Consider the following 60,744-nt stretch of genomic DNA (forward strand, 5'->3'; position numbering starts at 1 on the left):
TCGACACTCAGCCCTCCGACTAGGGGGCCTAGGGGAGGCTATCCTGACCCGACCCAGCCAAGGTCCTGGGGTCCCTGCCACTGTCCCACTCAGTCCCGGCCCTTACAAGGACGTTGGGTCTGGGGGTACCCAGGGTCCTACTCTAAGCCCGGTCTTCAGTCTTCGGCTTGAGGAACACTGCCGAACCCGGTCAGGGTTCCGGCTTTTATACACCTGCCAGGGTCTCCACGCCCTTGGCCACGCTCCTGGCCACACCTCCCTTCCAGAGAGTTCCAGAAGGACCTGGCATCTTCCCCCAGCCCCCCTCTTGGGGTCTGGGGAACCTTGGTGGCCCACACATCACACCCTGCTGGTGGGTGTCTGCTAGTGCAGGCAAGTACCCCGTTGATCGCGTTACACTCTCAATCAGGCACACGCATGACGAAAGAGATCTGTTATTTTATTAATTCAGCACGCATTACGTCAATAATGTACATTGCAATAAAAAAACACATCACAGATTGCATTGAAAGAAAGAACCACACGAGAATACTTAAACCGACGAAATAAATGTTCTATAACTGCTGTTATTACATCGCATATCCGACTCACTGTGGCTTTGTGAAAAAAAAGTTAAATTCGTGAAGGAGATAAGCTTTTGTACACACAATGGTTCACACCTTTGTGCGTTGTTAAACACGTGTTTCCAGCCTGCGTCCATGCTTCTGTTGTGATGGACTTTCCCCGTCATCTACACATGTGGGCAGGTGCTAATGGGGTCACAATCGTGAAAAGTTGATAGTCCTTTCCGTGTGTTGGCAACACACAGAGGCAAATGGTAGTGGTGGCCTATTGATGACTGTGTTGCACCGATGAGGCCTACACCGGTCGAGTCGATGGTCTAACGAGCAAAAAGGACACACAACATGCAGTCGGTTTGAGCTCGTGGTCTGGACCGCATACGTGAACATCGATAGGGAATGACTGCTTGCACACATACGTTGCCCGGCAGGAGAGACTTAACGACTGCTTGAAACGTCAGCAAAACAAACTCTGCCGCACTTGAGAAAGTGAATGCACGCGAGATTGCGAACGTGCGACAGGATTTCCCTTGCCCTACGCGGTCGATGCGTTCCAACATTAAACAAAAACCCAATTGGGGGCAGTTGACCTCAGCCCACAATGCACCGCACGAGGCGAGCGGCCAGCCCCGAACCCCGTTTAGCGCGCGCTGTTCACGCAATAGCCACCCGTATGGGTGACTTGAAGGGCATAGGGCTACATGTACAGGGAATCGCATGAAGTGAAAGAAAGCCTGTGAATTAAGAGTGACACGATCCACAGTGCGTCGCCGCACTGGATGTGGGTGGTCGGGGTGGATATATGACGGTTGGATATGCGACGTTGCACTGCAATTGTTTAATACTGCACAATCTAAACAAGCCACTATTCTAACACATTGACCACAGGTCAGCGAACGGTAATATCAGGTGTTAAAATGTTTTAGGCGTATACTAGTACAGTATAGCTTTGCATTTTACATGATCGGTATACAGTAAGTATAAACATATTGTGCACATTATGATTATTTGTCTAGAAAAAAGAAATAATAATTTCTTCATCTACTCCTGTGTGTTCAATCCAGCCCAAACTCCAACTCTTACAAGTCGGACACGCGTATAAAGGCGCAGCCCTGCAATTACTCGCTCGAGCCCATGCTGGCAGACGAGACTCCACGAGAGGGAGCTCTAAATCGAGAGAACCCTCCTATATCAAAGGTATCTTGGCTATCTTTTCCACGTGCGCACGGACATCTTGAAAATATTGGATTGCAGTTACCCACATTTTACCCCACTGGCTGTACCCATCTATAGTGCTTGGTGGACAGAGGAGGTGCGTGGGGAGGGGGGGATTTAAGAGACATTGCCTCGTTGTTTCAGTTGCCACGCTGGGAGATCGAACAAAACCGGCGATGTCTGGATTGCAAGCCCGGTGCGCTGACCGTTACACTACGACAGCATCGCGTAACCTCACCTATACGGCGGTGCAATTATAGTTTGGTTTATATTGATGCTGTAAACATATATACACACACAAGTACAGTCCTAACATATTAAAGTGCTCTTTGAAATTATACCTCGTAAAAAAAAAGGGTTGTGTGCCCACAACAAAAATCTTCAAAAGTAACAGCATAGCGCGACATATGTGACGAAAGCTCACGAAAGTCAGTCATCATCCATGTGTTTGGCAGCATATTGTTGTAGTCTTAGATTTGAAGCTTTCGTGACTGCAAGGAATCATCTTCTTAGGTTTTTTCGGTAAAGTCACGTAGAAAGTAAAATAAAATAAAAACAAAAATCACGACGTTTCGGAGGCAACACAAGTCTCCGTCATCAGGTGGGACCGTCACAGCCAGATTAGCTGTATCAAGGGTACAGCTAATAGCTAATAGCTAAAAATCTTGATACAGCTAATCTGGCTGTGACGGTCCCACCTGATGACGGAGACTTGTGTTGCCTCCGAAACGTCGTGATTTTTGTTTTTATTTTATTTTACTTTCTACGTGACTTTACCGGAAAAAACCTAAGAAGATGTTGTAGTCTTCTCATTGTGACAGCCAGCTAAGATTAACAGCATTCCTACAGGAAAAGATAGACAAACAAAAAATACCAGTGTAAAAATCATTATCATCCTCAGTTATATTTCCGAATTTCAGCACCGTCGTTGTAATCATGGTCGTCTGCTACTTCGTTTAAAAAAAAATGTGACAAGCGTGAGATGAAAACGTTCATGAAATAATCACCCGTAGCCTGCCCAATCTCATGAGACATCAGAAGCCGAGCAGGTCTGAGCCTGGATAATGTTTGGATGGGCGACCGTGACGCATAATAAAATGTTGTCATTGGGGTTGCGTTCGGTATATAGTTGCAGGCAGAGAAAGACAGTGCATCAAGATCCTTTGCTGGACTGCACTTCTATGCTTCCACATGTACACTTTCACATTCTTCAAATATAAAAGCAGGGAAAACACAACCCTGCGAGTCGGATGCAATGACAGCCGCACTTACCAAGCCTTTGTGAAGTGGATTTAGTGATTTATCCGCTTCTCCAGGTTTCTCCTTATTTCTGTTTGAAAAAACCAGCGGACAGTGCAGTGATTAGGCATGGCATTGCTTTGATTGCGCACACCTGCAGTGTACTGCATTCATCATGAGCCATGCTCAATTCACTGCTGGATGAAGGCCTCGCTAAGCTGCCACCACCACCACCTCTCACGCACCTCCGATGACCACGGTTGGCTACGAAATAAGTTCAACATACAGACGTGCAACATACATACGGTGCAATATAATCCAGCTAGCGCCTGTACACAGTCTGATTAAATCGCTCCATCTCCTCGGTGTGTGGAACTCTTGCACAAGTGCCATTTGTCAGCTATAATAGTGTATGCAATGTTGAAAAACATCACGTTGAATCTTGACTTAAAGCTTTCGTGACTGCAGGAATTCATCATGCGATCGTAACGTCGTGATTGCTATTTTTTTATTTATTATTTTTATATCTCCGTTACTTTACTGAAAGACCCAAAAAGTGTAACGTTGAATTTTTACAGTTCTCATCCAGCATATGAAGAAAATACTTTACAAATTGTCGGTTAATAGCAGGCAATGCTTGTGGTTAGTGGCTCACACAGAGCCTTAAACCCCGGTGGGCCCTGAGTTTGATTCCTTGCCATGGCCAATCATTGCTGGCAAGTGAAAGCTGGACCGCACCTACCACCACCCGCGCCACCTTCACCAACCCCCACTGACCAGCATGGTGAAGTATGGTCAAACAATGACCGTGAGCGACCGACAACAGTGCGAGAGGAAATAAAACTGGGGAGATGGAGCCATGAAATTGGTTCGTGTGCAGGTGATTGGTGGATTGATAGCGCTACGCTGCGCTATGAACCCAGCGACCAGAGTTCGATTCCTACCCACGGCCAACACCAGTGACGATTATCTGAACCAGTCCTGGGCCTCCCCTAGCTCGACTCAGCCTCAAATCAGTTCCTGATGGGATGTGTAAACATCGCCGCTGGGGAGACAAAGGCGGACGGGCGTGTGCTGGTCACACCACCCCCTCGTGTACCGTTCCGGCCTTCATAGGTGCTCGCTAACAGCACTTTCCCCAACAGCCTGTGAAGGCTATAGGGGGGATCTTTGTATTTGTATTACATCGCAGGATCGTGAGAGGTGGCGACAATTTGGGGGTGAGTTCTTCGTTCAGCAGTGGATTGATAAAGGGACTTAACATTTTTATCTCATGTATATAGAAAAAAACACCTAAATAATTTTAGAGATTCATAATAATGGTTTTTGGGTAAGATCACGAAAGTATAAATGTGTCACCTGAGGACGTCTGCTTGCGTTGTGGCAGAAACGTCGTGAGAATTTGTTTATATTGTTGAATTTTTATTATTTTATCATTCCCTTCTACGTGACTTTACCTAAAGAACCAAGAATATGTGTCGTAACCCTCCACCACCCGACACAGCCAATTAGTGAGGGATTTGTCACGTAAACAAAACGCCAATTAGTTACTACTTGAGCCCACCGGTGTGTTGGAGAGTAAATACACAACATTTACAATTTGAGCAGTACGACGTTTCGCTGGTAATCACATCTAGCATGATCGGGCGATTTGCCAGAATCGTGAAGCAATCCACGTGCTTCCAGGCCTTAAATAGAGCAGTACGACGTTTCGCTGGTAATCACATCTAGCATGATCGGGCGATTTGCCAGAATCGTGAAGCAATCCACGTGCTTCCGGCCTTAAATAGAGCAGTACGACGTTTCGCTGGTAATCACATCTAGCATGATCGGGCGATTTGCCAGAATCGCGAAGCAAGCCACGTGCTTCCGGCCTTAAATAGAGCAGTACGACGTTTCGCTGGTAATCACATCTAGCATGATCGGGCGATTTGCCAGAATCGTGAAGCAAGCCACGTGCTTCCGGCCTTAAATAGAGCAGTACGACGTTTCGCTGGTAATCACATCTAGCATGATCGGGCGATTTGCCAGAATCGTGAAGCAAGCCACGTGCTTCCGGCCTTAAATAGAGCAGTACGACGTTTCGCTGGTAATCACATCTAGCATGATCGGGCGATTTGCCAGAATCGTGAAGCAAGCCACGTGCTTCCGGCCTTAAATAGAGCAGTACGACGTTTCGCTGGTAATCACATCTAGCATGATCGGGCGATTTGCCAGAATCGTGAAGCAAGCCACGTGCTTTCGGCCTTAAATAGAGCAGTACGACGTTTCGCTGGTAATCACATCTAGCATGATCGGGCGATTTGCCAGAATCGTGAAGCAAGCCACGTGCTTCCGGCCTTAAATAGAGCAGTACGACGTTTCGCTGGTAATCACATCTAGCATGATCGGGCGATTTGCCAGAATCGTGAAGCAATCCACGTGCTTCCGGCCTTAAATAGAGCAGTACGACGTTTCGCTGGTAATCACATCTAGCATGATCGGGCGATTTGCCAGAATCGTGAAGCAATCCACGTGCTTCCGGCCTTAAATAGAGCAGTACGACGTTTCGCTGGTAATCACATCTAGCATGATCGGGCGATTTGCCAGAATCGTGAAGCAATCCACGTGCTTCCGGCCTTAAATAGAGCAGTACGATGTTTCGCTGGTAATCACATCTAGCATGATCGGGCGATTTGCCAGAATCGTGAAGCAATCCACGTGCTTCCGGCCTTAAATAGAGCAGTACGACGTTTCGCTGGTAATCACATCTAGCATGATCGGGCGATTTGCCAGAATCGTGAAGCAATCCACGTGCTTCCGGCCTTAAATAGAGCAGTACGACGTTTCGCTGGTAATCACATCTAGCATGATCGGGCGATTTGCCAGAATCGTGAAGCAATCCACGTGCTTCCGGCCTTAAATAGAGCAGTACGACGTTTCGCTGGTAATCACATCTAGCATAATCGGGCGATTTGCCAGAATCGTGAAGCAATCCACGTGCTTCCGGCCTTAAATAGAGCAGTACGACGTTTCGCTGGTAATCACATCTAGCATGATCGGGCGATTTGCCAGAATCGTGAAGCAATCCACGTGCTTCCGGCCTTAAATAGAGCAGTACGACGTTTCGCTGGTAATCACATCTAGCATGATCGGGCGATTTGCCAGAATCGTGAAGCAATCCACGTGCTTCCGGCTTTAAATAGAGCAGTACGACGTTTCGCTGGTAATCACATCTAGCATGATCGGGCGATTTGCCAGAATCGTGAAGCAAGCCACGTGCTTCCGGCCTTAAATAGAGCAGTACGACGTTTCGCTGGTAATCACATCTAGCATGATCGGGCGATTTGCCAGAATCGTGAAGCAAGCCACGTGCTTCCGGCCTTAAATAGAGCAGTACGACGTTTCGCTGGTAATCACATCTAGCATGATCGGGCGATTTGCCAGAATCGTGAAGCAATCCACGTGCTTCCGGCCTTAAATAGAGCAGTACGACGTTTCGCTGGTAATCACATCTAGCATGATCGGGCGATTTGCCAGAATCGTGAAGCAATCCACGTGCTTCCGGCCTTAAATAGAGCAGTACGACGTTTCGCTGGTAATCACATCTAGCATGATCGGGCGATTTGCCAGAATCGTGAAGCAATCCACGTGCTTCCGGCCTTAAATAGAGCAGTACGACGTTTCGCTGGTAATCACATCTAGCATGATCGGGCGATTTGCCAGAATCGTGAAGCAATCCACGTGCTTCCGGCCTTAAATAGAGCAGTACGACGTTTCGCTGGTAATCACATCTAGCATGATCGGGCGATTTGCCAGAATCGTGAAGCAATCCACGTGCTTCCGGCCTTAAATAGAGCAGTACGACGTTTCGCTGGTAATCACATCTAGCATGATCGGGCGATTTGCCAGAATCGTGAAGCAATCCACGTGCTTCCGGCCTTAAATAGAGCAGTACGACGTTTCGCTGGTAATCACATCTAGCATGATCGGGCGATTTGCCAGAATCGTGAAGCAATCCACGTGCTTCCGGCCTTAAATAGAGCAGTACGACGTTTCGCTGGTAATCACATCTAGCATGATCGGGCGATTTGCCAGAATCGTGAAGCAATCCACGTGCTTCCGGCCTTAAATAGAGCAGTACGACGTTTCGCTGGTAATCACATCTAGCATGATCGGGCGATTTGCCAGAATCGTGAAGCAATCCACGTGCTTCCGGCCTTAAATAGAGCAGTACGACGTTTCGCTGGTAATCACATCTAGCATAATCGGGCGATTTGCCAGAATCGTGAAGCAATCCACGTGCTTCCGGCCTTAAATAGAGCAGTACGACGTTTCGCTGGTAATCACATCTAGCATGATCGGGCGATTTGCCAGAATCGTGAAGCAATCCACGTGCTTCCGGCCTTAAATAGAGCAGTACGACGTTTCGCTGGTAATCACATCTAGCATGATCGGGCGATTTGCCAGAATCGTGAAGCAATCCACGTGCTTCCGGCCTTAAATAGAGCAGTACGACGTTTCGCTGGTAATCACATCTAGCATGATCGGGCGATTTGCCAGAATCGTGAAGCAAGCCACGTGCTTCCGGCCTTAAATAGAGCAGTACGACGTTTCGCTGGTAATCACATCTAGCATGATCGGGCGATTTGCCAGAATCGTGAAGCAAGCCACGTGCTTCCGGCCTTAAATAGAGCAGTACGACGTTTCGCTGGTAATCACATCTAGCATGATCGGGCGATTTGCCAGAATCGTGAAGCAAGCCACGTGCTTCCGGCCTTAAATAGAGCAGTACGACGTTTCGCTGGTAATCACATCTAGCATGATCGGGCGATTTGCCAGAATCGTGAAGCAAGCCACGTGCTTCCGGCCTTAAATAGAGCAGTACGACGTTTCGCTGGTAATCACATCTAGCATGATCGGGCGATTTGCCAGAATCGTGAAGCAAGCCACGTGCTTCCGGCCTTAAATAGAGCAGTACGACGTTTCGCTGGTAATCACATCTAGCATGATCGGGCGATTTGCCAGAATCGTGAAGCAAGCCACGTGCTTCTGGCCTTAAATAGAGCAGCAGCAGGACGACGTCATCAACGAACCCAATCAGGTGCAGAGATCAGAGGCGGAAGAGAGGGGGGTATTGTAATTATAAGATAGATTAGTAATCAGTTAATTCGTGTTTCCTCAATAAGGAATTGTAATTGTAAGATGTATTACTTAATAATACGCTTCCAGGCCGCGCTAATTTTAGAGATATCCGAACACATTTCAACGTTTACCTTCGACAGCGTTTGATGACCAAAATTGAAATGATGAGCAATGCAAGCATGGCGCCTACAACGCACACACCAACGACCACCTCGATCGTTCTTGGAAATGTATCTGTAAGAGGCAAAAAAAAAGACACAAACAAGAATTACGAGACGTCTCCCCCCCCCCAGCCCAAGTGTGAAGCTTAGCAGGACCCTCCTGGAAAGGCTCTCGAGACTCAGAGTGCGGTCCCGGGACCGCTGGTGAGCGGCCCGCGACGGCCCTCCGGGTGGTTCGCGTTGTCTGCGACGCACGTCGATCCGGGAATTATGACAATGTTAATTACACTTTTTGTTTGGGGTATTTTCTAAAAAAAATTTACTTACATGACAGTTAATAAAAAAAATGGTAAACTACCCCTGATTAAACTATCCTAACGCTAAGATCTAAAAAAACCCTCCCCCCTTTGAAAAAAGCCTTGTAGCTGCGTAACCATTTTTTTTAATGTTCCGGTAATGTGAATACATTTTTTACGAGTGGTATTTAGTGAGAGAAGTGAATGCGTTCTGTCACCGAGGATGGGGGGAGTCCACGGAAATGTTTGCATCGGCCGAGTGTTCTGCAGGCCACATAAGTGTGAGAAACAACTGCTCTAGAGCGAAGCTTTCCTGGCTTATTGAGATCGGCTATAGAGTCCTGCAAAGGGAAGTAGGGACTGGCATACAATTACGTGGCTGAATAGGATATCTTAATAGTCCTATCTAGGAGAATCGCACACACTCTGCAGGCTCCTCTTTGTAGGAGAGTCCGACAGACAGTTTCCTCGTCCATTCCTCGTTGAATAATTTTGAATTGAGAGATGAAAGTGCGGGTGTTTGGAGATAGATCTGGCACACGAGTGAATAACTTCTGAGAAAATCCAAACAGATAGGTCAGCAACTCAACCCTGACCACCTCGAAGCCCTGCAGGTTAGGAGTTTCACACACGTGATCTATGTGTGATCCATCAACCCCACACGCAAGGCAGTGGGTGACAGGCGTACACCACCACACTCGGCCAGCTCACGAACTTCGGCTTGTAAATAGCTGGGTTAGTGAGCTACCTTCCATAGACTAGGTGCTCATCTCTAGATGCCCGATTAGCTGCTGATGAGACCCAGAAAGTCGAAGCCAGTCTCGAGTTTTCTTATACTGTTATGAATTTAGCTATGACGCTGCACAGTAGTGCACAATGAGTTTGTGCACTGTGTTCGTGTTTGCCTTGTAAAGGGTCAAAAAGTTAATATCGAGTGCCAATAACAAGCTTGACCTTTTTGCTTTATAATATTGGTATGGAAGGCCAATAGGCGGATGGGCATTTTTCTTTCTTTCGTACGGCTGACGTAGATGCAGAGCAACGAATACGATGTCACATTCACGTGGTTAAGCCAGATAGCCGCGTCAGGAGCAGCGGAGTGGTGCATCCTCGCTGCGACGTCTCCTTCGTGTTTGTGGATCGGGGCATTGCGTCATCACACGTTGTACGGTCTGCTCTGGATGACCACAGTCGCACAATGGAGACTTTTCATTTTTCCATTTGTGCATCAGTTATCCGCATCTTGCCACGGTTTGTGCAGATGCGATTTAAAGCACATTTTTTTTATCGATGGACCAAAGCACATTTTAAATACATGCGTGGAGACAGAACGGAGTCATGCTTCGTTTGCACTCACCTTTGCGGTACTGTACGACGAACGTCATCTCTCCCCGCCCGTGTTTGTTCCACGCACTGCACGTGACAACTGTGACCCTCTCCAGATCGTTCACGTTCAGCTGCAGTTGACTACTCAGCACATTTCTCTCTCGGTTCCAGTGCTCCACCTGCAAGGAGTCCACAATCCGTCACCGAAACGTGCAAACAAGCACGCTCTGATAATATTGATTATTCATATTTGTTCATCATTTTGAGACTGACAAAAAATGTCCCAGAGACAAATGATGTCAGGGCTGCGCATTGACATAAAAATATTCCCCCTTCACCAGAGAAGCATCACAAGATATCGAGTTAAGAACACAGGACGTGGCCTTACGTGAACTGCATGCGTGGGCTGTATATGAGGGTTCTTTGAGTGAATTCTGTCAGTGATATCTCATGTCGTCATAACAATGTGGGTGGAAATAACGTGAGTATACCCCCCCCCAATGTGTCAGGACTATGGCGAGGAGGTGACCGGGGTGGCTCAGAGGTCAGAGCACTGAGCTGGCACCACCACTTAGTTCGAATCTAGGTAGCTGCCTGTGCTTAAACAAACAGCGCTGCACAAATCACTGCACAAACAGCCATCGCATTGACTTTTACTCGACACTTAAGCTGGCTAAATTTCAAACTTTAGAAAAAAATTGTTGACCGGAAAGCGATGAACATTACCCTCAGTGGCAAAGCAAGCTGGGAAAATTCTGCCCCCTACTGTATGAACCAGAGTTCGCTTTAAGGCTAGTGACATCTGTAGATCTGTAAGATGTGTAAGATAACCACACATTTACCTGTAGATCTGTAAGCTCTGTAAGATCTACAAGGTAGATGTGTGGTACTGGTAGGAACCTCCTGGTTACACCAGCCCACAGGGGATTATTGTGTCCGTCCGTCGTTTATCCAAAAATGGGAGGGGTGGGGCTGGGTGGAGAGGGGAGGGTGGGGAGGGGCTGGGTGGGGAGGGTGGTGCTGGGTGGGGAGTGGGAGGGATGGGGCTGGGTGGGGAGGGGCTGGTCACCCCGTGGTGCCCTGATAAAACTCAACGTTTAACCTACTCACACCGGCTTGTGCCCGCCCTCACAGTCGGCCATATTTGCGGAATACACCACGCCGCCGTTGACCCTGGCCATTGACCGAGCAACCCAACGTTCCTACCAGCTCCTTCCGCAGGAATGTGTTTATTGCAGGTATATATCTCAGGTAGATCTGTAAGATGTAAGATAACCACACATTTACCTGTAGATCTGTAAGCTCTGTAAGACCTACAAGGTAGATGTGTGGTTATTGCAGGTATGTCTCTCAGGTAGATCTGTAAGATCCACTTGCACGGACCGTTCTCTGACCCAATGGAGGTTTGACGTGACACCGACAGGGCAATAGGGATAACATCGAGGTAAATATATATTTGAAATAAAATACTTTGACTCGTGTACTTACAGGAGTTCCCGTGATATTCCAACTTATAGTAGGCCTGGGGTTTGCTGTGGCCTCACACAGAAGACTATTGTCAGTTTTCACGTCTGGAATGGATATTTGAACGAGTGTCCTCTGAAACTGTGGTTTTGCTGCAAGAAAAAGGGGCACACATGTTAGGGGTATGATTTAATCCCCGGTATACTCAATGACAGCACGTGACAGCAAGCTTCAAAACAAATGATCACCTATATTATGAAAATATTTAATATGAAACGTACGCAGAGTGTGCGTGGAGTTCGTACGGCAATTACACATATTGTACATTTAAAGACCGGCCCCTGCCGACTTTTCAGATCACTGCCTTCTTATTTCGTATAGTCAACGTAGACGCAGCGCAACAACGAAGATGTCACATTCAAGTGGTCAAGCCAGACAGCCGCGTCAGGAGCAGCGGAGGAGTGTATCATCATCGCGTGCGATGTCTCCTTCGTATTTGTGGATCGGGGAATTGCGACGTTACACGTTGTACGGTCTGTTCTGGATGGCCGCAGTCGCACAACGGAGAGTTTTTAATTTTCCATTTGTGCATCAGGTATCCGCATCTGCCATGCTTTGTGCGGATGCGATTTAGGGTGGACCGTGAGCTTCGTGGAAGATCAAACGCAGGGATCCCGTAAGTTGGGTCTTTCACAATGCCAATGCTATACCACATATCGCAGACACTCCTCAGACTGTGATACATTAATCGTCCACAGTGGTGACTCATGCTGCAGGCCACAGTGTCGCTTCATGCTGCAGTGCTTATATCTTGCCATATACTGCCCCCTGGTGAATCCCGTGGCCCTAACACAAACAAAAGCTACACTCCGTTATCTAAAACCTTTAAGTGCTGTACTTGACTATCCAAAATGCATGCGAAGTCCGCAATCTGATCGGTGACATTTGACTCAAAGTGCCACGTGTTCAAACAGTCCTGTCCAAGCAAGTTTCAAAGGAGTGGTCAACATTCTTATGCCTGGTATACAGTAGAAAAACAACCTCTCTTGATTTCCCACCAAAGTGTTGCAGCCTCTGCATTTCATGTGGTACTCATTTTAGCAAACCCCCCCCCTACCACCCCCAAAACATTAATGGGTAATTCACAGACGCTTTGTCGAAGCGGAATAACATTTATGCACCCACTTAAGAAATATATATATACAGCAGATGGCTTGTGTGGGTGGGTAATTCAACCGACCCTGTGGTACTAAATAATACAAACTGGCCGATGGAATTAAACATTTTATGTCTGGGACAATATTTTTTTTCCAGAGGTACCAATCAATCCGAAATCAGTGCTACTCTACAATGTCGAAACGCCAAACATTGGCATAAAAAAAATCCATTATCGAAAAATTCAACTTTAAATAGTCCATCGTGTACAGCTCGTCGAGATGAAGTCGATTTGCCGCATCGCCGACCATCAACAGACTCAAAATGACTGCATCACGGACATTATGCGAGAGCCTGGGGCACTATGGTACTATGGATACCCCAGGGGGTACCGCCATAAGGTTCAATTGGCCAACCGTGGCCAGACGAAACCGGTGTGCTCACTGGCCCAGTGTCTCGTGCCACCCCCACCCCCGAGATTTTTGCTGGCGGCAAATTGAATATTCAAGCCGCATGCTGTGACGCAGCCGGCCCGCTGAGCTGCTTACTCACCCTCGTGCACTGCGGTTATTTTGCCCGAGGCGACGGTGCTCGGCCGAGCCGGCGAGCCGTGGTGAACCTGGCAGTGGAAGGTGGAGTTCGTGAAGGATCGCTGCCGGTACAACATCCTCGAGGTGACCGTGTACAGGTCGCCGGCGTACTCGGTGACCGTCTCCTGAACGATGAAGTCTGGAGGGGTAGAGGTGGAGGAGGTATGCTGAATTAAGTGAAAAGCGACGTTTGAATTGAACATGGTAATGGTGTTAGAATAATTATTTCTGTCTGGACCTCAGCGATATCGAATCTGTGCTGTGATAGGTTATGATGAGTAAATATACATAGTTATCACATTCTTTTTTTAGAACTGCTTTTTGTGTTTAGTTTTTGTCTTTCCGCCGCACCTCCGATTAGCACGGTTGGCTACGTACGGTGCCGAAGAAGTTCAACATACATATGGAAGTTTAGTAGTGTATCTCTTTAGACAAATATGAGCCACCTTTGATCACCGATTGGCATATTCAGCGATCAATAACCACTGGATCAGGCATTTCATTTTCGGAACATATCACTTCGCTTTGGGCACAAGAAGACAAACGCGCGCGTGGACGGAGTAACGTACCGGTTGAAGTGACCACAGACTCATTGCCTCTGTGCCACGTGATCTTGGGCTGTGGATATCCATTCCTCGCGATGCACACACCGACCTGCAAGAAGTGACGAGAGCGTTATGATGCGCGATGCAATGCGGAAAGATGCGCACTGGAAATAATATCCGCTAGCATTGGGTGCAATGAACTCCTAAGACCTCGGTTCAATTCCCAGCCACGGATAACATCAGTGGTGAGCATTAAGCCTTAGTTATTCACAATCAGGCGACAACTCATGAGACCAGGGTAGTCTTATTTGCCATATACAGTCTCTGAAATAGTCATGTCCTCCTCCACCCTGCCTCCATTCCCCAACCCATACTAACCGCTTTGGTGAAGTATGGTCAAAGAGTCCCCATGACTGACTCAGAATGGGCAGGCTTTTATTCAGTAGTGCATTGACTACTGGCTGTAATCTATTACGATTTAGATTTTAAGTTCATCGTTATAATTACAAGCCACTGTCTTGTCCACGCCTGCCCCTTGACCAATGCCCTGATGGATGAGGGCATTACCACACTTGTGGGTGGTGGGGTTATTCTACCACGCTGTATATCGTGCTTTACTGCACTGATAAGTGCGGGTTGTCGAAGAGCCACCAACTGACTTACCTCCGCATAAGTTTCTTGTGTTATAACGACAGACTTGTCGGGAAATTCAGTCTCTGGAGGGACCACGTCTAAAGCAGAAAGAAAAGCACTGTTATTATTGTCATCATCGTTTTACGAGTAATCTTATCGCGCGGCATCATTATATATGTTTTGTATCCACCCAGGTTATCTCAGCCGTAGAGTGTGGGCACGCAAATGGGAAGTTTTATTTTATTCAAATCCTGGTTGTAGGCGGACTCAGTCCACAATCGCTCTGCGGTTCGTGAGATGATGAACAATTAATGGGGGAATCATCAGTTGTTGGCCGACGAAGAGACTCAGCCACACCATAGCAATGTGGAATTTCCATCACTGGTGCCGGGATTTACACAGGAGATGAGCATTGCCTCAATGCTCGTTTGAGGAGGAAATCACTTTTTTTAAAATTACGTCTTTGGGACAAACTTGAATAAATAATCATGATCGAGTAAGTTGAGTAATGAAGCCCTGTAGACTGAATTTAGCAATGCCATACTGATGAAGAAGCAGTGGCATCTGTTAATATGAATTTGCACATGCTGCAATATACCCATTTGTTTTGAAGACGACACAATGAGTTTACAGTATGTTATTTTGCATATCAAAACAATGATGGAATATAAGCAAAACACAAACCATAAAAAATGCTTTTTTACAAAAATGTACTTTTTCATTTTCTTCCTTTCAAATATTGTTTCTGTCGCCGATGCGTTTTGTATGAGCTCAGGAAACTACCAATCTCATGACTCCCAGTTGTTAAAACGGTTCTGCTTTCATAACACACTTTCCCAATCCCTTCGTCGTTATTCTTGCATGTAGGGGAAATGCGGAAAACTGCAGTAATGTATTATTACGACTGCAGGTTTCAAGATTATGTATGTACGCTGAATTTATTTCGCACCGCACGTACCCAAGCGTGTTCATCGGAGATGTGGGAGAAGGACACCAAAGTATGCACAATTACAGCCACGCGCATGCTGCTTACAATTACTGCTGAACCACATGGCTTGCAAGGGAAAGAGGGCTGGTGTTTATTATGGACAGGGTTATGGCTACTGGTAGGGAGGGTGCAGCGCGATTTCTCACATCAGCAGGAGATTACACTAAACGTCAGTGCCAAGGCCTGCTAACTTCAACACACTCGGATGAATGCTTTTGATCGCTTGCTCTGACCCCAACAGCTTTGCAAACCTAACAACAATGGACCTCCTGACATCAGCTTTTACAATGTTAAGTGTCAATACAAAACCATGTGTACGTGTACATCATAGCGATATCGACTGCTTTGATGCGGGCAAATACGTTAAAAGGCGCCTTATTGACCTGGAAGCTGGACTGAACACGGGCACACGTGCTGAGCGTGATGCGAGACAAACCGTGTTCCCTTCCCCAACCTGCAATGACCAGCATGGTGAAGTATGGTCAAACACCACCCACCCCTCCCCACCCCCATGACTGATGTATCGAAACCAGGCCGCCCCCGTTCTCTGCAGCTCTGGATCCACCAGCCATTTATATTTGTGCAAGTCTATGGCCCTCTGCGTGAGTGTTACTGTTCTCTGTGTGAGTCTGTAGGTCTCTGTGTGAGTCTGTAGGTCTCTGTGTGAGTCTGTAAGTCTCTGTGAGTCTGTGGCTCTCTGCGTGAGTGTTACTGTTCTCTGTGTGAGTCTGTAGGTCTCTGTGTGAGTATGTAGGTCTCTGTGTGAGTCTGTAGGTCTCTGTGTGAGTCTGTAGGTCTCTGTGTGAGTATGTAGGTCTCTGTGTGAGTCTGTAGGTCTCTGTGAGTCTGTGGCACTCTGCGTGAGTGTTACTGTTCTCTGTGTGAGTCTGTAGGTCTCTGTGTGAGTATGTAGGTCTCTGTGTGAGTCTGTAGGTCTCTGTGTGAGTCTGTAGGTCTCTGTGTGAGTATGTAGGTCTCTGTGTGAGTCTGTAGGTCTCTGTGTGAGTCTGTAGGTCTCTGTGTGAGTATGTAGGTCTCTGTGTGAGTCTGTAGGTCTCTGTGTGAGTCTGTAGGTCTCTGTGTGAGTATGTAGGTCTCTGTGTGAGTCTGTAGGTCTCTGTGAGTCTGTGGCTCTCTGCGTGAGTGTTACTGCTCTCTCTGTGAGTCTGTAGGTCTCTGTGTGAGTCTGTAGGTCTCTGCGTGAGTCTGTAGGTCTCTGCGTGAGTCTGTAGGTCTCTGCGTGAGTCTGTAGGTCTCTGTGTGAGTCTGTAGGTCTCTGCGTGAGTCTGTAGGTCTCTGCGTGAGTCTGTAGGTCTCTGCGTGAGTCTGTAGGTCTCTGCGTGAGTATGTAGGTCTCTGTGCGAGTCTGCGGGTCTCTGTGAGTCTGTAGGTCTCTGTGCGAGTCTGTGGCTCTCTGCGTGAGTATGTAGGTCTCTGTGCGAGTCTGCGGGTCTCTGTGAGTATGTAGGTCTCTGTGTGAGTCTGTAGGTCTCTGTGTGAGTATGTAGGTCTCTGTGTGAGTATGTAGGTCTCTGCGTGAGTCTGTAGGTCTCTGTGAGTCTGTAGGTCTCTGTGTGAGTATGTAGGTCTCTGTGTGAGTATGCAGGTCTCTGCGTGAGTCTGTAGGTCTCTGTGTGAGACTGTAGGTCTCTGTGTGAGTCTGTAGGTCTCTGTGTGAGTCTGTAGGTCTCTGTGTGAGTCTGTAGGTCTCTGTGTGAGTCTGTGGGTCTCTGTGTGAGTCTGTGGGTCTCTGTGTGAGTCTGTAGGTCTTGGCGTGCGTCTGTAGGTCTCTGAGTGAGTGTTACTGCTCTCTGTGTGAGTCTGTAGGTCTCTGCGTGCGTCCGTGGGTCTCTATGTGGGTGGTTAGCCGGGTAGGTTCGGGAGCAGGGCGTGCTAGGAATCACTGGGTATGAACAGGACGCCTTCTGGGTGTGACCATCGTTATGTCGGGCAGACGCAAGAACCATATCTGGCGAATTAAAGTTTGTTGTACTTGCAGAACCACTGAAACAGGTAGCCATAAATATGCATGTAGAATATCCACGGGACCTTTTTTGCCAGTATCAAAATTATGAAAAATGTAAGATAAATAATTCGTCTTATATGTTTTTGAAAAATATAGGAATAGGCTTTTCTGGCAATAAAAGCCTTTCTGGAAATAAAACAGTTGTGTTTAGAGCTTCACACACCAAATAGCTACTAAATAGATATAACTGCTCAACCCGAGCTTGACATGTTTCTGATACTTGCAATTGTTTTTGCAAGGCTGTCTCTGGTGCAGGTCAATAGAGTTTCAAAGACAATACAAATATCATCGAAGCATGTTTGTTTGCATGTTTTGCAACAACGTACGTGTGTATAATAGGGTTTTGTTTTAGGTTAGATCGCGTAAATATATAAATGTGTATTTAAAACCCGCCATATGTATATATTTACGCGATCTAATCCCAAAAAACCTTTATTATAGATGATATTGGTCGCGAAAGCCTCCGTGTTAAAAAGTACTTGTGGTTAATGCAAACAAACTTAATGCCTTGCACAAGGAAGATATTTGGTGTTTGGACACCTCAACACAACTGTTTTATTGCCAGACAGGCTTTTATTGCCAGAAAAGCCTATTCCTATATGTTTCACTATACATATAAGAACACATTCCTGCGGAGGGAGCTGGTAGGAACGTTGGGTTGCTCGGTCAATGGCCAGGGTCAACGGCGGCGTGGTGTATTCCGCAAATATGCCCGACTGTGAGGGTGGGCACAAGCCGGCGTGAGTAGGTTAAACGTTGAGTTTTATAAGGGCACCAGCCCCTCCCCACCCAGCCCCTCCCCACCCAGCCCCTACCCACCCTCCCCACCCAGCCCCTCCCCACCCAGCCCCTCCCTGCACGACGGAAGGACACAACAATCCCCTGTGGATTGGTGTAACCAGAGGTTAGGGCTACAATTTGTTTTTGTTAAAGGCAGGATGCTAAAGAATGCACCTGCGCAGACAAAGAGCAGAGGCAAAGCGGTTTCGTGAGCCTCGACTTGGTGCAGGGGGCAAGGAGTCAGCCACGTGGATGGCCGGTGGGGGGGGGGGGAAATGGCCAGAGCCGCGAGAGGACAGGCAGCGGTCGAGGAGCGACCATCCCCCGGCGAGCGGAGGTCGACAGCGGAAGAGGAGGCGGAGATCCGAGGGCCCCTCGTTGCCGGCACATGTTTCTGGCGAATCACTCACCCCGCACCGTGACGCGCGCGGTGCTGTCCTCTGTGCCACCGGCTCCCGCCGTCACCTGGCAGATATAGCCCCTGCTGTCCTGCCGCGTGACGTTCTTCAGGAGCATCGTGAAGTCTTCCCCCACGAGCATCTCTCGCGCGTACCCCTCCGGCTTCTCTCGCACCTGCAGGCGGCCTTTCTTGTAGAACACCCGCCGCCTCTCGCCTTTGTCCGTTTCCTGGGGGGCCGTGCGGCAACGGGTGCGAGTTGCAGCGGTGAACATCGACATGCTTAGATGGGTTTTGTTAAAGTAGTTTTTAAAAAAAATGTGTGTTGGGATTACGCAGAGGGCAGCGATCGTAGCTCCCTACTGGCAGACGAATGCTCGCTTACAGGCGAGGGAGTGTGGGTGCCCTTTCAAATGTGTTGGGACGGGATGCCGCGTGAGTTGTTTGTCGCGAGTAAAGTCATGTCTGAGACATCCCGAGCAATTACGGGTACTATTATTGAAAACAAATCATTATCATTATTGTCATAATCATCATCACGGGCGGATCTGATAGCTCAGATAGATGAAGATACCAATGGATGGTAGATACACATTAAAGCAAATATATTGCATTGCGAATGTTATATCTGCGACATTTCATAAGACAGTGTATTCATGCTAAATGTTGGCTAAGCAGTGCACGGCATTGTCGAGAGAACGGTCTGTGGAAGGAGATCCCATAGCACTACTTCTGAGATCCAATCACTTGCCACTATCCACACTAGGTGACGCACCTTCTTACTTGCCCTGGTCTAAATGGTATGGTGATTAAACCCTAACTGTTGTCATACCCAGAGCTCAAAATATTTTGAATCAAAAACGTTGATTATGACTATTGAATCAAGTAAAAACAAATCTAATGTGTGCGTGTGTTTTTTTGTACGCAGCCATTAATGACGGGGCTGAGACAAATGACTTGCTACACTTGAGAACCTGGTTTAACCAGATTCAAACCCAGAATCAGATTATTAATTAAACTGGAGAAATACGATGAGCTATAAAGCTTCTTTTTTTACAGAGGTCCAAATACTTCAGTCGTTCTGGGTCAGCTTTTAGACCCTTGAGGCGCCCTCCCCACGCTAAATTAACCACGATAAGATGATTCATGCATTTTGTTCGAAAAGGAAAGTATGTATACTCGTAGAATTTATTTTAAACCGTACTTAGCCAACAAATGCTAATCGGAGGTGCGGGGGAAGGACAACAAACTAAACACAAACATCATTTCTAAATAAATGACATGATATGAAACAGACAGACAGACATGAAAAAAATTCCTACAAAGAGGCAGGTCACGTACAATGAACCACTGCAGAATGACGTCACTGTCACTTGACTTTCCGTCTCCTTGAGGGACATTCCACTGACACGGGATTTCCAAGTCACTGCCCGTGATGACGGTGAGTTCAGTCGGAGTTTTCACGGAAAGGAGGGTTATCATCCCTGAAAGGAAAACACACGTCCGCACGGTTATTCGTTCTGATCTCCCTCGCCTGATAAGCAGGAGGTCGTGACTTCGATCCCGACCCTGACGATGCCTCTTGTATATTTGGAGTTTGCGTGTCTCCCATCATTATCATCACGGTGGCTAGGAGATGTTAACTCCTTCGCCTGGTATACAGGAGGTCGTGGCTTCGATCCCGACCCTGACGATGCCTGTTGTATATTTGGAGTTTGCGTGTCTCCCATCATTATCATCACGGTGGCTAGGAGATGTTAACTCCTTCGCCTGGTATACAGGAGGTCGTGGCTTCGATCCCGACCATGACGATGCCTCTTGTATATTTGGAGTTTGCGTGTATCCCATCATTATCATCACGGTGGCCTGGAGATGTTAACTCCTTCGCCTGGTATACAGGAGGTCGTGGCTTCGATCCCGACCCTGACGATGCCTGTTGTATATTTGGAGTTTGCGTGTCTCTCTCTCCCCGTGGAATTTCCTCAGGTTTTGGCCGTTTTGCCCTCCACGTTTGGGCACATGTTGATGTACGTATGTATGTTGAACTCCTTTTGCACCGTACGTAGCCAACCGTGCTCATCGGAGGTGCGGGGGAAAGACAACAAACTAAACACAAAAAGGAGTTCTTAAGGAATGAATTTACAATTAAGATTTAAAAGTGCATAGCTCCAGTGGCTTCCTAATATCGGAAGGAAGAGAGTTCCAGACGCCCGCTGAAGATACTATGAATTCCCACATGCGATGATCATATCAGCCACGACGTTGAGCTATGTGTGGTCAAGTCGCCTCTGAAAAATAGCTAATAGCTGAGTGTGCTTTACCTGATACAATGTAAGTGTTTCGTTTATCACTCATTTATTGAGGAGACCAAAACACGACATTGGTTTACTCAGTCCTGTGAACGCAATCAGTAGGTTAATGTTTAAACGTTATGATCCGGTAACAAGTCACTGAGACATGTTTCTTGAAATAAATAAAAAGTCAGTGCAGAACTGAACAAATTATGAACAACGCATATTAAAGCCAATGATACATGTTCAGCCAAAAATAAGATATTTAATGAACACAGAATTCACAGCAAAAGTATGCGTGGACGAATCTATGGCACACAAAGAAAAATGCAGGCTGATGATACAAGGCGAAAACATTGGTTGTTGAATATATTTTACGAAGCTTGCTGTGTAAACACAAAATTACACTTTAATTCTCGTTAATATTTTCCATGTTCTGTCTAATGCTGTAATTTCACCGATGCAGGATGGACAATGCACTTTTTACACACCCGTTGCGAATCTATTCCAACAGTTCATTTATAGTAATACTGGTAGGAACCTCCTGGTTACACCAGCCCACAGGGGATTATTGTGTCCGTCCGTCCGTCGTGCAGGGAGGGGCTGGGTGAGGAAGGGCTGGGTAGGGAGGGGAGGGTGGGGAAGGGCTGGGTGGGGAGGGTGGGGCTGGGTGGGGGTGTGAGGGGTGGGGCTGGGTGGGGAGGGGCTGGTCACCCCGTGGTGCCCTTATAAAACTCAACGTTTAACCTACTCACGCCGGCTTGTGCCCGCCCTCACAGTCGGGCATATTTGCGGAATACACCACGCCGCCGTTGACCCTGGCCATTGACCGAGCAACCCAACGTTCCTACCAGCTCCCTCCGCAGGAATGTGTTATCCACTGCTCACAGGGGATTTCTTTGTAACTGTATGAATTATCCACGGATGGGGAATTTGGCTCCATCACCGATGGAAGTAACCTTCTGTGGGATATCACCGGCGACAGTGCATCATGCTTTTCTCGAAGCGAGTCACGGGATCTTTAATGTCCACAGGGTATCGAAAGCCTTGACTTAACACATCATTGTCCGGCAGAGAGCGCACCATTGTAAACAAATGTATCCAACAGATCAAAAAAAAGTTCAATTGATTTCCTACACAACACATTTAGGCAGTGAGTATCTCCTGCTTAAAGCCCGAAGCTTTTTAAAGTGTGCACATTGAACACCGTGCAATTATCTCGAGTTTGGACACGTCCCAGTAGACTAAATAATTAATATAAGTTTACTTCCGTCACTTCGTCAGTAAGAGGAGGGGGGTTGTTTTGAAACCTCACGTCAACGTTTTAGGGCGTACTTTTATTGAGCAATATCTGTGCTGGACAAACAGCGTAGTTTATGGTTAATGTGTTTCATGCGTGGGTGTTTAAAGCAGGAAGTTCACTCACTGTGCTATTCGTATAAGCCTGTTGTTGTACTTGGAAATATATATTGTTCGTGGCATCAGCAAGAAAACACACACATCACCAATCGACTTTGCTTTCGAGAAACCCAGTAACACTCTTTATTTTAATGTGCAAGTAATTCAATTAGCGGTGCCTCCGTGGGTCTGCGATTCGTAGGTGTTTTTTAGCCGCGTGACTAAACAAACGCCAAAGATTTCCAAAATTTGCACATGGGTAATCCCCCCCCCCCCCTCATTTCCTCATTGCCGATTTTACAAAAATATTAGTTTTTTCTTCTGCAAGAAGAAGAGGAGTGTTTATTGCGTTGTGTCGCGGACAATTGGATGCACCGCATAGAGCCCCCCCCCCAACACACATGAACGCGGATTAGAGGAGTTGTACTATTCAGTACGCTACAGTACTCTTATTCGGTTCAATTCCAAATACCCTACGTCCAACATTGTGCCCTCTTGTGGGAGGGGATTCCGGTAAATAAATAAACTATTTTATCGAGAGGCGAGTTTATTCCACGGTGTAAACAATGGAACTATTGAGGCTATTTTATAGTCCATTCAAGCCGGTGGGACGTCTGCAACTGAACAATAACAACTCGACAGCTCATTCGTCAGTAACGCCGTCTTAAAAATGTCAAATATAATCGGCCACGTTTCAGACGGACGTGTTGAGTTAAAATGTTATCAGACACGTAAATGCATGCTGCACCTTACGGAAATTCCACTGAACATGTGTGGACAGTGCTGGCAACATTTAAATTGTCACATGAACATCCTTGTTATATCAAGGATGTGCTTTTTTGTTACGGATGATTGCCAGTGCAGAGTTTCCCACGCCGTGATAACTAGTTCTAAGAAGGGATTTTTATTAAAAAAAAAGGAAGTCATCATTGGATCCTTTAATCTGGGTTATACAAAACAACACCACGTGACTTTCAGTAAGTGCAAAGCCAGCCTGGAGAATTTCCCCTTTAATGATGTTGATAGTGCACATTACACTGGTCAACACACTTTTTCTGGCATAAGGTATTCCAACGGGTTTAAGGTAATTTTGGGGTGCTGATTCCAAATCTGGCATATAGTTTTTGTCTATCACATCAGGTTTTTGAGATATCAAATATAGCATTTTCAATAAAAACTGCGGAAGAAAAATATTAAATAAATGTGGATATCTACACAAAATTATATTATAAACACACTATCCTAAAAATACAGCACCATATTTTAACACTAAAGCAGTCACTGACTCGCAACAACTTGCAATCATAAGTGACAGAGTTAATTTCTGGTAAAATCAATGAAAATGGGGTATGCCGATAGCATAAAAATGATGTGATAGAGCAAATCTGAGATTAGATTTGGAATCAGCACCCTGAAATTAGTCTAAAACAGCTGCAAAAGTCCAGGCCAGAAAAAAATGTTATTTTTTTGTTGACCAGTGTTATGTGAAGCTGCGTGCGAGTCGATGCCACTTCTTAAAAAGCAACTTCAACAAGCTATAGAGCCGTGACTTTAACTCGGTCTTATTGCACCGCTAAGCGCAACGAAAATGTGATACTGTACTGACGGTGTTGCACAAAGTTCACGCACTGCAATTAAACCTTAACACATTCGGTCAACATAGAACTATACACCAGCTGACGTTTGGGGCAGTGGCCCTGTACGCTTTGGGTGCATTTCATAACCTACATGTTCTGCCGACTCTAATTGGAAATTTTTGTGGCCAACAGGATGGGGTATCACGTGCACTGAATTTCTGTGTGATGATCTACCAACAACATCCGTAATCAAAAGATTTCACAGGGCTGTGTTATAATGCTGAAGAGGGAAATCGATCCATGAACGTACGATACTACATGACTGTGCCCTTATTTAGTTTATCCTTGTTTACCCAAGAAAGCCTCACCGAGACCCGCGACTCTTCTTTAGAAGGAGACAATTTTGTACAATTATGGGGCGATAGTTGCTATGCAAATACCTATCGAGTAGTTTTGCAGGTCCGCTAGCTTGTCAAATTTCGCAACATTTGGACGGTGATACCAGCGCAAAAATGCCCTACTCTTGCAAATGATGGCACGGGATCTTTAAGCCCCACTGTGAAACAGACGGCGCGTATATTAATGTATGGATGTTGAACTTCTTTCGCACCGTACGTAGCTAACGGTACTAATTGGAGGTGCGGGACGAAGGACAACCGCAGTGTTAATCAGGGCGGCCTCTGGAATCGAACCGTGAGCATCAAGAACAAACGACAGTACTAATCTTGATTTGAAGTTTTCGTGACTGCAGGCATCCATACTCTTTGGTTCTTTCGGTAAAGTCACGTAGGTAGAAAAAATAAATAAAAATAACATAATACATCACATATTATAGATCAGATTATTGTGATATATTATTTTTTGTTTAATTTATTTTTCTACCTACGTGACTTTACTGAAATAACCAAACAGTATAAACTACAGTATTGTATAACATAGGGAATAGGAGCCTAGCTCTTCTGGGGAGGTCTGTGCCAAGATGACTGCAATTAAAATGAGCCGAGATCCTCCTGTCTGCTGATGTGGATAATAGATTGTTCAGCACTACAGTACCATATTCGAAAAAAAATACCGTATTGCATAGGAGAGAAAATAAGAATGACATAGACATGCATTTAAAGGGTTTCTAAGTGAAACACTGTGATTCAAATTGACGAGAAATCTTACTGCGTTGCTAAATACATTACAATAATTAACACCAGTTACAAATACTGATTTAAACCCCACGGAAGGCATTGATATAACGAATAGTAATCCAGTAGTCCACCCAGCTACAACATTGCCATCAATGCTCCAACACAGAACACTATAGAGCATGTTTACGGTGCCATTAATGTATGCAACCATAAAAAAATGCATTCGGTGACACTGCATTGGCAGCGGTGCACAAGCACGAACACCACAAAACCCCAGCAACATTCGTCAACAACAATTGCCTTACAAGGGAGGGGAAATGTAGCGGGTGACGTTTCGGGCGATGGCCCTTCTTCACGGCACAAAAATAAACAGAGCACGTGCCAAAAACAGTTTCCGTTGTATCTCTGTCAAATGTGATGCATTGTTTTTAAATGCCTCGTTCACGGTTTAGTGTTGCAAATCAGTGCTCAACAGTCAAGTTGCTGTGTTTGACCAGACGAGAACTCCTAGGGACCAGGATTGAGTTTAGTCTCATTTGCGGCCATGGCTTGAGTCCCCAACATGGCAAAGGCAATGGAACAACCCAGAAATCAGCGCTAGAACAACTGCGTCACGGGAGAAAGCGACAATTTAAAAAAAAACATAACGGAACGTAACGCGTGTTAATCGGAGGTCAAACAATACGGCACTTAAAAATAAAACTGCACGGTAATACACCCTTCAAACTAGCAAATAAGTTAACATATTCGAAAACGCATGCTAAATCATTAAACGAACGTCCAAAGCAAGACGCAGTTCACCGTACAATCAATAGACATCACTCGACGGATGAGGCAAGCGCGGCTGGAGCACAGAGCGGGTGGGTAGGGACCCACGAGATGGATGTGGCTGGCTGGCTCCGTGTGACAACGCAGCAACAGCAGCAGCAGCATCTGGGGACAGCACGACAGAACAGGACTCACCGGGCAGCGTGGCAAGCAGCATGCATGTGACACAAAGGGTCTTCATCTCGACCAGCAAGTGGCTGGGAGCCAAACGGGTTACGGTAAATGGGTTTAGTTCCCCGATGCAAGCAGTTCGTGGCTACTTATAAACGATCCACAGTGGGGGTTTTCCCGTGTGCGTTTTAGTTTCACATCATGTTTTGGTAGTCATTATTTACGCGCGCTGCTGGCTGTACACTGCAACTTCGTTTCCTGGCAGGATTCGCTGAGATCTGACGCGGAAGCAATATAATGAGCCACTTACCAGCGAATCTACAGAATAGGAAATACCCCTTTTTAAGATGCACTAATCTACCCACCGCCACCGCTCCTCATGGGTGTTCAAATACTGTACAACGTGGGAGTACCTCCTATAATGTCATCGCTTTGCGTGTGCGTGGCTAGTTTCGTATAGCTGCATTGACTCCGGGCGAACATTTGGGGTGCGTCTTATATTCGAGTGCGCCTAATAATCCGATAGGCTTGCGTGTGAATGACCAGATGTGTATAACTATTGACACATGGCACAAGGTTGGGGTGCGTCTCGCTTTTCCTAGCGTCTTGTGAGAGCGACACCACGCATCATCCTGTGTTTAGCGCATGGTACATGCAGCGAATTGCGTGTGTAACAATCGAAGTTTACATGTGCATCTGTAGTGCATATGTTGTATGCACGACAGAATGACAGATGCACTACAGATGCACATGTAAAGATCACGTGACCCCTCCAGCCACAAGGCATTTCCATTCCTTCCAATGTTCGAACCGCAATGGGAAGGGTACTGCATATGATATTGCGATAGCCATTGACATTCATCATACGCATTCATATCTGGCAACAACCAATGTAGCATCTTCATACGTATCACAAGCAGCAGAAGGAATACTAGAGGCAACAGCAGTCATTATCATCTGCAACTTCTATTTATTTATTATTACCATCACCTACGATTTGAAGCTTTCGTGACTGCAGGAATCCATACTCTTTGGTTCTTTCGGTAAAGTCACTTAGGTAGAAAAATAAAAGAAAAAATAATATATATAACGACGTTCCGATCGCGACGTTTCGACGATTGCTTGTGTTGCGATCTATTATTGTTCTACCTACGTGACCTTATCGATACAAGCGAAGAGTATCATCACCTACATCATCATCGTGATCACCAGCGTCGCAAACAAATTGCTCATTGTCATCAGCCAATCTGCTGCTGGATGAAGACCTCCTCAACCCCATCGCTACGTCTCACAATTGCGATGTCAGCCATCGACGTCGGCACCTACCAGAGGTGGGACAAAGTCATTGTTATGCAAGTCCAAGTCGAGTCGCAAGTCATCAAATTCATGACTCGAGTCTGACTCGAGTCCAAGTCACATGACTCGAGTCCACATCTCATAGGTGGGACAAAGTCATTGTTATGCAAGTCCAAGTCGAGTCGCAAGTCATCAAATTCATGACTCGAGTCTGACTCGAGTCCAAGTCACATGACTCGAGTCCACATCTCATAGGTGGGACAAAGTCATTGTTATGCAAGTCCAAGTCGAGTCGCAAGTCATCAAATTCATGACTCGAGTCTGACTCGAGTCCAAGTCACATGACTCGAGTCCACACCTCTGGCACCTACACACCAACTTTATCTTTCATCGTTGACATCTCCACCTCGGTGGCTGCACCCTCGGACGACCCAATAATTGCCGTGACCCACGTCTCACTTGACGGAGACGTTCAATTGCAGAGAGTTCGATCATGCCTCGTTATATCATAAAGCTGTGATTTGATTTGACATTGCGTTGTCACGTGCAGTATATGCAGGCCGTTGCGATGAGGCCCTAATCAATTCCCTTGGCTCATGACTCATGTTGGCACAAGCGATGTTGTCACATTGCAGTACTTGCAAATGCAATGTGCTTCAACGTTAGATTGCAATAAAAGATACGCAAACATGCAAATGCGTTGACGTCGAAACCGACTTGTCAGTTACACAAAGTTGTACTTCCTAAAGTTTCGCGTGAGAGGAAGAAGCTACGAAGTCGTCTGTCCCGGGACTCTTGTAATCTGTGTTAATATTAGAAACTTTGTCATTAAAAAAAACCTAAAAAAACTACTGGGACATACTGAACTGATGTGTGGTCAATCACGTGTTTGTATATCATCATATTACACGCAACTATCTCAACCCGGTAATATTTTAGATAGGGGAATCCGTTGACTGTGATAAACCCCCAAGGGGTTTTATTTTGATTCCTGTAGATGTGTGTAGTTTGTGGTGGCGATGATGATGCATACAGCATACAAGGTCAATCGACTCAATCGATCTCTCCAAATATTTCACTTGAGGAAGATGAAGTGTCAATGCAAACGTGAAAGATGATGCATGGCGTGCAGCAAGTGGCCCATTGAACTCAAATATCTTAAGTGATACTTCACCTGTAGATGCAAATCCGTGTGAACCAAGGGGCATTGTACAGGTTGCTATTTGACACGCGTGATCGAGTCGACTAAACGAGGGCTCATAAACCTCTCCGTGCGGACGGGTTTAGTTTCGGTGTCGTGGTTTCTTGCCAAAAACACTGCGTCAGTGTAGTACTCTCGCGATAAGGGGTTGAGACCATCTGAAGCTGTCCTGGATAGACACTGTACGTTATTATTATCATCATCATCACCATCATGGGATTTTTATGTAATGATGTGACATTCTAACAGCAGGATAATTGGTGTGAAGATTTTTCATTTGAAATAAAATTTGCGTTCAAATAATAAACCTATTAACAGCTGAGTCATATGGACCTGTAATGTAAAAGGGTTATTTCCCAGAACAACAGAATAGTGGAAGTGACAAGTGTTGAATGTTCATGGAAGTTGCTATTTTAGGTCATGTGTCATATTGAAACAGACAATTTAATTATTCAGCTTTGCACCAACTTGTTTCTCCTTCAGGAAATGAAATCAATTTGTAAGCCTGCTTTTCGGAAGCACTGATTTGAGGTGAAACACCTGCAAATCAAGAGCATTTATGGGAAAAAAGCTCTCGGATTATTAAATTAATTACTGATGATGAGTTAAATTACTCGACTAATCGGATAACGCTAACATAGATGGAACATGCCCGGAGCATCTTCCAAAGCAGTGGTTCTCAAATCTCTTTTGGCAACTGTTACCCTCCCTTGTTGAATGTTGTTTCAACCGAGTAACCCGCTCCTTGCCTGACCCAGCAATGGTTCTGAGAAATAAACGTACGGATTAATAAACGTCAATATTTTAACCAATCGTCCATTTTGCAAGGAATCCTAACTAGCGAGTAACTGCAAGCGAATAACAACAATTCGTCGCACGCGTGACGCAAATGTGTTCGCATACTCTTTGGTCCTTTCGGTAAAGTCACGTAGGTATAAAGTATAAAATAAATTAAATCACGACATTTCGGACGCAACACAAGCGTCCTTCATCAGGCGGGACAACCACAACACGAGACAATTGCTGAAGTAGGCAAAATAGCTGCTGATAACAAGGGGTTATATAGATGAGGGAGGAGGGGAGGAGCCAAGGATAGAGAGGGTGGTGGGGGGAAGAAGAAGTCAGCGTGTAGCAAGCTCGACATGCACGGCGAATTCCCGAGTGATGGAAATGAGCAGGGCTGGGAGTAAGAAACTAGAGATGCGGGTATGAAGGCAAACTATAAAGCAGCTAAGGTTTGACCTGGTTGATAACATCCTTCCAATGATTGCTCAATGTTTATCCCCTCCCTCATCTATAACACATTCCTGCGGAGGGAGCTGGTAGGAACGTTGGGTTGCTCGGTCAATGGCCAGGGTCAACGGCGGCGTGGTGTATTCCGCAAATATGCCCGACTTTGAGGGCGGGCACAAGCCGGCGTGAGTAGGTTAAACGTTGAGTTTTATAAGGGCACCACGGGGTGACCAGCCCCTCCCCTCCCCACCCAGCCCTACCCCTCCCACCCCCCACCCAGCCCCTCCCCACCCTCCCCATCCAGCCCCTCCCCACCCTCCCCATCCAGCCCCTCCCACCCTCCCCTCCCCACCCAGCCCCTCCCTCCCCACCCAGTCCCTCCCTGCACGACGGACGGACACAATAATCCCCTGTGGGCTGGTGTTACCAGGAGGTTCCTACCAGTATAACCCCTTGTTATGAGCAGCTCTTTTGCCTACTTCAGCAATTGTTTCCTGCTGTGGTTGTCCCACGTGATGACGGACGCTTGTGTTGCGTCCGAAACGTCGTGATTTAATTTATTTTATACTTTATACCTAAGTGACTTTACCGAAAGAACCAAAGAGTATGGATCCTTACAGTCACGAAAACTTCAAATCGAGAAATGTGTTCGTGCTCGCTGGCAACTCGAGGAAGCCACATTGTTTACGATCGATACATTTCGAAAGATATTTGATGCCCTTCTATGTTACCGTATGGATTCAAATTGTATCTCGGTTATTTTATATTTTACGTGCTTATTCACCAGTGACTCTCGTGTGTGATATAATTTCACACATTTTATAAAGGGGCCGTCCATAAATGACGTCACGCGATTTTGGACTATTTTTGACCCCCCCCCCCATCGTCACAAAAAGTCAGACCCCCCTCAAATATGACGTCACAAAGCTCTGCCCCCCCCCCCCCCTAAAAACAATAAAACCATGCTTCAAATGGCTTTCAACTATTGTCATTGTAGTGCGTACTTAATGTGGTGCTGCACTTTGATGTTGTAGTAGAAAACATTTATTAAAAAGTATATTTAATTAAGTAGAACGTGTTGTCTATATTTATTCAAAGTTGCGCATTTTGATGTGACGTCACATTTCTCAACCCGCCCCCCCATCGTCACACATCGTCACAAATGTCTGACCCCCCCCCCCCCAGGTGCGTGACGTCATTTATGGACGGCCCCAAACCACCTCACGTAACCCCCTGGCGCATTGCCCCCGGCTGACAACCACTGCTCTAATGAGGGGCAGGTTGGCACAGTGCTCATATCAGCAGAGAAAGCGGGGATTCGCTGTACAATATTCTACAAATCATATTCCCTCTCCGATTTTATGTACATCGATGCGTTGTCTTGTGGTTGTTGTTGTTGGTTGTTTGACTTGCATCCCACTGGGATTTTTGCACACAGCGTTGGTGTACGGTGTTTTTTTCTGCAATATTTTGCTTCCTTTTCTTGGATTTTCTGTTTGCACTCAGTCACACATTCACTTTAAGATGTTTTTTTGTTTTTGTTTGTTGCGGTTGCACCCGATTCAAGAGCCGAATGGCTCACAGGGCTATACCTAATAAATGAACTTGAACGGAGCCAGCTAGCCACATCCATCTCGTGGGTCGAGTGATGTCTGTTGATTGTACGGTGAACTGCATCTTGCTAAGGACATTCTCTTATGATGTAGCATGCGTTTTGAATTATCTTAACGTATTTACTAGTTTTAAGAATGTGTTATTGTGCAGTTTTATTTTTAAGTGGCGTTATAATCTTGGCGTTATAATCTTCACAGTATATGAGCGCCGGACAATAAAATGGGCAGGTACTATACAAAGACATCTACAAACAATATTTCGGTTTTTTTCAGTGTCATTTACGCAACTGCATCACGCAACGGCCGGGCTATCTGCAAACACGGAGGCGCGCATATTCAGAGGCATTCAGCCAACTCAAGAGGCGTCTATACGTGTGGGAGGAAACCGGAGCACCTGGAGAATAAATAATATTAAAACAATTTAAAAACACGCTTTAATGAAATGTACCCTACGAGTAATGTCAGAACTCCACGACTCCAGTAAGTGGCCCCGAAGCTTGCCATAACGTAAGGGACCGTGGGGAATTAGCGAGGACAATTAGACCCATGCCGAAACAAAACATATACAAAAAAATTGTTATTTTTTTTTATTATAGATTATAGCATTGTCATCATAAGTATACAACGTTTGCAGTCGATACCACATTGGGAAGTGGGTTAAAATTGAGTTACAAGATTTGAGGATAACACAGAGTTAATACCAAGTGTGTAAAAATAAGTACAGTAATATTTAAGAATACTTTTTTAATAACACGCTTTAATGAAATGTACCCTACTCGTAATAGCAAAACTCCACGACTCCAGGAAGTGGCCTCGAAGCTTGCCATAACGTAAGGGGACCGTGCTGATTTACAGCCAACGTGAATTGAGCGTGGACAATTAGACCCAAGCCGAAACATAACGTATAAAAATGAATGTTAAAAAATATTTTTTTTATGATAGAATATAGTATTATCATCAGTATGACATAATTATACCAAGTTTGCAGTCGATACCACATTGGGAAGTGGGTTAAAAGTGAGTTACAACATTTGAGGATACAACGACGACAACAGAGTTAATAATAAGTAGTATAAAAAAAACTTTTCAAAAACACACTTTAATGAAATGTACCCTATTAGTAATGGTAGAACTCCACGACCCCAGGAAGTGGCCCCGAGGCTTGCCATAACGTAAGGGACCGTGCTGGTTTACAGCCAACGTGAGTTGAGCGTGGACAATTAGACCCATGCCGAAACAAACATATAAGAAAAGATTGTTAATTTTTAAAATATTTTTTTATGATAGAATATAGTATTGTCATCAGTATGACATAAGTATACCACATTGGGAAGTGGGTTAAAATTGAGTTACAAGATTTGAGGATACGACAACAACAACAGTGAGTTAATAGAAAGCGTGTAACAACCCCAAGCTTGAAGGGGGGCAGCCCCTTATCCCACACAGAAGGGAGAGATAGATGTTGGTCAGTTTTTTCCATACCGCCTTCTGGCAAGCCATGGTTACGGTATCTCGACGCCCGCGGGAGTTGCACAACATTTGCGTGATCCACACACATTTCCACCTGCGTCTCAAACAACCTATGGTTTATTTCATTTGTATTGACAAAGCTCTCATGTAATGGCCACCCACCAGCATAAGTAGGTGCAACCACAGTTAGCCAATCCTCACGTACTCTATATCGGTGTCTTTACACACACATATGTAGTTTTCAACGATTATTTAGCGTTACTCTTTATTATTGTTTCCGAGTCTGTGGCTGGAGGATTTTTCATTCTATCAGGCTCTGGTGAAGCACATTACCAGTACTTTTAATGAACAAGGGGGATTCAACACAAAGGCTCATATAGGGAAGGAGTATTGGGGAAAACAGTAAAAGCCAGGAAACAATAGCTGGTTTATTTGAAGGGCAGAAGTGTTTGTTAGGACGGAGTGAACACAATTTTGACAATAACTTTTGGACTGTCCGTCCCTCCCAGCCAGCAAAGCTGTAAATCGTAGTGGCCTGTCTCTCTCCACCTGTTGTATCCCTCTATTTGCGAAAAGGATGCATTCTTTTAAAAAAAGCGTAAAACGAAATTTTGTCAATTGGAATGGCTTCTCCCATACATTTTTATAATGATTAGGGATGTTTCATGAATTTTCGTAAACGGAACGTTCGTAAATCGAGGAATACCTGCGTTTCTCTCTTAATCTGCCCCCTCTTCTACCTCTTCCTCCATCCCTCTACATTTCCTCTACTGCCTTAAACCATCGTGTAGCTCAGCTCTACTTATTTCTGATTGGCTCGAGGTGCAGGCCCTCAGGTCGGACGCGAGTGTAGCCGACCTACACCTTGTTCCACTCGTCGGGCTCTACCTCCTCAATGACCCGCCTAAAATCATCCTCCAGCTTCTTATCTTCGTCCGTGAGGACCTCCGCGGCCAAATCCTTCTTGAAGACGATGCCTCCAAACGCCTGGAGGAAGTAAGGCTCAGCGGCGAGCAGCTGCTGGGCCCAGCTGTCGGCGGCGATCTCGGGCGCCGTGCCCCCGTACTCTGCTGGCAGGATGTCGGGAGAGAGTTGCTTGTGCAGCGACAGGAAGTCCCTGCCGTGGAACATCATCTGCAGCAACAACAACAAGAAAGCGACCGCTTAGGTGCGGCTGGAAGGGTCAAGGAAGACAACTTCATTATTCACATTTTACCCAGGTGATGGTGGAGACGCACGTGACTGCAATGCAGCACCGTGGAGGCAGTGAGAGTTGGTGGATCGCACAAATGTTCTGAAATGCCCTTCGAGGTGCCATACCCTGGCTTTGCAGAAGGCATTACAGAAACAATGTGGACTCCAATCTGTTCTACCTGTAACAGATAGTGTTTCCCCCTTGCACGCGTGAGTTTTCTTCCGGCTCTACGATATCCTCCCACGTGTAAACACGCATGACTTGGCCAATAACACCTTAATAAATAGAGGACCACAGAGCTTAGATGGGAGTTTGGCACCAGCTCACTGCATGGCTGCCTTTCCTACTTATCTGTTGTTCCTTGGGCCTCTGAGTTGTTCTCTCTATACGAGAATGAGCGAAGATGGTGTGGCACATTAGAAGTTGAAATTATGATTATTAAGACGCTCTGGAAAGTAAGATACATCCCAAACTGGTGCCCGGTGTCAATAAAGTTATATAAATATGGCCACACAAGAAAAGTGCATTTTATAACCCAAATAATATTGTAGTCATCGCTGTTCAGAAAGACTGAGCCAGCGCTGCTGAGGTGCTGAGTTTAAATGAGATTTAGGTGCGCAGTAGAGTGAATTGATCTCAGCCCAGTCACCGATGACTCTACATATAAACTCGTAGTGTTACATTTTGTGTTTCACTGAGTTTGGATTATTTCAATTCTGAGAATTTGAAAACATACGAGGCTTGATTGACATGCTAATATGAATTCTGTACTCAGGAGGGCACAGAAAAGGCGTGCCCCTAGTTTGTATAGAGAGGTCTATTCAGGTGACTGCAGAAGTAGTTCTATGATGTCATCTTCCAAGACAATTATCGGACACAAGGTGATGTGTCAAAGACATTTTTTCGGCCGGTTACGTGATGCAAAAAAGCACAATTGAAATACAACCGAGTAAAGAGAACAGGGAAAAATAAATCAAAACATCATGATTAGTCTTTTACCATGAAATCAAAGTGACTATCTGCCCAAAAGAGCATTATGATGCTCATTTCAATTGCCATAAGCAACGGTCCCATGACGGGAGGCAGGCCCTCCAAAAAGTAGTGAAAATTTTATCCACCACTAAGAGATGATGGGCTGACTTTACCCCCAAAGTGGGATTTGAATTCACGTCTTTTTTGGCTGTAAATCAAGGCGTCTGGCACTCTGCCACTCTGTCAGATAATGTTAAAGTGCAGAGAATTTGTGCCAACTATAGCAGCCATCGAATGGTGTACTTAAATGTACAGTGCAGACAGCAGCAAACCACCGGTGTTTATTTCTATATAAAAAAATATTCCACTTAAAACTCTCATGTGCTGCAATCACAAAAAACCTACACCATTAGTGCAAGGTGTTTGAATGCCGATTCAACATCCACATTTATCAGTGTCAACAAAGTGATTCCATTGTACGCACCAGCTTTTGCATCTTCTCATTGAAAAAGGGCTTCACCAAGGCGTACATGGCTTTGAAAATCGATGGCTCATTAATTGTGTCATGTCCTTTTATTTGAATTGGAAATGCATCCTGGGAAAAACACACATACACACACAAAGATCAAACAAAAACATGAACAGAAAAAAACCACAGTGTTTTTAGATTCATTGAAATTATGTGTAATAATGGCCACAACCCGATGTACAGACACAAGTGAATAAATGTTTTATTTAAATGTAACAGTAACTTACAGACCTTTGTCAATTTACCGCGGGATGATGGCCTTCCATGTGCAATGTTAGTCAAGGGGGCTATTTGATCATACTTCAACACACTGGTCAATGCTGGCTTGGTGAGTTGCTGACAAAGTCTCATTCAGATATCACGTGGCACTGATATTAGCTGTGGCCGGAAATCGAACTCGGTTTAGAATTATTATTTGTTTCTTTCGGTTAAGTCACGTCTAAAGATAAAATAATAAATTAAATTAAATAATAGAATACGACGTTTCGATTGCAACACAACGTCGTATTCTATTATTTAATTTAATTTATTATTTTATCTTTAGACGTGACTTAACCGACTTAACTGAAAGAAACAAATAATAATTCCTGCAGTCACGAAAGTTCTAAAATTAAGATCGGTTTAGAGTATTCATAACACAGTGCATTAACCACTGCACCACAGCTGTCCCCAAATATGTAAACATGCATAAGTGATTGCAAATTCATTTAAGTATATAGTAGATGAGTTTTGGATGAGAGGTTTCTGTACGTTGAAATTTGTAAGGACAATTTTTTTTTTACCTTTTTTAGATCGTTAACATTACGTACGCATGTAAACTGTCGCCGTGATAATGACAGTGCTGTCCACGAGACCACGTGACACGACTTTTGGCGTGTTAGGATTAGGGTTAGTCGTATCTCGGCGTGATTTTTTTCCCTAGTGTGCCTTCCACTGTAACGTACCTGTATCACGGTGGTTATTTTCTTCATGAGAGAAGGGGTGAAGTTGATGACGTGGGCAAGGCGCATGCCCTTGTGGTCTACTAGGATGGTGATCCCGTTCACCTGCGTCTCCTCGGACTGGATCAGCAGCTCCAGCGTCATGTACATCGCTCGGATATTATCGATGATGGGAGTCGTCGAAGGATTGCACTTTCCTGTTCAAATTGACATGCACGTGATTAACCTCGTGCCAGAGCTGTGTGTTATTATATTCTTAGGTTTTTTCGGTAAAGTCACGTGACTGTTCCACCTGAAGACGGAGGCTTGTGTTGCCTCCGAAACGTCGTGATTTTTATTTTATTTTTATTTTACTTTTATTAATTTTAATTTTTTACCTACGTGACTTTACCGAAAAAACCTAAGAATATAAATCCTTGCAGTCACGAAAGCTTCAAATCTAGAACTGTGTGTTATTATTATTGTTATTACAGTAGTGTTTATCAGGAGGGTTCTGATAAGTTTTAGGAGCAGAGAGCGATTGCTATGGATTTCCCATTTTAATCAATTGCAAATATGTATTCAAATTTGGACCATGATTCCGTCACACATAGCCTACTATTTTTAGAATAACATCACGAGATCTTTAACACCCACTGTGAAATACAGGTATGTGTTTTCACGGTTAATACACCGGTAGTAGTAAACTGGCGGCCGTGGGTTCGAACCACAAATCACTGCAACAAATGGCAACCGCCGCTACCATTCTATGTACTGTATGTTGAACTTCTTTCACACTGTACGTAGTCAACCATGCTAACCGGAGGCGCCATGCATATGCCTAACAGTTGGGCCATTCCACGGTTTTTGGCGTGCGTGTCGGACAAGTGAAATGAAAACTCAGTACTTGAAGAGGCTCCCAACACATGGAGCCAAATGTCAGACGTGGCACCAAACAACAAGCGGTACAGCCTGAGAGTGCAATGTAGAACTCGAGCAGCGTCCCCTCTCACCGGGACTCTGGATGACGACGCGTCTGCCCTTGGAGTCCCGCTGTGGCAACACGCGGATGAAGCCATTGTCCAGCAACTCTTTCACTGCGGACGGACGGAAGTTCTGGAAGACGTCTGGCCAGGTCTCGTGGCACCTCAAGCAAAAGGAGTCAACAGGGGAGTAAGACCGCAAGCTCGCAAATTTGCATGACGGACATTCGTGACGTGAAGATTATTCGCCGATTCAAAGCGTGGCACTGTAATATGCGCAAGGGTGGAATGTTGGCGGAGAGAGGTTAGCACACGGTGCTATTGTAATAAACGACTGGACCACGATGTCTGGCTCAGTGTCCTTTATTATTCGGTTCGTGCTGTACACCCACACGGCTGTCTTTACTCTGTAGCTTCTCCACGGTGCTGACTCCAATGTCGGCCCGATCCACAACAGCAGCTCCGCTGCTGTTTCTCTCACACAGCCCCCCTTGGCTGTACTCGCTGCTGCTCTTCTCCCTCCGCAGCTCTCACAGCTTCTTGCTCTCTCTCTCTCTCTCCGCAGCTCCTCCTGGCAGCCACACCGCTGCCTCTAACAAGCAGCCCTCTCTCTCTCTCTCTCCGCAGCTCCTCCTGGCAGCCACACCGCTGCCTCTAACACGCAGCCCTCCTGGCTGTCTCCTCCGCAGCTGCACACCACTCCGCAGCTTCCTCTTATCTTCGGGGTTGGCTCCCGATGGCCGTCGGCGCCCCCCCCCTCTCCACACTTGCCCGCGTGGCCTCACTCTTTTCCGCTCACACCCCGACTGCCTTCCCCTTCCGGTTTACCCGCTTAAGGCCCCCGAACCTTCCCCCCACGTCACATGACTCCACCCCCCGTGACGTCACCTCCGGAAGGTCGCTTACGCCCGCATTACACCACCCTCCCCCGTAGAAAAATCCCAGCCGACCTCGGCTGACCAATAGCAAATCGTAATGCGGCGAACCGAGCTTCCCCCCCTAAAGGACACTAAGCATATAATGTAACAGCAAGAACAACAACAACGCAATTAACATCAACGAACGTACAAAAGCATGCAATAAATACAACTGTAAGAAAAAAATAACAAGACAGCAACAATCAACGAAACGTAAGCGATTTGGAACGTGTGCGGGTCGCCGGCCCGTCCCGGACGGTCGGCGGCCCACTCGCAGAACGGGAACGCGATGAAAGTCGAGGAATGACAGGGGGTAATCCCCCTGTCGCATCTGGAAGTCCACCGACGTCCCGTGTCCCTAAAGAGTTAGTCTTGGGCTTGTCCTGTGACCGTGCCCGCAGCTGGGTCGGAAGGGCTGCAGGGCTCGAAGGTCCCGCAGACCTGGCAGGCGTCCTCCGAGCAGGGCCCCTCGTCCCCCGCAATGTCACGGCCGGCCTGTCTGTTTCGGAGGATCTTTAGCCGACTTGACCGGTGCCGAGGCCTCCTGCTGCGGCGGAGCCGGGAAGCGGGCCCAGCAGTCTCTGGCGTAGTGGCCCTTACGCCCGCAGCGGAAACATTCGGCCTCGTTGCACCGAAGCGCAGGCCTCGCCTCCTGACGGCCCCGTTCTGGTAGCACCGCGCGCGGTCTCGGCCCGCCGCGTCCCGTCCATGGAGCGGAGGCGGCCGTCAGTTGTTGAGGGCCCCGGTCATCCGGAACATAGACGGCCTGCGCAGGGTTCCACCCCAGCGCCTCCCCTTCTTTGACGGGCCCCCCCGTCCACGCCGTCACTTGTTTCCAGCGACGGAGGTTGAATTGCGCATCGAGACACTTAGCAGCCATCCGGGAAGTTAGCTTCTCATGCCCACACACAGGCATGGGGATCCCTAGATCCCGAGACAGCTCCAACATTTTCCCTAATATGAGAGGCTCAAGCAGGTCCTGTGGCGTCTCAGGATAAGCTGCCATGGCCAGCTCCAGCACCGCACCCCTGAACGCCACGGGCGACTCCTCTGGTGCTCGTTGTCGTTGAGCGAATCGTCGATGCGCATCATCTGGTGGCTCATAAGCATCGGCCATTTCTTGAAAAACACCACGTAAAGTTGCCTTCTTATCGGTCGCTATGGAACGGAAGAATCGGACAGATTCGTCGTCCAGGAGAGTCGGCAACACCTCCAAAGCCTCCGCATCGGTCCATCTTGCTGTGCGTACCGCCGCCAAGAAGCGGCAGGCGAACGCGCTCCAGTCCCCACCGACGGAAAATTCTTTAACCGTTGTAAGGTGGCGACTCCGACTCCTCTTCCCGCCGTCTTCCAATGGTGGTGGTTGTGATGGCAAATTCAAAATGGCGTCGGCCCGCGGCGTGGCCAAGATGGCGGTTTGGCGCCACGGAGCGCGCAAAATGGCGGCCTCTTGCCGCGTGGGCAATGGCGGCGGCAGGACAGGCAACGTGGCGGCCCGCGGCGCACCACTTGCATCATCCATCGTCCCTGGCGCGACGAGATGGCATAGATGCGCCAGGACGTCCTTAAGTGCCTCCAGTTGTACCGCCATCGCTTGCCATCGTTGATCCGCGTCTGATGATGTCGACGGACCCGCCACCGCGCCAACATCCTCCACTCCCGTTCCCGTGGTCGCCTCAGCCGGGCTCTCCTCCACCACCCCAACAGGATCCGTGGTTGGGGGGAGTTCGTCGTCGTCGGACGAAGAAGCCGATGCAGGCGCCGGATTAACTTTCTTCCTCACTTGTTTCGACATGCCGTTGCACTTCCGACACCAGTGTAATAAACGACTGGACCACGATGTCTGGCTCAGTGTCCTTTATTATTCGGTTCGTGCTGTACACCCACACGGCTGTCTTTACTCTGTAGCTTCTCCACGGTGCTGACTCCAATGTCGGCCCGATCCACAACAGCAGCTCCGCTGCTGTTTCTCTCACACAGCCCCCCTTGGCTGTACTCGCTGCTGCTCTTCTCCCTCCGCAGCTCTCACAGCTTCTTGCTCTCTCTCTCTCTCTCCGCAGCTCCTCCTGGCAGCCACACCGCTGCCTCTAACAAGCAGCCCTCTCTCTCTCTCTCTCCGCAGCTCCTCCTGGCAGCCACACCGCTGCCTCTAACACGCAGCCCTCCTGGCTGTCTCCTCCGCAGCTGCACACCACTCCGCAGCTTCCTCTTATCTTCGGGGTTGGCTCCCGATGGCCGTCGGCGCCCCCCCCCCCTCTCCACACTTGCCCGCGTGGCCTCACTCTTTTCCGCTCACACCCCGACTGCCTTCCCCTTCCGGTTTACCCGCTTAAGGCCCCCGAACCTTCCCCCCACGTCACATGACTCCACCCCCCGTGACGTCACCTCCGGAAGGTCGCTTACGCCCGCATTACACTATGAACAAAACGACCTGGGTTAAATAAGTTAAATGTTTCGCCACGGATAAAATTTAGTGGCGAGTGATATCTAAATCGGTCAGTGCTGCTCTCTCCCTGCTTCACCAACCTGCACTAACCAGCAAGGTGTGGTATGGTGAACCCATGGTAAAACAATCTCTACGGTGAGCCCTTTCACCAACAACGAACTAACCAAGGGCTGTCCATTAAATGCTGTGTAACAAAAAAATTGCTCCTGGGTAGTAAGTGTTATTTCCTAATTGCTTATGCCTCAAAAGTACAGAAAATGGCTATTATTATTCCCCACAAACTTTGCTTTTGTGACCAGGACACAAAAGCAAAGTTAATAATCCACTCCATTAATAACACTGCGTATCAAAAAATACGTATAAGTTTGTGGGGAATAATAGCCACATTCTATACTTTTTAGGCATAAACAATAAAAAAATAACACTTCGTACCCAGGAACAAAAATCGTGTTACATAGTGATATTACATACTGTGTTTGCTGTGGTATGGACTGTGCATGGTTTGTACTTTACCACAGGACTGAGTTTTGGCCAGCTGTGGGCAGTGCAGCGAATTCCATTGTTGGACTGAACTATGACCACGCATCAATCCCCGCTATCTTCACTCACCGCCACGGTGATGTATAGTCAAATATAACCTCGTGACCCGCACGGCGTGGCGGAGCCCCTAACTGGGGTATGCAACCCTCCCGGATTGGCAGAGAGTTGACCGGAATTGGCATCGATCTCCAAGTGACTATTGAAAGCAATCCGGGAGATTTTAATAAGAGGGTATTATGAGAAATTAAATGAATAGGAATAAAAACGTCCCGGGAATAGCTTCAGTGAGAGTTGGCAACCTTTGCCATAGAGTTGATCAAAAGAGCTGCACAATTGTTCCTTGTGGTGTGAGGGTGCATTGCGAGTTCAGACAAAGTCCGTACAGTTTTACAACTTCATGACCGTATGATAATTGGTTTCTTATCCTTTTATCTGGCAACAAAACTGACACCTTTTTTACAAGGAGTCATGTTTGCAAAGACCAAAATACCTGCAGTCGTAATGCAAACAAAAAACATAACTCTGATAATGTATGCACTGTCCTTGAAGTTGATTGGCCCGCACCCGAGACAGCTTTCCTTATAGCCTAGTCACACATGGTGTTGGACCAGATGACGCCAAAAGGTGCACAACATCAGAGTATGAGAGCTCGGGGTAAGTATTTACACCTCTGATGGTGCATTGTCTTTGAGTTGTGCGCCTTTTGGCGTCATCTGGTCCAACCCATGTGAGACTAGGCTCTAAGGAAAGCTGTCTCGGGTGTGGACCAATCAACTTCAAGGACAGTGCATACATTATCAGTTATGTTCTTTGTTTGCATTACGACTGCAGGTATTGTGGTCTATGCAAACATGACTCGTTGTAAAAAAAAGGTGTCAGTTTTGTTGCCAGATAAAAGGGTAAAAAAACAATTATCATATTTTTCTACTGGCAAATGAGGTTCCAATGGTGTTCATGACCGCAGTTTACTATCCTCGGGAATCCTTCAGCTTACACTGAAGGGCAATGCAAACATGATCACTGTGCACGCCTGCACCCTCCAACCACCCAAGCAATGTCCACGCAAGGGCAACCTAAACCATCACTCCTTGCAAACTTTTGAAAATAAGTGGCGACCAAATGTGATTCAGCTTGTAGTGTTTAAAACGTTGTCTGCATTGCCCCGTTAGTTATTACAACGGATGTCAAGCTTGCCAACAATTTGACGTACAGCACTTTCACTCCTGTACACACGCGTTGTTGCAAGGTTTGTTTATGCAAGCGGTCTTTTTTTAAAGACAACTTCATACTTGCAAAACCAACTGTATTTAGCAACAACACATGGCAAATATGTACTCGGCGACGTTTCGGGCAATGACCCTTCTTAAAATAGAGGCTACCGATTTTAAACCGGACTAAAAACACATCCCGTAAACAAGTAAACCCGTAAAAACAAAGTTTTTCACTCTAAATCCTTTATATGCGTGGCGGCTAGAGTCCTCTCGTCCTCTGGCTTGAGATGGCTGCCACCTATGGGTCAGATGATTGTCTGCCAGTATTAAGCAATTGGTAATTAAATATTTAATTTGTTTTCCCTAAACAGTGTAAAATTTTGGAAATTATTTTTCACGAAAATTAATTGTCACACACAACGAGTCTGTGTGGAAAATATCAGCTCGATTGGATCACGGGAAGTGGGTTAAAAAACGAGCGAAAGATTTGCACGGTCCTAAACAAGCAAGCAAACTTAATATAAAGGATTTAAAAATATATTCGCCTGTGGAGGACGCGGGGATCGATCCCGCGACCTTTGGCATGGGAAGCGAGGGCGCTTCCAACTGCGCTACTCCGCCACGGCCTGTGGAGGGGTTACGCTCTGGGCTCCTACACTGTGACGTTCAGCCAAAGCCATGAATGAGTTGTATTTGAATAAATGTAAAATCATTTTTTTTGCCTAAAAAGTGTAACATTTTTGAATTTTTTTTTCACGAACATTAAATGTCTCGCACAACGAGTCTGTGTGCAAAATGTCAGCTCGATTGGATCACGGGAAGTGGGTTAAAAAACGACCGAAAGATTTGCACGGTCGTAAGCAAGCAAGCAAGCACGCAAGCACGAAAGCAAACTTAATATAAAGGATTTAAAAAAATGTTTTCCCAATTTTTTGCAAAGCGGGACGTGCTTAGGGGCTGTCCATAAATGACGTCACGCACCTAGGGGGGGGGGTCAGACATTTGTGACGATGTGTGAGGGGGGGGGGGGTTGAGAAATGTGACGTCACCTCAAAATGCGCAACTTTAAATATAGACAACACGTTCTACTTAATTAAATAGACTTTTTATAAATGTTTTCTCCTACAACACCAGAGTGCAGCGCCACATTAAATACGCACTACAATGACAATAGTTTAAAGCGATTTTAAGCATGTTTTATATTTGTTTTGGGGGGGGGGGCAGAGCTTTGTGACGTCATATTTGAGGGGGGGTCTGACTTTTTGTGACGCCGTGTGACGAGGGGGGGGGGGGGCAAAAATCGTCCAAAATCGCGTGACGTTATTCATGGACGGCCCCATTGATTGTGAGTGACCTCGGTGTCTCGAGCCACGCCCGGGCACGAGACAATTCGATTCCCGCTCACGGCCAACATCAGTGACGATTATCTGAACCGATCCCTGGGCTTCCCTTTGGTCTACTCAGCCTCAAATGAGTACCCGATGCGGTGTGCGTAAAACATCAGCACTGCGGAGACATAGGCGGCCGGCCGTTGGCCTTCATAAATCTTCGCTTACATGAACTTTCGCCCAACAGTCTGTTAAAACCTGCCCGGGTGCCTTTGTCTTTGTGTGTGTGGCTCTTGCCATTGTGACCACAATGGCACAGCAAGAAGCCGCACTGTGTGTGTATGTCGGAGTGTCAATGGCCGCGCTGTGTGTGTGTGTCGGAGTGTCAATGGCCGCACTGTGTGTGTGTGTATGTCGGAGTGTCAATGGCCGCTCTGTGTGTGTGTATGTCGGAGTGTCAATGGCCGCACTGTGTGTATGTCGGAGTGTCAATAGCCGCACTGTGTGTGTGTTGGAGTGTCAATGGCCGCACTGTGTGTGTGAGAGTGTCAATAGCCGCACTGTGTGTGTATGTCGGAGTGTCAATGGCCGCACTGTGTGTATGTCGCAGTGTCAATAGCCGCACTGTGTGTGTGTCGGAGTGTCAATGGCCGCACTGTGTGTATGTCGGAGTGTCAATGGCCGCGCTGTGTGTGTCGCAGTGTCAATGGCCGCTCTGTGTGTGTGCCGAGCGAAGCAGCAGCAGCAAAGCACGCTACTTGTAGTAGCTGTCCACGAGCTTGAATGTCTCCTCGTGGTCAAACTTCCTGGCTCGCAGGAACCGCAGCAGGAAGCCGTCGTCCGTGCGGGCCGGGATGTCGGGGCGGAGAGCGAGCGCCCCCCGCAGCTTGTGCAGCACCTGCGCCCTCGTCTCGGGGTTCTCTCCGAGCTCCACGCGAGCTCTCTCCACCAGCTCGGGCGACAGCGTGCACACGTAGCTCCCCCGTGCCATTGTTGTGTGTGTTGTGTGTGGAAGCGAAACAGAAGCGTTTGTGGTGTTGTGCGCTCTGAGACTGGGAAGTTGTTGCAATGTCAACGTGATGTAACACGCGCACCCCACCCCCCCACCGCCGTTATGTCTGCACCGTGGGTTGTTGAAAAACCGCAAGATGTTCTTTCAAATGATATATTTTTTTTTTAAACGCGCTATTAACATGAATGTACTGTAGAATAACTCCACGACTCCTTGCCCCGAATCTTGCCGTAACGTGAGTTGACTGTGGACAATTAGACCCAAGCCGAAACATAAAATGTAAAAATATAATGTTTAAAAAGATATATTTTTTTACGATAGAATATAGTATTTTCATCAGTATGATATAAGTATACCCGATACCACATTGGGAAGTGGGTTAAAATGTAGTTACAAGATTTGAGGATACAACAACAGACAGAGTGATGTCATTAACAAGGTAATTGCTTTAACTGGTTGTGATTGTTTCCATCCTACCTGCCGTTTACTAGTACACCCCCCCCGTGTCCCACCCCCCCCCCCCCCCGTGTCCCACACACCCCCACCCCCCGTGTCCCACATACCCCCCCCGTGTCCCACATACCCCCCCCCGTGTCCCACACCCCCCCCGTGTCCCCACCCCCGTGTCCCATACCTCCCCCCCCGTGTCCCACACACCCCCCCCCGTGTCCCACCCCCCCCCCCCGTGTCCCCACCCCCGTGTTCCATACCTCCCCCCCCCCGTGTCCCACACATCCCCCCCCGTGTCCCCCACACCCCCCCGTGTTGCACACCCCTCTCGTGTCCCACACCCCCCCCCAGTGTCCCACCCCCCCCCCGTGTCCCACACATCCCCCCCCGTGTCCCACACATCCCCCCCCGTGTCTCACACTCACCTTCCACTTCTAGCCCCTCCCACTTCCCTCCCCAGCCTCACGTCCTCTCTCCCCCAAGCGCTCACCCGCGTTCCGCCACTACACTTGTACGCTCAGGTTTCTTCGGTAAAGTCACGTAGGTAAAAAATAATAAAATAATAATGAATGAAAATAAATCAATTAAATCACGACGTTTCAGAGGCAACACAAGTCTCCGTCTTCAGGTGGGATCGTCACAGCTAAATTTACTGTATCAAGTGAGGAGAAATCCAAGAGACAAGATCTTAAATACAAGTTAAGGGGACGGGGGAGGGGCTTATCTAAATCAGAGGTCGCAATCGGGTACCCGATACCCGTACCCTACCCGATACCCGGCTACCCGTACCCGGCCGGGTACCCGTACCCTTACCCGGCCGGGTATCGGGTACGGGTACCCGTTTGCGACCCTGGTGTGGCCGGGTACGGGTAAGGAATCAAAACCCGTTTGCGACCTCTGATCTAAATGTGGTAGTCAGGGACTGGAACGGTGGGGGGGGGGGGGGGCAGAAGGGAGGGTACAATTGGAGAACCTCAACCGGGGTTACGGCCGATGTTGGCTTCCAAATCCAAAATAGCAGCACTGTTAAACGCTGGGGATGTCAACACTCGGTAAAATAGACTAGTACCTGTCAAATAAGATGGTACAAATATGCGTAGTTAAATCTTTTTCACATGGTTAATAACATCTTTCAATGATTGCTCAATGTAGTGTAATAGCACCGGCTGGTGGACAGCACCGGCTGGTGGACAGCAGCGGCAGCTGGGGTGGACAGACAGGACACGCGCCGGTGAGCGTGTGCACGGTGTGTTGGCAGAGAGGAGGACCTGGGGTCAAGGGTGACGGAGGACCCCATCTGGAGGCTCCTGGAACCTGCTGGCGGGTTCGAGAAGGGAGGTCAGGGCGGAGCCAGGCCACGCTGGGAGCATAAAAGGAGCTGATAGCGGGGGCTCAGGGCTGCCGGTTCTGGGAGTGGACTCGTCTCGTCGTCGCTGTCGTCTCGTCTCTGTCGTCGCTAAACGTTTCCGCTAGATATTGCGCTACGAAGGAGAGCAGTTGGCTATCTCAGTCAGCGCCGTCAGTGTTAGACGGCCGGTGTTGTGTACAGGCTGGGCTGAGCTACTGTGGAGAGAGTGTGGACGAGACCGTAAAGAAAGTGCCACCGAGAAAATCTGTCTACGAATTGTTGACGTTACACTTGTGTTGGCCCGCAGACCGCTCAGCCGATGCAATCATTTCCACAGACCACCCAGCCAGTCCCCCACACCACTGATGGCAAAACACATTCCACTTCTCTCAAAATACCAGTCATATACAATTATTTATATTACCGGAACATAAAAGCATTATTTTTTTAACGCAGCTATATGGGGTTTTTTACGGGGGGGAATTTAGATATTCGGGTTAGGGTAGTTTAATCAAGGTGTTTTACCTAACTTCATTTTAAAATTAAATTTGAGTGAAATATGAATGAATGTCTGAAACAAAAGGTATAATCATTGTCATTATTTCTCGATTAACCTGCACGTGCATCACAGCCCCGCGGCCCACATGGAGGACCGTCGCAGACCACTGCTGACCTGGGCACTGCACTTTGAGAACCACTGCGTTAGGATAGAGAATCAGAACTCTCTTCTTCTGTCTCCACAGCCTATAGGAACGTAATGCATTTAAGACAATTGGCTTCCCAGGCCAACATTATTAAGCAGCAGCAGAATTTCTTTAAGCAAAAAAACTAAGGACCAGTTTCAACCTTCTCTATCTCATCAGCAGAGTCACGCTTGTTACACAAATGCTGCTGGATTACCAGACGTCGTTTAAAAAGGGAACTCCTTTGACAATGTGAGGTGGTTTCCCTTGAAGGACCATGCATTGCTCATGTTACAATACGTGTATGAGAAGTTCAAGGTTCACATACACAATACCCAGAAAATGAGCACACAGGAAGATATGTTGCGTGCAGTGACTGCATTATATTGTTTACATAACTCAACTTCATTGTTACCCCCCCCCCGCCAGCATGATTAATTATACGAATTATCCTCACTGTGATGAGGAGCACAGCTGTCAGATTGGGATTTTTGTGCAAAATTTTTGCGTTTTTTAAAGATGTTGAAAGAAATTCAACATTCGGTGCATACTAATAATGGAGTGGCAGCCAAAGGTGAAAACACACCCGAGCGCATGTGGAGATGGAGCGTCAGACAAGCGCATGTGCTGATGCTAGTTGGATTGTTGCATGTCAAAACTGTGAGAATTGTTGATTGCTTGGGGAAGGCCTTCAGCCAGGAGTGGATACAAATCGGCGGATCCCGATGATGATAGTGATGGAAGAACTCCACGCACGACTGCTGATGATAATCAGGTATTTCTTGTAGGTAGTTTCCCTTGAGCACAACAAGTATGACTGTGTATATAATGAAACCTGCGGCATACACCTCATGAAAAATAACCTTAGCTAAAAAAATAAAATTGTCCGATTGCTCTGCCAGATTGTGGAATTTTTCATGAAATTATTGCAAAAGGAGTCCAATGGTCAACACCACCTAAAAAGTGTTTTGCTCCACTTCGTAAAATTTACACCGGGTGACTCGATACGATCACATGAGACGGACGTGGAATCAAGACCTTCATGGAACTAAACGCAATGGTATTTACAAGGTGTTTTTTTCGTTATGAGCTGAGCCGATAAACACAGGTTCCATATGAACAAAAAATCTCCCCGACGAAGGCATCTGTTCGTGTTTCGTCTTTAGTACAATGCAACGCTGCTGATAAGAGTTGATCAAAATAAGATACATTGTCTTGGAGCTTCCTGTTTCGGACACCTCTTTGGACAACACCCCTTCCTTGATTTGCAATCTTCTAAAAGAAGCACACGTGGACACGCGAGGTCTGTTTTTAAACGCGAGACATGTCCCTTTGCTTTGTGCATGATTTCTTCGAAGAAAAAGAAAACTCAACTCTGCAGATTGCCCTGCTCGTGGCACAGAGGGAGCTGGAGTGGAACATTGGTATCATTCAGTCACGTCAAGAACCTGGAAACGGTATCGATCCCAAGCGAAGAAGACTTTTGAAACCTCTTCGGTTTGATGACCCCTGTGGAACGCTGCCGGTCAACAGTTGCCTCTTTATCTCAATGCTGCGTGTTGGTTTGCCACTTCGCTAATTTGTTATTCATGGTGACTTAAGAAAAAATGCTCAAAATGCAGTTCTTGAGGACAGTCGGGAACTTGCATAATGCTTAAGACGTGTGAGGGCTTGTCGTACAGACGGTGCATAGTTTTGCTATGTTGGACCCAGTATCGTCTATCTGCACTTCACTTCACAGAATAAAACGCGTAGTGAGTTTTGTGTTTAATTGGTTGTCTTTCCCCCACACCTCCGATTAGCAGGGTTGGCTACGTACGGTGCAAAAGAAGTTCAACATACATAAAGTGATGAAGGGGGTTATAAACCCACAGATTATATCTACCCATTGGTACAATCCTAACATAAATGCCTCCTACTAATGAGGGCACGATTTTTGTAATAGTTACAATAACAAATAATTCATGTATGTACGTGGTTGCGAAATATCGTCCATCACTTTACAGAGTAGTAAAACTCCCTTGAGGTAAGATCATAGGTTCACGTCCCAGGCCTGGGCCAGTAAGATCATCATCATTATCATCCCTGTGGCGGAGGTGGGTGTCGCACAGCACCCTTTTTCTTTGGCCAATCTTTCGTGATTCACAAATTGGATTTTATTTGGGTGAGGCCACATAACGATCTCAATAAAACGCTCCAACACTAGACGCAGCCAAACAAATTGAATTTCCACGTGCGCTGGTGCAAGCATTTAATGCGCCAATAACAAAAAAATTGTTTCGGTTCACCGGTACGCCGAAGACCAATTGTCACAACCAAATATCGGAATTTTATTTAAGACATTTCTTTTGACAGAGCATCAAATATTATCAGGACAAGATGCAAGGAGTCAGCTTAATCTCGGGTAGGGGTCGACAACCTGCGGCTCCAGAGGCCGCATGAGGCTCTTTAATGACGTCGTGTGCTCTTGTGATTCTAAAAAAAATCGTCTCTTGTTGTTTTGATTGCCGACCCCTGACCATGGAAGTCCAGTTCACCATGGGAGTCTAGTTCACTACGGAAGTCCAGTTCACCATGGGAGTTCAGTTCACCATGGAAGTCCAGTTCACCATGGACATCCAGTTCACCATGGAAGTCCAGTTTACCATGGAAGTCCAGTTCACCATGGAAGTCCAGTTCACCATGGGAGTCCAGTTCACTATGGGAGTCCAGTTCACCATGGAAGTCCAGTTTACCATGGGAGTCCAGTTCACCATGGAAGTCCAATTCACCATGGGAGTTCAGTTTACCATGGGAGTCCAGTTCACTATGGAAGTCCAGTTCACCATGTAAGCCCAGTTCACCATGGACGACCAGTTTATCATGGACGTCCAGTTCTACCATGGAAGTCCAGTTCACCATGGAAGTCCAGTTCGCCATGGACGTCCAGTTTACCATGGAAGTCCAGTTCACCATGGGAGTCCAGTTTATCATGGAAGTCCAGTTCACCATGGGAGTTCAGTTCACCATGGAAGTCCAGTTCACCATGGAAGTCCAGTTTACCACGGGCAGACGTCGGCAACCTGCGGTTCCAGAGCCACACGTGGCTCATGAAGGAATGTTTTGTGACGTCATTGACTAAGGACGACCGTCTCATTCACATGCATTGTGGTTTTTGAAATATGGGGGGGGGGGGTTATTTTATTGAAATTCGGAAAAAAATGGCTCTTCTTGTTGTTTTGGTTGCTGAATCATGATATAGGGATATAGTAGTAGGTTTTTACCCTTTTAAACTGGTACAAAACTGACACCTTTATTCAAGGCATCATGTTTGCAATAACCACAACACAAGTAGTCAACAAAGCAAACAAAAAGAAGCAACTCTGATCATGATAATAACAGTGCATATTATTATCATGATCAGAGTTGCTTCTTTTTGTTTGCTTTTTTTACTACTTGTGTTGTGGTTATTGCAAACATGATGCCTTGAATAAAGGTGTCAGTTTTGTACCAGTTTAAAAGGGTAAAAACCTACTACTATATTTTGCCACTGGTAAAAGAGATCTCATAGCATGATATAGAGAGTCAGCGGCTAGCTATAGCAAATTTACCCTGTTGTAGTGGCCAGATATAGTGCACCTCACTCACCTCGCACAAATGCAGGAAGGTACTTATTTTAATGCGATGCAAATATTTCCGGGGAAAATACTACGACGAATGTCATCACGACTTTAAAAAACTGAACAGACTGACATAGCTGCACAAGGACACTATCGGTAAGCAAATCATCATCAGCCATTATAAGATCAAGGCCACCCCCTGAGACGTCGCAATCTCTCATGATCCTGTGATGCAACAATCCACCTACCTCCTGCACGTGAGATAATTTCGTCACTTCATCTCCCCAGGAGATGACCTCTCTCTGTTGTGGTCCATCACCTGCGCAATAGCCACAGCATCTGGCAGGAGGACGTGATGACGAGATGTGATTTCAAGGACATCGGCTTCAATGATTTATTGACATTGACCCTGCATTCAAATTATGCTATTCTGCATCATTTCGTAAAATCTAGAAATGGGGCAGTTTTTTCCCTCTATTCAAATTGTGTGTCTGCTCTTGCGTAATCTAAGGTACCACCAGCACACACATCCTTGTATATATATTTTAAAAAAACATGTGACTGGCTTCATGAGAGCAAGCTGAGATGCTCGCTGAAACTCACACCAATCCACAAGTTCCTGTTCCTGGCATGAAATCTATTTTCCAACACCCACACATGCACACGTTAATTGAATGAGTGTTCATTTGCCTACTGATAACCTACATACTGCTGGGTAGACTTGCGCATATGGAACAGTTGTTTAGGGCAGGGTCGGTGAGTCGAGAACTCTTGGGCCTCTCCACGTGGTTAGGCGCAAACAAGTTTTCCCAGCCTCATATCAAGCCCTGGCATGTCTGGGGTGGAGCAGCCAGTTCCCACCTCACTCGCACTGCTTCAGAAAATTCGACGTAAAGCAGTCCGGTTTATTGAACAAGCCCAGCATTAATTCTAGATTTGAAGCTTTCGTGACTGCAAGGATTCATATTCTTAGGTTTTTTTCGGTAAAGTCACGTAGGTAAAAATTAAAATTAATAAAAGTAAAATAAAATAAAAAAATAAAATAAAAATCACGACGTTTCGGAGGCAACCTGAAGACGGAAGCTTGTGTTGCCTCCGAAACGTCGTGATATTTTTTTTTTAATTAAATTTTTTTACCTACGTGACTTTACCGAAAAAACCTAAGAATATGAAGCCCAGCATTGGCCGATTTACTCCAGTCACGGGCTCACCGGCAGTCGGTGGCCTCCTCCTTACCACTCTTCTATCGCTACTGCCATGGTTTCTCGTGAGCCTCACCCGTTGATTTCTCAACCCATGTTGAGGACTCGGTCAGACTGCTACGTTGTATTTATACCGTGTTCATCCACCACGCTGCAGGTCACAAAACGTCTCGTTCTTCTGCTTCTTCCCTCGCAACGCTCGACTTTGGAATCCCTTCCCATCGTCTCTTTCCCCAAGTTCATATATTCTTGCTGAATTCAAGAAGCAACTTCATTCTCACGAAGGGCAACTTTAACAGCACTGATCGTTCGCTCTGTGGTGTTGTAGCTTTGGGCCCATGCTCAGCAAACACGATAACCAAATAAGTTCCGTGACATTCACCTTTTATTATGCTGCTGGCTGAACACAATGAGGAAGGGCAGTCAGACACGGCAATAATTCCTCTCCATTCGATGAGCGCAGCAGACATCCTGTAGCATTGAACAAAACGTGTGACATATCCTTCGTATGCTTACATTTTTTTGTTGAAAATTTTTTTTTACCATATCAGTCGTATTGTTGACTGATTTGCACAAGAAAAAAAAATCATTCCCACGCATGGCCCTTGGTATGTGTTTTGCTCAGATAAATAACGTAACCACAATTCCCACTAATACCGTATTATCCGAATTCTGACACACTCACTTCCCACTGTGTCTTGAGGCAAGAGTCGAGGGTGCCTCTGATAGTCCTGAGAATACCGCAATAAAACACGATGATTCTATCTATGGGACCCTGTACGATTGATGAGCGTTCGTTAATCCACTGCTGGATGAAGCCCCACCTCCCACCCACGCTGTGTTTGTCATGTAGGGGTTGTTTCATCACCCTGGTTAGCGCAGGTAGACGAAGCTATGGGGTTCAAGACCAGAGCAGATATCACCCATCATTGGTGCCAACCGTGGTCGAGAACTGCACTCGGGTCCGCCAAATTCTAACCGCGAGCTCACCGCTGCTCGGTCAGATTTGTAAAACGACGTGGATAACCCACGGCGGCAGAAGAAATATTGCAGGCCGGAAAACCGTGCATTTCAGACGACACGCGGAAATACGCACAAAGTGTCTTTGTGCGCTTTGTAAAAAAAAAAACCCCATCAGTCGTTCCTGAACAAGGACATTGTGGTCGCTGGGGTCACCGACAACATCGCTGCTGCCCGATAGTCGGTCATCATTTGCTGAAATGTATTTTGATGGTGACCTCAGCCAAGAGGACCACAATGCACTTCCTCAGGAAATGCAAAATGTACAAAGGCTCAGTGGCTGTTAGCCTTATCCATAATAGAGGTTTTTTTGGGGGGTTAGATCGCGTAAATATATAAATGTGTCCTTAAACCTGCCACCACCCGACAGCCAAATCGTAAGGTTTATCACGTAAACAGAACAAGATTATAAAAGTTGTGGCTTGGCTCCCCAAACACACCGGTGTGCTGAACAAGTAACGAATTGGCATGCTCTGTTTACGTGACAAACCTTACTCATTGGCTGTGCCGGGTGGTGGCTGGTTTAACGACGCATTTATATATTTGCGCGATATAACTCAAAACACCTCATGTTTTAGCCACTGTGCTGCCGCTCGACCGCTTGAGGCAACGCTATTCGCATAATGCTCATTGAGTTTGGTGGTGCAAAGAGAAAACGCGTACACATCTGAGTTCTCGAGGCTGGGTGACTTTACTCAAAATTCTAAGATGAAGGTGACTGAGCCAGCATCTCCAATATACAGGAAGTGTCGGCACTTTATTCTGCCAATCGCACTTTGAGATCAGCGAATGCTAAACTTGTGGTGGTTCCTTAAAGTCCTTTAAGTTGAGGAGGGGGAGTGGGTCTCCTTGAGTATCACTGCTGCTGACCCAGGGACATTCACGGTAATGTCAGTCTCACTCGGCGCGTCGATGCCATTTTACGTCGGATCTGTTTGGGTAGATTTTGTCGGAAATGAAAAATTGCAAATTCACGAACGTGAGTCGTGGGGCAGTGAGCCCCGCTCCTCGCGGGATGACTATGCTCCCCCCGCTCCCTGTCGTTTGCACTCTGTACCTCGCTCTTGTTTAATAAACATAGGTGGAAAAAAATTGATAGGAGGTTGTTTACTCTCCCTGTCCTTTCGAAGTCAATTCAGGAATGCAGCAGGTGCAGTCGAATCTTAAGTCAAAGTGAAAACATGTTTTTGCAATAGCTTAGCCTTGAGCGAGATTGAACTAAACTATTTTTTTATTTTACCATGTACGGCCCACTGAGCTATTTCGCTTTTTTCAGAATATGTGAAAAGCTACGAAGTAGTACGTGAAAAGCTATGAAGTAGCTTTTCACATATATAATATATATATTCTAAACGCATGTTTCTAAATGTGGAGGGGAAAACCAGAGTAAAAATGCACGTGACCAGGCAGAGAATATGCAAACTCCAAATAAACAGGCGTCAGGGTCAGGATCCAACCGATGACTTCCTGTTTACCAGGCGAAGGGAGTTAACATCTCGCCACCGAGATGTTAACTACCTCGCCAATGGTTTGGATTAATGTCAGAGAGTTGTCTGTTTAAATGCCAAGCACACATGGATGCCACGCGTGAAGAGCAATATTAAAAATCTAAAAGTATCACATAAGAATCGCATTCGAATTTCACACCCACTGTGAAGACATACAGACCACGGTTCAACGCAGGAATGTTTTCGTGTTAAGGCAGCGCAAATACACAAAACCCAGTTCATGTGAAATGCATTTAAAATAACTCCTCCCAGAAATTACACTTTCTTCACAGGGGTGTACTGTAATCAGCTCTGATTACACAGCAATCGTTCCAAAGCCACGAAACTAATAACGCATGCTATTGTAGAACATATGGCAAATGATTAAGCCTGCCTAATCTAACATACACAAAGCGCAGGGACGTGTCTCTTTTGGGCTGTGTTCTGCTATAATAAGTAATATTAAAAGCAAACTTTTATGAAATGTACGAGTAATGGCAGAACTCCACGACTCCAGGAAGTGGCCCCGAAGCTTGCCATAACGTGAGGGACCGTGGCCAATTACAGCCAACGTCAGTTGAGCGTGAACAATTAGACCCAAGCCGAAATATAACATATAATTGTTTTTTTAAATATATATTTTTAATTTTTAATAATAGAATATAGTATTGTCATCAGTATGACATAAATATACCAAGTTTGCAGTCGAGACCACATTGGGAAGTGGGTTAAAATCGAGTTACAAGATTTGAGGATACAACAACAACAGACAGAGTGAGTTGAAAGAAAGCGTGTAAAAATATGAATAACCATAATCATTTACAAGAATCTACACTATGGGAACCTCATTTGCCAGTAAAAATATGATAATTGGTTCTTTACCCTTCTATCTGGCAACAAAACTGACACCTTTTTACAAGGAGTCATGTTTGCATAGACCGCAATACCTGCAGTCATAATACAAACAAAAGAACATAACTCTGATAATGTGCACTGTCCTTAAAGTTGATTGATCCACACCCGAGACAGCTTTCCTTAGAGCCTAGTCTCATATGGGTTGGACCAGATGACGCCAAAAGGCGCACAACTCAAAGACAATGCACCATCAGAGTATGAGAGCTCGGGGCAAGCATCTACACTATGGGAACCTCATTTGCCAGTAAAAATATGATAATTGGTTCTTTACCCTTCTATCTGGCAACAAAACTGACACCTTTTTACATATGAGACTAGGCTCTAAGGAAAGCTGTCTCGGGTGTGGATCAATCAACTTTAAGGACAGTGCACATTATCAGAGTTATGTTCTTTTGTTTGTATTATGACTGCAGGTATTGCGGTCTATGCAAACATGACTCCTTGTAAAAAGGTGTCAGTTTTGTTGCCAGATAGAAGGGTAAAGAACCAATTATCATTTACAAGAACATTTACAACCGGAGTTGTAGACAACGTTAATTGATATAATTAACAACACACAGCGATGTGCGTTGCATGTGCAATGGGTGTACTCGTCATGTACTGAGTTTAATAAAAGTTTAAGGGAATGACGTAGTCTGTATATTATAAATTAATGTACCGTATATTCAGCATACACAATCTGTTCATTGATATTTTAGGTTTGCACAATCTGAACATTTTATAAAATTTGTCTCAATGTCAAAGTTATCACAATTTCCGTTGTCTCCCCATGTAACAAATACTTACCATGGGCTCTGTTGCTTATGCAACTCAGTACTTACTTTTTGACGGAACAGTTTGGAACGCTATTCCCGTGAATTATTTTACAACGCCAAATCCATATTGCATTATTTTGTCCCAGTAATTCTTCGAAACCTGTTCATAGAATTATAGGAATATCGCCGACAATAACATCGAATTATATGGCGATGCATATCTTGTACTCTAGTGCTAGTGCCTTATACTGCTAATGCCTACTCTGTGCAGGCCTAGCAGAATTCCAGAAAATATCCAGTGAGAAATTAAGCCCTGCTACGACTTACTACCACGACGACACACGCATGTGTGTGTGTGCGTGTGTGTGCGTGTGTGTGTGTGTGCGTGTGTGTGTGCGTGATGCCAACCTGGATTGTACTCATGACCCTTGCAGTTATCACATCTGTTCGGGATATGTCCACCGAAATAAGTGACTCTTTCAAAAGCAGCACACAGATGCCTGGACACACACAGGGGCTTGATAACAGGACATGGTGGACCCCCTAAATACACTGTTCCCCGCAGTGAGTTTTCACAGAGGAGAACCAATGCCCACCTCTTCCTCCCCAGAGATCAATGAGGATGTACAGCACACAATGTTATTATTATTACTGCTCTGCTTTTTTGCCCAGAAAAGCCTCACTGAGCCTCAAGGCTCTTTTTCACGAGGGTCCTGCCAAGTTTTTTCAGTCGGGAGCAATGTTGCTATGTGTATGTATGTTGAACTTCTTTCGCACTGTACTTAGCCAACCGTGTTAATCGTAGGTACCGGGGAAGGACAACAAACTAATAAAATAAATCAGTTTAAAAAAATAATTTTCAATCTATAGGTAAAAGTGCATAGCTCCAGTGGCTTCCTAATATCGGAAGGAAGAGCGTTCCAGACGGCCACAGAAGCGCATCCAAAAGCGGCTGGACAAAAGCTGATGTGCGGATGACCGGAGGTCGCATGATGCGTTGTGTTCCTTGACGAGATCAGCAAGGTATTGTGGTTCATTTGTGTAATGAGTGTGGCATTATAATGTATTCGTTCAGCAACCAATGCAGCTCGGCTAGCACTAGACGGACATGGTTGGATCCAAATTGAGTAATTTACAGGTATATTTTTTTCACTGAGTTGCTTGGCCAATACCATTGACAATGTATGAAATATTTTAAGCTATAAAATAATCGGGTAACCTGGAGGAAACCCAGGCAGAACAAGATGAGAACACACAAACTCCACACATTCACACGCACTCTACAGATCAGGGGAGAACACACAAACTCCACACATGCACTCTACAGAACAGGTGAAGAACATATAAACTCGGTGCACGCTTCGAGTCAGGATTAAAACCCAGGCCCCTCATGCTGTGAGGCACAAGTGTTACCACTGTGCCACATGCCTCACTTCCTCTTTCATTGCGACCTCGGCTGCCACGGTATTGGCACCAGGATGGGAGAGACCTAGCTGCCCTGTGTGTAAACACCTAAACACCTACTAACAACAAAAAGGTGATCAGTATATTCGTTGTACATTCAAAATGTGAGCAATATTCTGTTTGGTTCGTGCTAATCACTCTCCGCAATTAAAATGGTTATTTTGTATAATCTATTGTATCGTTTTGCGGCAAGCTAGGATCCATTTCTTGCCTATGAACATTGGGTGATGCACCAGCAATTGGTTCAAGCGAGCCAAACCCTGCTGATGAGACACTGCGTGTTAAAACTAGTCCAGTGTTTGCTTGTATTGAACGATTGCCAATAATAATATGCTTTTCCTCAACGCCATGCTGCTGATGGGTTGTGTAAAAATACATGTATATTTCATGTGGGGAGACAAATATGGGAAATAGGTTCATAATAAAGGTTTTTTGGGTTAGATCGCGTAAGTATAAATGTGTCGTAACCATCCAGCACCCGACACAGCCATGAAGGTGTGTCACGTAAACAACGCGCCAATTAGTGACTACTTCCGACCACGCGATCTAACCCAAACATCTTTATTATGAATAATATTGGTCGCAAAAGCCTACGTGTTAAGTGGGAAATAGGCTTTATTTATTTTGTTCATATTGTATTCTGGTTGGATGAATTAATTGCTGTCTTTTTATCACTGTCTTTGAATGCAACAGTTCATTTTAAAGTATGTGCACAAGAAAAACATGTTTTTTTCCCAATTATCTCCTTCACTATTAAATAAATGTCACAAACACAAATAATATCATGGCATGGTGCTTTATTCATAACATTGAATCAATGTGTTGCATTAAATGTAAAAATAAATTCGGAAATTCCTGAGCTGTACCACCATCCACTTGGCACTAGAAAAAGCATAATCTTTCTGATCACAGTCTTGGTTGTGTTCAACATTTTCCAAGGTACACACATCACGAAACATTCTCCAGTCACCGCCTCCAGAGAAGTTTACTCAGAATGGCAAGAATCCGGTGATTAAGAGAACATGTTATTCATTTACAGTTAGTAGTTTTTTTTCCACTTTGGTTAATGTTGTTTTTGCTATAATCGTGATCAACCTTAACCATTTTCTGCATGGCTCTCACGCGTGAGTATAATTTACCACTGTCATCACTCAGAGTACATTTCCTGCCAAAAATGCCATGGAGCCACTGGTCACTTATTTAGAGCCCTGAGCCAATTGTGGAGAGATGAGGGGCGAAGTTTTCCATATAATCATCGTGTTGACTCGCACAGTGTGTTATCAATGTAATCGACCCTGGGCGGATGATGGACTGAGTTAACCCACAACCAGGATTTGAACCCCCAAACCATCCCATTGTAAGCCACTTGCCTTACCGCTGAGCCACCAGCCTTCCTTTATACATTAACATACTTCACCACTGCCACAACGAACACTGCCTCATAGCTACATGGATAAGTTTGCAGAGCAGGGCTCAGAGAGCTGATAATTGTTTTACTTGGGGAAACATCGTGCAATCTGTTGACTCAAATGCAATATTGTTAAATAAATAAAGTGGTAGATATATTTGTTTCAATTTAAGATATTTGGTAACAAGTATCCAATGAAAACGATGACAAAAATATATACTGTACCATAATTGTTTTGAGGTTTATAGAGTGTATGACTTTGTATACGGCTTACCAAAGATACATGAAGAAGATACACCTCTTCGTCCCATTGTCTCTACTATCAACTCCCCCACCTACAAACTGGCTTGTTTTTTGTCTGAAATCCTACGGCCTTTCACTGGAAAAAACACCTCTGCAGTACTAAACTCTACCGACCTGGTATCGACAATCAAGGGGATTGCCCTGTCCCCAGACGACCTGCTTGTCAGTTTTGATGTGGTTTCCTTATTCACCAAAGTTCCTGTACCTGACACCATCGCAATCATTGAAGACTTGGTTCATCAAGGACTGAATACTGGGGTACCCCCCCTGGTGAGACACTGCTTAACCAATACATACTTCACCTGGAGTGAAACTTTCTACAAGCAAACTGAGGGCACCCCAATGGGCTCCCCCCTATCTCCGGTTGTAGCCAACATTTTCATGGAGAAATTTGAGACTGACGCCATCCAGACTGCCACTCTACGCCCGACCTTATGGAAGAGGTACGTAGATGACACTTTTGTCATCTGGCCACATGCCGGACTGCTCTAGACCAATTTCTCGACCACATCAATTCCATACACCCAGCCATCAGATTCACCATGGAAGTCGAAAAAGATGGCAAGCTACCCTTTTTGGATGTCCTAATTAAAAAGATACCTGATGGTTCAATGAGCCACTCTGTCTACAGGAAAGCCACCCATACGGATGCTTACCTAAAACCGGATTCCCACCACCATCCATCCCAGAAGAATTCCCTCATCAAAACTCTATACCATAGAGCCCAATGCATATCCGACCAGGAACACATTACCAGTGAACTCAAACACGTACGCCAAGCTCTTAAGGCTAATGGTTACTCCGACTACACAATCCGCAAAGCCATCACTCCAACCATCAAGAAGGATCCCGTTGAGGAGCCTTACAAGACCATCACCTTACCCTACATTGCTGGGGTCACAAAAAAGATCTCCAAAATCCTGATAAAACACAAGATCCAGGTCCGATTCAACACAGTACATAAAATCCGTGATCTGGTCCCGTCTGTAAAAGATGTGGTTCCAGACATACAGTACCCTGGCGTCTACAAACTAAGTTGCCTCTGTGGTAGCAGTTACATTGGAGAAACCAAACGACATGTCTCGGACCGCATCCGTGAACATAAAGCAGACTTGAAATACCGTAGGACAAACACCTCAGCCGTGGCAGATCACTGTTACAATTCAGTGGGCTCACATGATATTGACTTCTCCAAGACAGAGGTTCTCTGCAAGCCACCTGGCTACCATGAGAGATTCGTTCATGAGGCGATCCACATATACAAACACAGAGACAATTTCAACCGAGAAGATGGATTCTGGCTTAGCAATCATTGGAAGGACGTAATAAACCATTTCGGATCTTAACTGATTGTGTTCACGTTTACGGTGACTTTCAGACCGCGTTCCACTCACTGGCATTGTA

At 46.1% G+C, this 60,744-nt stretch overlaps 2 protein-coding genes across 2 annotated transcripts; both read right to left on the reverse strand.

The window, feature by feature from the left end:
• Positions 1 to 423: 423 nt before the first annotated feature.
• On the reverse strand, positions 424 to 26,109 carry LOC144728649 (basal cell adhesion molecule-like). The gene is made up of 11 exons (XM_078608222.1): positions 25,865 to 26,109; positions 19,841 to 19,983; positions 18,513 to 18,729; positions 14,339 to 14,406; positions 13,700 to 13,784; positions 13,093 to 13,269; positions 11,410 to 11,537; positions 9,953 to 10,100; positions 8,270 to 8,372; positions 3,048 to 3,105; positions 424 to 2,618 (listed from the first exon to the last, which is right to left on the reverse strand). Exons 1-11 carry the CDS (start codon positions 25,908 to 25,910, stop codon positions 2,607 to 2,609), a joined length of 1,185 nt encoding a protein of 394 aa, XP_078464348.1. The 5' UTR covers positions 25,911 to 26,109; the 3' UTR covers positions 424 to 2,606.
• Positions 26,110 to 31,755: 5,646 nt separating this feature from the next.
• Positions 31,756 to 45,183, reverse strand: LOC144728650 (alpha-tocopherol transfer protein-like). Its single transcript, XM_078608223.1, has 5 exons — positions 44,453 to 45,183; positions 37,283 to 37,416; positions 36,294 to 36,487; positions 35,305 to 35,415; positions 31,756 to 33,787 (listed from the first exon to the last, which is right to left on the reverse strand). Exons 1-5 carry the CDS (start codon positions 44,683 to 44,685, stop codon positions 33,512 to 33,514), a joined length of 948 nt encoding a protein of 315 aa, XP_078464349.1. The 5' UTR covers positions 44,686 to 45,183; the 3' UTR covers positions 31,756 to 33,511.
• Between the last annotated feature and the right edge of the window lie 15,561 nt (positions 45,184 to 60,744).

Source organism: Lampetra planeri, chromosome 29 (genome assembly GCF_965212315.1).
Source record: "Lampetra planeri chromosome 29, kcLamPlan1.2.h2, whole genome shotgun sequence".
NCBI classification, from domain to species: domain Eukaryota; kingdom Metazoa; phylum Chordata; class Hyperoartia; order Petromyzontiformes; family Petromyzontidae; genus Lampetra; species Lampetra planeri.

What these genes read in the sequence shown, in the direction of transcription:
- LOC144728650 (XM_078608223.1), bottom strand. Translation starts at nt 44,685, where the DNA reads ATGGCACGGGGGAGCTACGTGTGCACGCTGTCGCCCGAGCTGGTGGAG. An exon ending in CGTCGTCATCCAGAGTCCCG is followed by an intron (nt 36,488 to 37,282) that starts GTGAGAGGGGAC and finishes CAATTTGAACAG; the next exon opens with GAAAGTGCAATCCTTCGACG. An exon ending in ATGAGAAGATGCAAAAGCTG is followed by an intron (nt 33,788 to 35,304) that starts GTGCGTACAATG and finishes TTGTTGCTGCAG; the next exon opens with ATGATGTTCCACGGCAGGGA.
- LOC144728649 (XM_078608222.1), bottom strand. Translation starts at nt 25,910, where the DNA reads ATGAAGACCCTTTGTGTCACATGCATGCTGCTTGCCACGCTGCCCG. An exon ending in CACAAGAAACTTATGCGGAG is followed by an intron (nt 13,785 to 14,338) that starts GTAAGTCAGTTG and finishes CACTTCTTGCAG; the next exon opens with GTCGGTGTGTGCATCGCGAG. An exon ending in CGTCGTACAGTACCGCAAAG is followed by an intron (nt 8,373 to 9,952) that starts GTGAGTGCAAAC and finishes TGCCTCTTACAG; the next exon opens with ATACATTTCCAAGAACGATC.